General features: G+C 39.1%; 3 protein-coding genes across 5 annotated transcripts; 1 reads left to right on the top strand and 2 right to left on the bottom strand.

Annotated features, from left to right (window-relative positions):
- Positions 1-46,480: 46,480 nt before the first annotated feature.
- mrpl46 (mitochondrial ribosomal protein L46) lies at positions 46,481-52,376 on the bottom strand. 2 transcript variants are annotated; one of them, XM_072380113.1, is made up of 4 exons: positions 52,110-52,376; positions 51,414-51,615; positions 50,992-51,162; positions 46,481-46,845 (listed from the first exon to the last, which is right to left on the bottom strand). In XM_072380113.1, the coding sequence occupies exons 1-4, from the start codon at positions 52,368-52,370 to the stop codon at positions 46,598-46,600; spliced, it is 882 nt and encodes a 293-aa protein (XP_072236214.1). In that variant the 5' UTR covers positions 52,371-52,376; the 3' UTR covers positions 46,481-46,597. The 2 variants fall into 2 exon arrangements, with proteins under 2 accessions (XP_072236214.1, XP_072236215.1); XM_072380114.1 differs by having other exon boundaries at positions 46,481-46,842.
- A 512-nt stretch (positions 52,377-52,888) lies between these two features.
- Positions 52,889-57,481, top strand: mrps11 (mitochondrial ribosomal protein S11). The gene is made up of 6 exons (XM_072380112.1): positions 52,889-53,071; positions 53,257-53,352; positions 53,471-53,569; positions 53,843-53,972; positions 55,865-55,930; positions 57,292-57,481. Exons 1-6 carry the CDS (start codon positions 52,917-52,919, stop codon positions 57,397-57,399), a joined length of 654 nt encoding a protein of 217 aa, XP_072236213.1. The 5' UTR covers positions 52,889-52,916; the 3' UTR covers positions 57,400-57,481.
- A 2,194-nt stretch (positions 57,482-59,675) lies between these two features.
- pdpr (pyruvate dehydrogenase phosphatase regulatory subunit) lies at positions 59,676-71,561 on the bottom strand. 2 transcript variants are annotated; one of them, XM_072380110.1, is made up of 18 exons: positions 71,452-71,561; positions 70,562-70,841; positions 70,175-70,308; positions 69,851-69,932; positions 69,588-69,751; positions 69,318-69,439; positions 68,092-68,209; positions 66,365-66,514; positions 65,568-65,760; positions 65,228-65,352; positions 64,963-65,118; positions 64,610-64,743; positions 64,218-64,366; positions 64,003-64,115; positions 63,551-63,645; positions 63,353-63,442; positions 61,718-61,900; positions 59,676-61,128 (listed from the first exon to the last, which is right to left on the bottom strand). In XM_072380110.1, the coding sequence occupies exons 2-18, from the start codon at positions 70,822-70,824 to the stop codon at positions 60,721-60,723; spliced, it is 2,679 nt and encodes an 892-aa protein (XP_072236211.1). In that variant the 5' UTR covers positions 70,825-70,841; positions 71,452-71,561; the 3' UTR covers positions 59,676-60,720. The 2 variants fall into 2 exon arrangements, with proteins under 2 accessions (XP_072236211.1, XP_072236212.1); XM_072380111.1 differs by having other exon boundaries at positions 70,562-70,835; positions 71,452-71,559.
- Between the last annotated feature and the right edge of the window lie 320 nt (positions 71,562-71,881).

Genomic DNA, 71,881 nt, shown 5'->3' with positions numbered 1-71,881 from the left:
TAGCCTATTTAAGGTGCCTGAAAAGTGGGGGGGTGGCATACACATTTTAGAATAGGTACTGTATGTGAATTCTGCACACACACTTAGGTCTAGATGAGCGGAAATGCATTTTTTCCACAGAGGCCAATAGTAGATCTCTGTATTATTTCCTTGGGAGAGTCAGGAATGTAATGAGAAAACTAGCGAAAGGGAGAAGAAAAGGGCAGTGAAGGGGCTGGTTGGGATGAGATATGAGATGAGGCAATGAGGCATGGCCGGCACGCTGTGATTGAGTCATCTGAGTTCGGTGGACATTCCAAAATACACTTCTGCTCAGGCTCCAAAGAAAAGAGGCAGGAAAAAAATTCTGCTCAGTCAGGCCTGCACACAGATCTCTTCATACAAACAAGATGATGACCAAGTGGGGAAAAAAAGACAGTAATTGTAAAATCACAGGTTTGGACTACACAGCAGCCAGTGTTTCTATTAACAGTTATGCGTTATGTCAGCGTAACCCTGACCCAGCTACATAAAAAAAAATCAGGGCTACATGTTAAAATGATCTGGACACAAAACAGCTGCTGAAATTGTCCCGTCTACGTATAACATATTTAACAAAATGGAAAAAAATCTAACCATTCTGTGCTTCATTCTGACAGCAGTTTGATAAAAGACTAATTACTTCATCAGCATAATTTGTTATAAGTTTAGCAAAGAAACTTTGGGTTAAGTTAGAGCTGCATTTGATAATTTGTTACACCAATCCATTTCGAGAATTGCCAGCTAGTAAAATCAAACTTTTGCTGATGAAAGTAAAGAGAAGAGCTAAAACATGTTTTCCACCAAGAAAAGCCATTAGAATTGTACTTTGCCCATCTACCAATGAGGACTTCTGATACAACTGATGCTGTAGCAGCATGTTCATCTTTGTTACAGTACAATGTTCTGCAGAGAAAACCTTCATCCTAATGTTCATACAATCAGTTACACCTCCAGTCCCCCACACCTGGATGATGGCATCTGTGGAAAGCAAGCCAAATCTTCAATGACCCCATCCCACAACCCACAGGACCCATATGTCCTATTTGCAGACATCCTCAGATGTTATCTGCCCACACCACGACAGCTCAGAGCTCTTTTTGCAAGATGAGAAGGAACTACTTGATATTGGACGTGTGGTCATAATGGATTTCCTGGAGATCTTTCAGGATCTTGGGGTTCTTGACAACATTTCATATTACTGTCTTTCACAAAATGTAAAAACCTTTTTCAAATTACATTAATCTATATCAGTTAGAAAATAGACCACTATGACAAGTGCCATAATTTTCATTATCCAGACTCATTCAGCATTGGAGACAATATCTAAGTGTGTTGGTATTTTTTCTAAGGTCAGCACATAGACTCTTACTTAAAAATAGCCACGGTTTGTAAAAGTCACCCACTTACGATATGTTCTCCAACTCTTCAAAAGCCCTCAAAACATTGACTAATTCTTTGACACTTACCTCCCCACATTTGTTGCAAATATCGGGAATATAAGGACTGAATTAATGATCTTTCTCAGGTGTAACTGTATGTGTGTGAAATACACGCATACAGTTAACAATAATATAGGTGTGTTGAAACTCTTGTAAACAGATCATATTGCAACAGTTTCAAATGTGCACTTGTAATTCAGGTTTTTGCTGTACAACATGCGCCTTTAACAGCCTTTAAAGAAGAGACTGCTTATTTTCATCACTATTTCTACAGTCTTTAAGGGTTTACTTTGATTCACTACCAGTTTTAGGATTCATTTTTAGTATGTTTTTCGTTGCAGCTTGTACCATGGTTAGATATATTTCTTTTTTCTTATTTAGCATTTTCGATGACCACCCTGAACACACCTGATCTTGTCAAATCTCAGGCTGCACGGTGGTGTGGTGGTTAGGACTGTTGCTTTACAGTGAGAGGGTTCCAGGTTCAACTCCTGGCTGGCTGGCCTTTCTGTGTGGTGTTTGCATGTTCTCCTTGTGTATGTGTTGGTTCTCTCTGGCTTTCTCCCACTGTCCAAAAACATGCATGTTAGGTTAATTGGTGAGAGTGTGTGTGTGGATGTTTGTCCCTGTGATGGACTGGCGACCTGTCCAGGGTGTACCCTGCCTCTTGCACAATGACTGCTGGGATAGGCTCCAGTCCCCCTGTGAACTGACTGATGGATTAAGCAGGTATAGAAAATGTATGGATTTCATTTTTGATGCTCCTGTTAATGCTGGCATTAAACGATGATTAGTGGCCCTTTTTCCATCACTGATACTACAACAAAATCCCAATGTTCTCAAATATCTTTGAATCAAGGGCATCTTAACTATGGATAGGATAATGACTGTTTTGGGGCACAGTTTGATTCACATCACCTACTGTATCCATTTAGATTCATTCATCACTTCACTCCACTCTTGTGGCATGAACACTATTGCCGATCTGAGTCTTTTTTTTACTCATTTGCTCATTCACCTTCTAACACCATCACTCTCTGCTTTGATGTGTCTCATTAAATTCTTGTTCATTTATCTTTTTTTTCTTGGAATACATTCAAATATGGTCTCCACTTATTCAAATGTTCATTTACAGCACAACCATGCATATCTCAGTCTCTCCCTGTCCATAATAGCCAAAGTAGGCTGTTCTTATGTCACTTGTGACTTAGATGAGCTGAATGAAAAGAACAAAAGCATTCTGGAAGAGATATGAATGTACATACATTTTTCCAGAGAGGGGCCCATTCATGAAGGTCGCACCACTATCTTCAGCTGCAAACAAAGTTTGTTTTTATCTTTATTACGAATTAAGAATCCATATTCAAGTGTCCATTTCCCATAATTCATCCATGTTAAGGACACATTCCATTACTGAGAAATGTGTTGTTCTCTGGCCTTACATCTTTTCTTGGTGTGTTTTGGAACCTCTTTCATTTGTGTGCCACTGGCTTGAATTAAGCGACACCCACAACCTAACCAGCTGCACATATTCTATGTTAGGATATTTAAACATCCCCACCCCCAACATAGCTCCTCTTACTTTAAATATCATTTTTATGTTGAAACATAAACTGCACATTACTGCACATTATTAAAGCTTTATTCATAACAGTGCATTTTAACCTCCCACTGTTATGTGGGAGAGAACGACTGCCTACTCTTTACCGAGGCAGACTTTTTTCACACCACTTTAAATGCATTCTCAATAGTCCTCCTGCTCAGTTGCACAAATAAATTTGAACAAACCACTCTTGCATTGTGAGCCTGAGTAATTCAATGTGATGTGTAATTAAAGCATATCTAAAATTAACATGCTTAAAATAAAACAAAGAGTCTTGAGTGCCACATGTCACACAGATGCTGTTCAACAGAGAATATGCGGAACCGTTACGGCAAAGCAATTCCCTATGAAATCCTATCCAGTTTGCTTTTTGTCAAGGAGGTTATCAGTTCCAGTTTGCACATATTTTTCTCTCTGCTTTGAGCACCAGCGTGTGTGCAAGACCTTTTGTTTCTCTATTTAGAATGCATTTCTGAACTACTGGTATAACTGAATTTTAAGCTCAGAATTCTGAAAACCTATATGAATAAAATTTAAATGAGATCTTCACAAAAAGTAAAATAAGTAAAAAGCACTTAGATTCACACATGGGTGGTTCCAATGGTGGGGCCTAGGAGGCGCTGGACCCAGCTGAAATCTGATTGGCTGCTGAAAACAATATAAGAAGATGTGTATGTAGATTATGTGTTTCTTAATCTGACTTGCTAGTTTTAATGTCTATCTAAAAGTCAGATACATGCAAAATCATTTAGTTGTCATTCACAATCTATTAGAATATTACAGTGTACTTTTTGCACATTTTAAGCTAATTTGTTTTATCAGTTGTCAACTACATGACCACTGACTAGCATTTCTTGCTAACAAATCAACAAGGGCTGCACGGGGGTGTGATGGTAAGCACCATCACCTCACAGCAAGTGTGTTCCTGGTCTGAATCCCAGCTGGGGAACTTTCTGTATGTTCTCCCTGTATAAGTGTGGGTTTTTTCGCCAGAAAATAATACTAAAAATACCAAAAATAATACTTCTTAGGTTAATTGGTGACGCTTAATTGTCCCTTGGAGAGAGTGTGACTGTAGATGGTTGTTTGTCTCTGCGTGACCTTGTCATAGACTGGTAACCTGGTCAGGGTGTACCCTGCCTCTCGCCCAATGAGCTCAATGGGTTCCAGCTCCCCCGCGACTCTGAGCTGGATTAAGCAAGTACAGAAAATGGATGGATGGATAGAAAACAAAGCAAATCTGAAGCAGTCTTGAGCTTTTCTCATTTTGTTCATCAATATGATTGAGTTTTGAGGTACATGAATGTTCCCATTAAGATGATCAAAGGATTTACAGTGATACCAATATATACAACTCGAGTGTCACTGGAAATTGGTCATTTCAACAAGACCACCAACCTTTAAAGTAAGTTACAGAGCCTCATTTTAAGTAGTGTTAACCTGAGAAGTTTATTTGTTGCTGTCACTGAATTTATATAGTTTATTTGTGAAAAAAAATCCAGTAATCGCAAGCTGGCAAGCAAACACTGTTAGCTAACAACTTTAGCTTCTGCTGTAATTACTGTGCTTTTCACTATTACTCGTCTCTATTCTTTGTTAGCTGGCAGTTTGTCCATTTGCTACTGCCAGATAGCTACTTCTTCCTCTTCTTAAATTGGCTCCAGGGCAGGTTAAACAATGTGGTGACTCACATTCCATCTAGTTGGACAAAATGGTATTACAGGAAAGTTTGGCCTGCCCATAAAGTTAGTCTGTTGTATATCTCAGTTGGATTTTTTTTATAGCATTATTGCTTTTTCTAATTCCATGATAGTTGATTTTGATATTTTAAACATGTTTTTTCTACAAAAACCAGCTTAATGCTAAATAATTATATTTTTTCTGTTATGGACAGTGTTTAGAAGAGATAGAAGGTTTTAAAAGATAGAGAAAGGCAGATATAAAGAGGAATCTGCTTGAAAAAAAATACCTATCCAACCAGCTGGTGTGAGAGTAGGACGATTACCAGTAAGAAAGCAGCAGAAACCAGCCAAGGTCAAGAAGACAGCTGCTCCACACTCGATTCACCAGGTCAAAAAGCATTTAGACACAGTAAGATGATGACAGCAGGTAAAAAATTGTGTATTCTATTTGAAGTACAGCTGGAGATCAGATGAACATTCAGATCAATCAAGCATTATTTCAGCTAATCTCTGAATCCCTGCACTTAATTGTAACAAGGTTTAATGGCTTTGTTTTGCTGAGCACAGCATTCTTGTGATTACAGGAGCTCTCACCAAATGTTTCAGTCATAAATCTTTTCTTGAAAGTCCTTCCCAGAGGTTGTTGCTAAAGCTGTCAGATAACGTGGTTTGAACATGTACAAAAACATAGGTATTTGTGACATGTTACAAACTTCTATTATGCACGGTTGGATGACAACAGTCATGGAGAAGCTGGTGCAGGGGGCTTCCATTCAACATCTCCAGAACCATACAAGTCACAAGCAGTTATTCTGCTTCTGTAGGACCTGATAAATAAATGCTGTTTTTATATTGCAGTTGTAGTGAGCTAAATATTAATAAGGTGCTTTTAGACTAAAAATGAATTCATAATTTACATTAACCCTTTAACATTAAAAATTTCCCCACTATGGGACGAATGAAGGAATTCTTATTCTTATAACTTTTTACCTGCAATGCCAGTCAGAAATGTAAATACAGCCACCCATTAATTTCAAACATTTACCATCCTCTAGGACCTGATGGTATTTGTTTTCATCATGTAAATTTTGTAAAAGGAATTTTGGTAAATTCCCTGTCGATTAGCAGTGATATGTGCAGTGATACTTGTATATGTCATGATGACAGTAGGGTTATGAAAGTTGAGGGACGTTGACACTCAAGTAGGAGTCAGGCTTTTATTTCATTTAGTCTTTCCCAGATGTTTTTAAGTTTAGAATAGAGAATTATGTGCGGCCTAATCTTCCCTAAGATGCAGCGTGAAAGCAGGAACAGAGCCCTTAACGATTCTTGACAACATATGGTTTGAGTAGTGCATTAGTAAAGGCTCTGTGGCTTTTGCTACACTGGCTGGCATGTTCCTCTTCTAAGGGCCCCATCCCCAGTTGTCTGTTTGAAGTACAAAAAGCAGTTCAACAAGGAAAATTTTGGAAAATACTGCTTATTTGACAGCAAACGAGGACTGACTATGAAAGAGGACATCTGTATGGATGTTTGACCTATGGTTGGCCCCTATGTGTAAAATGTGGCCCCTTTATGACCCTCAATTTCAGGAAAAGTTAAAGAAAATATGTTTGTAAAAGAAAAAAAAATGCAGTGATGTTGCATTTACTTATTGCAGACAGCAGAAACTCAATATTATTTTAATGTGTTGTTCCTTCAGCTTCCTACATTTCAGTGCTAAAACATATCCTTTGTTGATCTGATCAGATATAAGTTCACTCACAGATGTTTTATCTAATCACATGCCAAGTATGTTTTTTAAAGTGTGTTTTTCCAAAAACTGTCCAACGGTGGCTTCATTAGTGGGTCGATGTGACAAACCATTTAGGGCATGCAGTATATTTATAGAATGATAAAATCAGAAGATTACAAATGCATTTTGGAGCAAGATGCATTATTCAATGACACAAAACTAGGTTTGAGGTGAAAGTTTTGAGTCTCTCTGGATGACCTGAAGTACACACCCAGCTACACATAGAAAGGTTGAAAAAGGAGATGATGGATGTTTTTTTAAAAGGATAACAGTGCGCCCTGACCTAAATCTTTTGTGAACCCTTAAAGAGAGATGGAGTTTGAATTGAAAACTTTAAAACACCTGAAAACAGATTACTGGAGTGGTGGCAAACTCTACCGTCGGGCAGATACATGAGTCTGGAGGTTGTTGCCAAAGATTCTACAATGTAAAATTCAGTTAAGCCAATAACTGTGTTCATAGAACATTCTCAATTTGTATTTTGTATTTCAACATATGATGATGTTTCTGTTTCTATTAGTAGTTTATCTAATAATATTGGAAGATCTTAATAAAATTCTTTGTGATTCAAGATCTGATATGACAGACTCGTATTTCAAGCTAAGTTGTTTCTTTAGTTGAATGAACTGCATGACCATTGGCTAGCTTTTGTCGCAAAGAATTGGAACTTTTGCATTTATTAGAGAAGATATTCAAAGTCTTGTAATAATAACTGACAACTGTATTCTGTCATTGTTATAATCACATGTCATACCTCAAGGTGAAGTTTATCTATAAATCACATTCAAGTGCTGTACATGTAGAAAGGTCATTAAGGCAACACAGATATCAAGATAAAAGACAAGCGTAGTAACTCAATTTGAAAAGAACAAAACAAAATTAAAATTTAACTCGTATTTGGAATTGAAAGCCAAGGAATAAATTTGTATTTTTAACAAGAGACTTTAAAGACTTACCTCAAGTTTCAATCATCTCAAGATGACCAGAAGACTTATTTAAAATAGATATTCATTTGACTGTCAGTCTTAAAAAATGTTTCTTGTCTTGTAGGTCTTGTCTTGCATTTTTTAATTGTACCGGTGGAACTGTGAGTCACAGATGACCCATGGATAGTTGGGCAGTCACTTAGCAACATGAATATTCTACGGTTGAGAAAATAGTGACAAAGTAAACCACTGTCACATAAAAAAGTGACATAGGGTACAATTCGCTGCATATAGAGCTTTTTTCTTTTCAACAGTGAAAGTTCTTTCTTCTCTAGCACTATTCTGAGTCAAAGTTAGCTTGACTCCCCTGTTAGAATTTCCTTCCTGATTCTCGAAACTGAGAGCATTCTGACTGCTATCTCCTGCTGGTGAAACACTGACTGACCATAAGTATTTCACACAACCACTGAATACAAATAATCCCTTTAAGGTTGAAAGTCTTTTATTGTCATACTGACAAATACAGGGGCAGTAGAGCTACTGTTATGAACTTAGAATTCTTTCCCCATTTGTTCTCTGTAAATTTATATTGTTTTAAACAGCTCAGTCAACATGTGCAGTGTTATAGACTCATATTACAGCCCACAGTGCAGCTCTCTGTATCAATAGCAACATTAGATTTCCTTTCTCTTGTAAAACTTCCCATTTATTGAGTTAAGTAAATTAGGACTTTTAATGTGACATTTTCCAAAATACTCATCATCATCATGTTAAATCGCTTGGCATCCTCATCCCACCCTTTTAAGTGTAGAGAAAAGTGATAATCTTCTTTTTTTGAATAATTAGAATTTCTGAATCCCGTACTATAATTACAAGGTAGTTTTCTTATAATTTTGAGATTGGAAATCATAATTATGGGATAGGTAGAATTGCTTGTTAATTACTGGTTATTTGGTTTATTTTATGTAATCTTTTTTTAGCTACAATGGAAGGCTTAAATTCAGCACTTTTAGAGAATTCAATTTGTTTATTGTAAAAATAATGTTGTGCTAGAGATAGAATTCAGTTTTAAAATCAATCAAACCCAGAGAAAAATGGACTGCCAGAGAGTGAATGCTTTGGTGCCTTGCTAAATGGCACATGCTGCGCTCAACTGAACGTCAGCTTATTTAACATACCATCCTGGTAGCTCCACTGTAAAACACGCTAAAGTTTTCCTGCCCTTCATTTTTCATAATTCATTGAATGTTAAATGCTCTAAAACCACTCAATTTTGACATTTTACCCCTGTTACACAAAATAATACAGAGACTGCAAATGTGCCCAATAAAAGCTTAAGATGAAACTCGTGTATCTACAGCAATTAGCCCTCTTTCTGTGATGAGGCCCCATATATTTGAGATCGACTAGGAACAGCAGAGATGCAAAGCAGGCCATTGTGTGAGGATCTCATTATGCTGCTGAGAGTCTCTCTCCATCTAAATCACGCTGCTGATGCGTCTAATAGAGTCCAAATAAAGTCAGCTAATTTATGAAGCAGTTAATGTAATGTTCAGAAGAACTCTAGTTGTGGGCTTGTGTTTATTGCTACTATGATATTCCAGACAATGATTCTTATTTTTCCACACACTGCAGGGTAAATCCTCTTCACTAAAGTCAGACAAAGTCTGTGGGGTAAAGTATAGCTGCAGCTCTGAACACATCTCAACGCGAGTTTGGAGATATAACGGACACAACTATCTATTTGGAGGATAAGGCATTAAACACATTTGCATAATTGGAGAAGTGCTGCAGCTGGACCGCAACAGCATCAACTCATACGGCCCTAATTTCACTCTCATCAATTCTCTGGTAACAGAAGAACAGCAAAAATCAACTATTCATCTCTTTCATATTTGCTGGCATGATTGAAGTCCCTCAGCTTTCACTGTTCATTTGGAAAACTTGTCTTCTGGGAAAGTCTCATATGTTGTTTTATGAGCGTATTTAATACAAGTGGTCATGAAAAACCAGAGACAAGCTGCGCACTCAAGAGTCCTTCTCTTAGATTAGCTGAGACAAGGCCCTCGGGGGTACTTGTGCTTTTACAGCAACGCCTTATCTTCGTTAACACAAGGTTTGCTAAAAGAAATCATGGTCATCAATGGACAAAATAGTTCATGTGTTCTCAAGTATTGTTTTCAAGAGAGGTAGAGATTTCTTGAGTAGGCATAAGCATTTGGAAAAGCAGATGCAATTGGAAAAAAAACAGATAATATGCTCATCATGCATTGAGTGAAGATATATAGAAATGGCCCTTAGATCTGTTTTTCTCTTTCTTTTTAGACCCAGACAACACCCAGGCTCATGTGGAATCACATGCACAGCTCCAAAAGACTAAATGCGATGAGCTGATTATACTCTTACTGCCTCCATAGGAATTATGATGGTTAAGTAGCACCTGTCCAGGGTGTACCCTGCTACTTCCCTGATGGTAGCTGGGACAGGCTTCAGCCCCCAGTGACCCTGAATAGGTTGAAGCAGCAACTTGTTTGAAAGGGGTCTATGACGTATGACCCCTGACAATTTGGAGGCCATCAGTACAAAGAAAAGGGTTTTCCCAGTTGTGGAAAACATTCAAGACACCTGTAAGTCTTCCCAGGAGTGGATGTTCCAACAAGTTCAGATCATGCAATGCTCAGAGAAAAAAGACTAACAAGAACTTCATCTCAGACTCTCACAACATTTTTTCTAGTATCTTTGTTTTTGTTTAGCTTTTTAGGACTATGAAATGGTTCACATTGTCATGACTGACAACTGTGATTGACAATTGCTCTCAAAAATGAGTCGTAAAGCATGCACCAGACTCCCCCCAAATTAAATATGAACATGTGATTATGTGTGATTGACAGGATGTCACTCTTCCCAAAAAGCAGAAAGAAAGCAGATGTGTTTACTGGCATATTCCACACTCTCCCACCAAAAAGCACTGAATATATCAGTCATGGAGAAACAGCACCCTGTTTGTGCTCATGTCGATAGCAACAAAGAACACAAGAGAAGTGAGTGTAATGTCAAAGCTGTGAATCCTTTTCACACATCTGGCATTTGGATGCAACAGAGCTGAACTTAACACAGAGTATCAGAGAGGATGAGAATTTTGTTTGAGGGCCCTTAATGGTCATGTATTGACTGCAGTTCGTAAGGTCACGTTTTAGAGTGAGCTGAGGGGTTTTCAATGTTAAAGATTTTCTCCACATTTGTTCACAGACTAGTTCAGAATGAAACTCTCAAAAAGTACAAACTCATCAATTAGTGAGTCTATGAAGGTCTTCAAGAGGTAACACTTGGTCATTAATAATAAGTGCCATAAGTAGTTGTGTAAAAAATGAAAAAGAGAGCTAAGGAGACCGGTTTAGTCATTTTTCGCTTTCACTGAGCTGACCAATCAGTGGGAAAACTGGATCCTGGGTTTCACAAATTTAGATACTGAGCCATCTAATCCAACATCAGTTTGGAACATAAAACCATTTTAGTTTCTCCCCGGAGGTTCTTTATACCCTGGCTTTATAAACAGTGTTATAAGAATTAAAATTCACAATGTTTGTACTTTTAATAACATACTAAGTAATGTGGAAACCTTTAACCCATCCAGAACTAAGGCTTTGTTAGAAACTGCCTTGTTATACCTGAGGGCTTTCAGGCTAGAGAACTGGAAAAGAAAAAATCCAGCATTCAAAAATAGAGCCCTCCTCTCTCTTTCTCCTCCCACCAGGCACACACTTAGGTAATTCTGGAAGACTGAAATTGAATCAGCCACACCTGTAAGCATGAAGTTAACCTAACCTGCAATTACAATCCATTTAGACAATACAGGAAAATAAAGTTAGCATCTGACTGGTCAGTGAGAATAATAAGCTCAGAAATCTAGGTAGTGAGGATAACTCCAGGACAGTTAGTAAGCTTTTTTGGTGATATCGTGTTTTTTGTGTTTTGTGTTAACGTCTTTATTTACAATCCCTTTTTTGGTCCAGTCAAAGTCCAGACCTCAACAATGCTCAAAATGACACAATACCTGATACCTACATCACTAGTTTTGGACCAGACAAAAAAAAAAACTGAAACCACCAATCAACTTAGTGGGACAAGTTTATGAATGAGGATGTTTATGCAAAAGACAATTTGTATGTCCGGGACATCTCAGTTGCATTTAACTGAGCTGATTCGCCCGTACATTGAGGGGAAGGAAACTATGTAAGCAGAAAATAGTGTATTAGTGTAATAGTGTATAATGTAATGTATTCATTTTTCTTAATTCTCAGAAATATATATTTCAGTATTTAGAGTACATGTGCATTTTTTGTCAATCATCTTTGTCTCTGCTTCTGTTGTTGGGAAACATATTAAGAACAGCCTTGTTAGCTGTAAATTTAATACAGTGCTTGATCCCAGTTGTTGATGGATTTCTTAATTGGTGACCACCACCTTGACATGAAACAGCAGAGACGTTCACAGAGTATGTCTTACGGGATGCATTGCTTTGAAAGACTCCCCTCGTCTCATTCTCACTTAACTGTCCATCTGAAGAAGTTATTCAATCATTACATTTTTTTATATATATACATATTTGCTAAAACTACAGAAATAAACCTGACAGTGATATTTTTCTACTACTCTCCTGAGATTTGGTTACAAGACTTCTATGTCACTTCAACAGGGAAAATAATTAAAATGCCTTTTAAATCCCTGGAAACTGAAATCATCACACTCAAAGATTTTTTTTTCTCACTTTGAGACAAAGAAATGATTTCATTTGTTTTTTTTGTTTGTTTTTTTTTACTAATTTCTCACTTGGTTTTGTCTCCTCCCCTCCTGTACCTCAATGCAGCTTCACACTCCATAGAACCCCAGCCTTTAGGGCTTTGAGGCCCCATCCTCATCCATCATCCTGAAGGGGGAAAAAAGGCGCTTCACGTTTCCTTAGGGCGGGAACCATGGCTGTGGCTGTCAGCCAATGGTGATTGATGGGTGGGGTTATGACAGGGCACCTGGGCCAATGCACACACCTTATCCAGGGTGCAAGCTGGCTCCTTAGGACAAGCTGGCCACTGCTATTCCCTCTATAGTTCCGACAATCTGGAGAATATATTGCAGCAAGGCGGCCGAGGCGCCTACACGTAGGACCTGCTGGGGGTGAAAGCTTTCTGTCAGAAGACTGATTCTTGTTAACAGCATTATAGTTTCAAGGCAGCAGACATGGCGGCAGCAGTGGGAGAATCCTGCAGACACCCACCACTGGGAGGATGACACATACAAGCACAGACATTGGTGCTGCTGTTGCAATACAGTAACTAAGCAACAGGAAACCTCACACGCTGACCACTGACACGGCGTCGTGATAGAAATATGGGTTAGCGTCTCACTCTCCTTTCTTTCTCTGTCTCTCCCTCTCCCCTTTTTTGTCTTTTTTTTTTTTTTGGTCAGACCCAGCAGACATGACTATTCTAGACTGAAAAAGAGCTAAACAAAGCCTCCTCAGCAGCTCTCTTCCTCCACCTACTCCTGCTCTGCAACAGGATTTTTACATCTCCTCTTTCGTCAGTATTCTGCACCTCCCCTCCTCCTTCTCTTTAGTGTTCCACACTCCTTCTCCACAGACACTCACACCATCTTCAGCTCCCTAAATCCCCTCTGCTTAGACAGTTTTTTTACACCTCTTTTTCTTCTTTGTACCTGCTTCTTTAATGTTCCTATTCCTCCCTTATGAGCTGCACCAGCTATGCCTTTCCTTTTGGTCTATACAATTACTTGTATCCTTTTCTACAGTGCCCTATGTCTCCTCGTCCATCTTCATTGTATTCACCCTCTACCTCACCTCTTCCTCTGTAGCTCATGCCATTGCCGCAGACAGGTGTGCATTTTACACGCTATTTGTTCCCTTGTTTTGCCAGTCTGCCGAGTTCCACCGGTCGTCATTAATAATCCCAGTTGCTCTTGCTGCCTGTTTTCAATGTGTCTGGACTGATGTTTCCTCCAGCCTGCTGGCAGCACTGCCAGGCTCTGAGCCTCTGGTGCACAGAGAGATGGAGGAGTTAGATCAGGCCAGAAACGCAGGTAACTAAATCCAGACAGGAACGTGCAAACAACAACACTGCAAGCCATGTGGGTTTTCTGAAGATCCGAGAAAATTCAGCTCGTCCTACATACAGCAGCTAGAGAAGGGAACTTATACATTATGCAATGCTGTAACAATAAAATGTATTGTATTACAATACCAGTGTTACCAAACTGCTGTTGAATATAGAGTGTGAGGGACATTTTGCCACATGCTTTGTTAGAAAAACATTTAGAGCTTCTTTTTTATGTATAAGAAGAAAAAAAATTTCAACTCACTTCGCTAGTGGCTTAGTAGCTGGTTCTGTGAATAGGCTAGTTTATTGTTTTTTTTGTTTTTTAAAATGTATTTTCTCATAGGCTGTGTGCTTCTGTCCACGTTCCTTTGTTGTTGTTTTTTCTTTGGGAGCAGAGTTGCGTTTAAGTGGCTATTTTCCATTTGAATCATTTTCTCAGTCTGCAAAAATACTCTGACATGTTGAAAATAACCCTACATTTGTTTATTCTTTTTATTTGTATTTGTTTTTTGAAGTGTGGTTTTGTGAAGTATTCAGTAGACACAATAGGCGCAGTAAGGCACTGACTTCTTATAAATACTCATACAACCTAACTTTAAAAAAAAATCCCTTTATGAGGATTTAAAGTCATGTCAGGCTTATTGGTATAAGTAAGCACTTGAAATAATGAAATCCTATTATAAAGGTTTAGGTGTTGAAAATAGTCTTTGAATTGAGACTAATGAAGCTTTTCATTATTCTAAAATTGCTCCACAATTTATAGCTGCAGTTCTATGCAGATTGCCGAACCATGGTCCCATCTTTACTTCTGAAAGACTCTGCCTCTCTAAGGTGCTCTTTTTATGGCTGTGTAATGTGTTTATCACATTACTGACCTGTTGCCAGTTAAACTAATAGGTTAGAAAAATGTTTGTTCAGCTGTTTTTTATATAATACCGCTTGCATTTCCATTCTTTCGTTGTTCCACTATAAAATAGCAAAATGCAGATTTTTCAGCATTGATATTTTATGTTTAGGTGTTCTATTGATGATAAAAAATATGGTTTGAGATATACACAGCATTGTGTTTTATCTGCATTTATTAACCAGTGTAACCAAACCTATTAAAATTGAGGTTGTACAAACATATTCTGTATATAAGAACAATACTTTTTTTTTTTAAACTTGTCAAGCATTTTCTGGTTGACTTAGGGTTATTGTCTCCTTTAAACAATTACTGTGCATGTCTTTGGTTTATAAAAATGTTCAGTAGTAGTTATTGGATGTAGCTGTAGTTCTATGAAAATGTGTGTTGCGCTTTAAAAGGCCTCATTTTTGTTTTTGTGGGCTTGCCCTGTCTCTGTCCCTGCAACGAAAGCTGATATGTAAAGTACTGTTTGCCCAGTGACACCCAAAAAAAATATGATTGAGTTTCCAAAAAGTTGTGTGTAATGATTTAAATATGTTTTCATGGTTAAAGATTCACAGGAAATTGAGGTTGTTTTCCTTCAAACAAAATGCACAAACCCAGTTTTCATTGAATAATGTGAGCAAACATTGTGATTTGTTGCTAACCTTTGATAGTCTTTTCCTAATGCAATTTCCTGAGCTGAGCAACTATTCCCCCATAGCCACAGCACCAAATACAATTAAGGGCCCTGAGTAGTTTATTTAAGGTATCCTATATTCACTTGTGGCAATTCTGAGCTTCCCACTGAAGGATATTAGTTTACTTTCAAGAGAAGCTTTTGTGATGCTCTGGACGATTACCTCATACAATTTTTCAAGTTTCAAAGGAAGGAAAAGTGCTTATCTGATTGGTCATGAGTGAAGCCAGACCCACAGATAATGTGTTTCTCTAAATCCAACCTAATTTCCGGCTGGACTGTTTGCCTCTGGTCTCAGAATTACCATAAAATCACTTGCTATCCCCCATGCACTAACAGATTCTCAGAAACAGAGCCCAGAGATACTAAGGAAATATGGACTTTTCTTTTATCATCTGTTTTATGACAGCAGCCTTTCTTTATAGTTAAACTGCTCTCAAGCAGGGTCTTATTTTGTTTCCTCTGTCTCTCTTTTTTTCTATCATCTTTCCCTGAAGCCTTCCTATTTTGCAGCTGCTTCTTTCACTTCTTCCTTTCTTCCCAGTACTTTCTGGGTCTGTTTCTCTCCATTTGCCTTGCGGTTCTCCTATCTAATGCCTTCCCTCTCTTAACCCATTCATTTCCTCCATCCTTCTTCACTTCATCCTCAAAGTCTGGTTCAGTGAGGTCATGAAGGGATCTGTGTCCCTTGGCCTCTGTGAGGCAGTGTCCGGTTGGTGTAATTATGATGGATGGAGTAATTTCCAGAGGCGCCCTTTGCCAAGAGGGTCTAGCCCACCATGCTTTCTCTCAGCTTTAATGACTTTTTAATAGAGCTCACTCCCAAACCTACATCACGGTGTGCCAGTAAGAGTAACCGACAAATCACTGCTGTTAAAGCAGGTAATGGCACAGCAGGGCATTGGTGGAACGTTCTCTTTGAAAACAACTGTTCTTTTAGGTGACAGGGCTCGAATGTTGGCTCCCTGTTATTCGATTTATGCTCCTTTGGAACAGTACTGCTAGTTTATAAATTGAAACAATATTATGGTGACGCTTAATTGGAAAGTTACACATCAAATTACTGCAACAGTATAGAGATATCAGAGCAACTCCTTAGCTATTACATTTACATTTAGTCAGCAGACACAATATGTGAAGCAACTAACAAATGAGGAGCAACCTTTAAGTTTCAGTACAATAAACACTTCAGTGATACGAGTACAAGTAGAACTGGTATAGAAATGCAAAGTATGTGTGAGTTAGGTATGATGAGGTATGTCAGAGGTATTAGGAGAGGTTTTTTATCGAACATATTAGTCTTCATGAGGTTCGTGGTGCACTGCGTGCTGTGGTGGCTTGATCTAATATCAAGGGACCACAAATGAAAATGGTGTGGACAGATACTGCCTTCTACGTTGGAATGGCAATACCAGACAATATCCCTGAGAGAAAGACAGTGTTAAAAAATTTGCATAAGTGTGACTGAGTTTAGATAACTGGGTACACACCCTGCATTCACACTGTATGGAAGTATTAATTACCTCAGTTTGATTCAGAAAGCCATAGTTAGCAAATGGCGTTCAGTGATTAGTGGAGTGGCGTGTCCTTTTTGGCTGATTAAATTCTTGATTTACTGCCACATTCTGGCCCATCTATAGGGTTTTTTCATGCTGGGAGACCTGTTAGAATAGCATTGCAGTAGTCGAAGTGAGAGATGACCCTCACCTGTAGCAGACGGTGAGTGGCAAAATGAGTCAGATGTGGTCTGCTTTTTCTTATTGTGTAGAGTACAAAGCGACATGACAGAGACACAAATATCACATGGTCAGAGAAGGAAAACTGGTCTTAAGTTACAGCACCAACATTTTTGCCACCTTTGTTGGTGAAATAGTTGAACAGGCGATTCTCATGTTGATCCTGTAATGGATGGATTGATTAGCTTGATTACCAATAAATCAGTCGTGGAGAGGTTTAGTTGAGGGTAGCATTCTTTGATGGATATGTCAGAGAAATGAGCCAAGATTTATGTTGAAAATGTGGACTCATCTGGCAAGATTTAAAAGTACAGTTGGGAAGCATCTGCATAGCATTGTATATTGCAAAAATGGTGGTCCCTTGGTTTTCTGTGCCATGGCTCTGTGTAAGTGTATAACTAATCACTGAATGATATATATTCATGTGTTCATACATTTTTAGCACATCTTTAAAATAACTCGTAAAACAGTCAAATAGATTTAATCTCATGACGTTAAAATTACAATTACAAAATCACCAGAAGTCATCATTGGAAAGCTTATTCATTAATTAATTCATTCTAATTTCCCCATCTTTTAAAAAAAAATGCAAAATCCTTTATGCATGAGCTAATAGTTGCCACTCATATGCAGTAAGGCATGAAGCTATGGATGAGACATAGTAGGAGCTTAAGAGAGAGACACCTTCATGTTTAGGTTGTACAACATTTTTTAAGGACAAAACCATGCCAGTTCTGGCTACGCTAATCATTCTGTTTGACGAAACAATTCACTTCTTGAATTTTGAATTTATCTCAACCAACCAAAATCTGAAAAATCCATAGCTTCTATGACCCAGGAGAAAAAATGCAGTCATCAATATGATGGTGATTTCAATATGATGCTCTGACAGACAACCTAAAATATGCATTTTGTTACTGATAAATACATAGTTGTGTACATATCAATACTTCCATCCATTTCCTATACCCATTTAATCCAAATGAGGGTTGTGGGGGCTGGAGCCTATCCCAGCTGTCATTGGGCAAGAGGCAGGGTACACCCTGGACATGTTGCCAGCCCATTATAGGGCCACACAGAAACAAACAACCATCCATCCTCACTCCTAGGGTCAATTTAGAATCACCAATTATCCTAACATACATGTTTTTCAATCCTCTTGCTGTCAGGCAATGGTACTAACCACCACTCCACCATGCAGCTCTATGTGAATACATTTCACGAGAAAATCATACTTGATGATTTGTCATTTGACAGTGCAATCTTGGGGTTTTGGTCTTGGAAATGAAGAGCAAATGATGGATCTGAATGAAAATAAAGGGACACTGTGTTAAAATATGAATTATAGACTATTCCAGTGGTTCCCAACCTGAAGGGCACGCCCAATCCCAGAGGGTGGTGGAGGCCTTCCCTCTACAGAGCTTGTAAAAGATACATTTACAAAAAGATGCATGTACAAAATCAAAACACATTTTTTGGATTATCAAAAATCTGTTGAAGGATGACGTGCTGCCGTTACACACTGAGATACATTGCTTATGTGTTTGACAGAACTGCAGGATTTAACAAATTCTCAAATGGGTGCATCTAGAACTCTGTGCAAACAGGTGACTCATGTGTTCATGTTCTGAGCGACAATTATTTGAATTTCATAGCGCTTCATCCTGTAGCTGTCAGGGTGTCTGACAGGCAGAAATATCAGCCTGACAGTACATCACCACCGAAGTTGCAAGATCACAAAAATCAGTAGGACCTATTTTCTGGTTAACTATCTAGGAGTTATAGAAATTTTAAAAGCAGGATTCAAGTGATCAGTAGATTTTCTCCTTGACATGCCAGTCACAACCTGCCATAAGAATCAAATTAATTATAAACAAAGATACGTTTGTCTTTCCATCAATACTAATGTAAATCAACCATAAGTGTAATCTGATATAAATTCAGTACATCCATTACATAAAACCACTGTGGAGGAAAGTCAAAGAATTTGAGGTAAGGAAACAGAACATAAGTAGCCTTTTTAGACAACTCATAAGCGGAAATGGGTCAAATTGACCCATAACACAATGGGAGAAACTACTGAAGAAACTCCACACAGAACATGCTGAGCTATGGTTTGTTGGTTATTTTCAAACCACTTATTGATCAGAACCAGTGTGTGAGTATTCAGTCTTGAAAAATCGAGACAAGAAAGAGCAGTATCAGGCAATTTGTTATCCAATGCAGGTGCAAAATCGTTGACAAGTAGATATGATTCTGTCATATCTTAACTCCAACTCCTCACAGTACAACATGCTTTGACACACTGATAAGACAATTTTGAAGTCAGTCACAGCCAGTAGCGACAGATGACTGAAGCAGGGTATGATGAATAAAATTGTTAGCCAGAATAAGCTAGGGTTGTCAGGTAGTTATGCATCTTGAAAATTATTTTTTAAAAGTAAACCCTTTTGGAGGAGAGGGGGTCGGGGATGGGGGGCGGTGTGTGTGTCACTGGAGACCGTCTCAGCTGCCATCGGACAAGAGGCGGGGTACACCCTGAGCAGGTTGCTGTGCCAGATTTCAGTTCCACATCATCAAATATATGATTAGACTTTAGATTAGTTACATCAGTGACATGTTGGCCATCAGAGTGAATGCAATAACACACTGTAAAGTAAAAAACAGTTAATGAACTGCATTTATAGGGATCTTTTCTTGTCCTGTTGACTACTGAACCTACGACACTACAAGTCACATTCACCCAGTCACAAACATACACTCATACATCACCTCTTGGTGTATACAGACGGGATCATTTGGGTTGAAGGGGACACCAAACAAGGCTGATATAGTAATAGGGTTGATTGTTTTGTTAAATTCCTGGCCAAGAGTTGTAAATATACTGAAGCTAAAGTAATTCCACCATAGACAGCTTTCAAGATGTGTTTATGGTCAGCTAGACGTTACTGACATCTGTAAGATGCAACCTCCAATACCCTTGCCAAATGAGAAAGAATGTTTAGTTATTATATAATGATATAAATAATACATGACAAGAAGTCAGGTGTGACAAATAAGAATAAGCACAAGACCAAGTGTCTTATATCCCTCCACGCAAAGCCTATAGTGGAGCCTACATTAGTTACTTATGCCACTTAAAGTGTTTCTATCCACGAGAAGGACTTTACAAGTAATTAATTTCAGTGGGTTGGTGAATCCAACCAGTTTTCTGTTTTGCTGAGGCGGTGGACATCACCAGGCAAGACAGGAAAAGGATATCTTTAGCTAGTATGTCATAACATGGTTTTAACTCATCCGTAACAAAGTAGTTTTAAATAGTTAACCCTAACCATGTATTTTTAGTGCATGAAACCAAGCAAAAAAAAACTAAAAGTGGAAATAAACAGTGGCTGAAAACAAAATCAATGTTTCAAACTAAAACTTTGTAAGTCATATGTTTAGCCCTACCACCAAACCAATCTAAGCTCTGAATGCTTAATTTCATCTGGTTAAATGTGGGTTAAGACTGAGACATTTGTGTGTCTGGACAAGAATTAATAAGTTTGCCAATGTGTCAAATGGTGTGTCAAATTGAGCAAGACACTACAGGGCATATGAAAAAAAAGATGACAAAAGCTAAAAAAGGATGTAAAGAAGATGGATCTCCTGCAGCCTGTTACAGCTGACATACAGCAGAGTATGCATTCGGACATGTCTATAGTCTATTACAGGGCCAACACAGAGAGACAAGAGTAAAAAAAACAGTAATCTGAGGTTAAGATCGAAAAATGACTGCTGGGCTTGACCTTCAATGGTCATACACACCCCTAAGACGCAAGTGTTTTCACTGAAGTGGCTAACTACACGTCTCCAGTGCAGTGAGTGGATAAGTCAGACTCTACTTGATTGACTTCTTGCTATCAAAAGGCCCTTTTGTATCATTCAGTTATGTCCCATGTGAGACCTACAATAAGTCGAGAGTTGTTTGATTGACTGTTCATGCAGACACTCAACAATGTAATTGTATTGGTGGGTAATAACTGTGAAACAATATCTTTATTGGTCTTTATTGGGGATTTGGGCAATATAAGGGGTTAGAATGTGGGGGTTGCACAGTTGACAGGGGTACGCAGTATTAATTCTGAAAGTTGCACTAACAATAACATTAAAGTTGTATTAGCCAAACTTTTACATTAAATTTCCCTCTAAAAAAAGAGAAAGATTTGGACAAAATTATTATACTTTTTTACTTCTTTTAATTTTTAATCAATAGGAAAATGGGAGCTAATGAGCCCGTTGATGTATCTGTTGAGATATTGTAACTTCTGCCTTGTAGCGTGGAGGTAAATGTTTAATTCAGTTGCTGATCATTCGAGAAAAATTAACATGCCTTACTGTGGGACTCAGCACTGTGGCTTTTTGATTAAAGATGTAAAGAAGAAGAAAGCCAAGAGAGAATGGATGGGTTTCAGTGGACCTGAGGGGACTGTACAATGATTTCCTTCTTGATTTAAAAGTGTGTAAGGCTTCAGAAGTTCGTTGTTCTATCATTTTCTCCTCTTCCCTGATCAAATGCTGGGGTAAAGATTTTCAGTAACTTCTGTCATTTTGGTCCGACCTGGTTTGATGTACCAGGGCCTTAAATTGTGACTCACCCACAACTGAAACACTTTTTTTCATCAATATGTGCTGTGACTGACAATTTTGTGTTGTTAGGACCTAGGGTTTGTGTTGTCCAATCCGGTTTTTGCAGTCTGTTTTGTAAAGAGAGGGACCTGTGGCTTGATATGGAACACACTAACAGTAACCCGTCAGTGAATTCCAGCAGTTGAAAGACCCTTTACAGCACGTTAAGCCTGTCAACACTGACTGAAATGGCCTTGTCTGGCTTATCATCTTTTGATGAGTGTCCCACCTGACTGATGATTCTGCCATGTGCTTGAGACAGTGCATGTGGTGTTCCTTCTTTGTCCATAGTGTGCACTTTAAGGCGGCCCACCCTTATTTTTTTACAAAGTTCACAGGTCACTCATTTCATTATGTTAGCAGGCAAAGATGTTGAAGTAGCAGGTCAAAATAAGTGAAATATTTGAGAGATCATATTTAATTTGCTGCTTTTGTTTGATTCAGTTTAGGACCTGAATAATCTTTTTGGGTCTGATTGCTTTTTGTTTTTATTCAACATCTGACAAATGCACTGGAAACCACTTATCATCTGCTGAGTACTGTCAGTTGTTTTTTTTAAATGGCCCTCACGCTATTTGTTCCACCGTCAGCACCAGGCTCAGCACCAGTATGTCAGTGTCTCAGTCAAGCAGGCAACTATTTAACTGTACAGCCTTAAGGGAGCGAGGCAGTTGATAGGTATTTATTCTGAGGATCACCAGATGGTCAAGCTCATGTGTGGGTGACCTCAGATCAGATTTGCTGGTGAAGAATTGTCCATTTTTGAGCTTCTTGTACAGCATATCTAGCTAGAAAACATTAACCTTCAACAGCCTCTTGACTGCCTAATTATTTGTCGTCTTTTTGGGTCTTTTAAGGAAGCTGCACATGTGATGGTACAGTTTGCTTTTTTTCTTAGTTTGAGCTGTTTAAACAATACAGGAATAAAAGCTCTGCATGAACATTTGTCCATTCAGCTTTGGTGCATATTATGGTGCAAAAGGCAGTAAAGAGGCCCTCAAAATGCAAAACTCTGACCTAAGTGTAATAAAAGGTTATTTCTTGTACATGACCACAAAGCAAACTGCAAAAACTCCATATGCACAGATGGATAGTTTTTAACCTTGTTAACATGTCAGTAAGTAGAACTGTCTCCCACCTTTACCCCAAAGGCAGTACAAAGGGCTTTGTGATGCGATGTGAGCCTTATTTTACTCTTGCCATGTGTCAAGAGCAACAGCAAGGTCCCAAATTAATCACTCGTAATACCGCCATGAGGCAAAAGTCAATTAGGTGAGTTTCAGAGGAGAAGGGAAATAGGAGGTTTCACATTTGTCATCTACGATACCTCATGCCTAGCTTCAATGACTGACAATCAACAATTGACCAATCACTGCTCAGAGCAGTCTGCAACCGCAGGTGAAGAGATTTTTAATCTGGTTAAAAGATTAAACAAAAAAAACAAAACTCAACAAAATGATGATAAAACCATTAACGTCATGTGACACTTTTTTATTTTAGATTTCTGTCGTTGTTTACTTTTTAAAGGAAAATATATTTTGTTTTGTGACCAAAACTGAGGTTCTGACCTCTTTGAACAGTCAGACAGGCAAGAATCTGTTTGTGCTGCTACCAAGGCAACCAGAAACCCAATCTTGCAGGCCTGGCACCCGCTGCTCACATCTCCATCAAAATTGATGGAGTACAAACAAGTGCTGAGAACAAGGTTTAGCATAAGCCCTTACAGTACCGGCTGATAATGTTTTCAAGTCAAAGACTCTTATCTACCATTACCCGTAACTTATCTAAATTTCATTACAGCAATCAAAAGTGAGTCCATTACCATTCTGATGCTTTCACGTCCATGCCACTTTGGCATCCTCTTGCTCTTATTTTTTTTTTCTTTGGAAATGAAAGGTGGTTCAAACATGTATGGCTAAATCAAGGAAGTATTTATACTAGCCACTGCAAGGTAGCGCATAATGGGCCTTATGATTGCTGCCTTAATAGTTTGTATCAAATTCATTCAGAGTCTGGATTGATGTTGAGATCTGGTCATTTCTCATCATCTCTGAGAACTATGTTGATGTAACCAACAAGGTGCAGCTACTGTCCCAGACTTAGCAAGCTGTCATAAGAAAGAAAAGTAGTGTTATAATAATGTGGAATATGTCATGATGCTAGTCACTCAGGAACTTCCATGAGACAAGCTGTCATGGACACAGAGATCAAGATCAAACTCAGACGGCAATGTGGCTTGTACTGTAACATTTGAAGTACTTACGTTTCAACATGCAAATAAAAATACCTTTGTTGATTCTGGTGAAATTGAACAAATATAAAGATTTCATGGGAGTTTACATGTTCTCCCCGTGTATGCGTGGGTTCTCTCCAGGTACACCAGCTTCCTCCCACCGTGTTAGGTTAATTGGTGACTCTAAAATTGTCCTTAAGAATGAGTGTGAGCATGTTTTGTACTCGTCCCATTTAGAGTCGCCCAAATGTTCTCAGTGATTCTGTGACTGGAAGCTTGTCTGACCTAAAATATTTATTCAAATGCAAATTGCAAATCACATGTGTACATCCTTCAGAATTTAGCACTTTTCAATGTTTTGGACCGGCAATAATTGCTCGTCAGTTGGATGGAAATCAGACATTTGTTTACTTTTAACTATTCAGTCATAAATTATTCTGCAGAAAACCACTCCATTGAAGTATAGGTCATTTTCTGAGCAATATGTTGTTTTACTGTGCATCATCAAGTTTGTGCAGCAAATTATTTTTAATGTCACTTCCCTGTATTTACAGCGTAATTCCTAAAAAGCTGTGGAGTGATTTTGTATCTCAGTATGAATTAAATGTTAAAAATGTTTTCTTGTCTTGTTGATCACTTAAAGCGATATTACACGACAAGCCACATCCTCACACACTCATACAGCACGTCTTCCTCTATAATTGTTTCAGGCTACATAGTGCTTTTTTTCTTTCTCACTATCACACACACTTGATAGGCAATATGGGATTCAGTGTCTTGCCCAAGGACACTTTGACATGTGGTGTGGGGAAGCCGTTCTGTCCAACTGTTCTTTCTCCTGAGCTACAGCCAAATTAGTACATGAAGATACTATCCTGATCTTGCTAGGTCTCAAATGCAGGTAATGCTCAACAGTGGTGAAACAACTTTGAACTTTGGTGGAGAAGCAAAGTAAAAAACATCATACTGTGTGGCACCCACCAATGTACTTTTTTTTATTAATTATGGGCACAGCTGTGGCTCAGAGGATAGAGAGATTGTCCCCCAGGCATAGAGTCCTCATAGTGTAAAGGTACTATGAGTCGTCAATTAGCCTAGAAAAGCACTACAAATTAATCCAGTCCATTTACAGTTTAACAGCAAAACATGTAACAGCTGAGAGATATGTTAATATGTAATGAGATCACATCTGAAGCTGTGATGAACTGGAAAACCTCAAATATAAAACTTTCACAGTGTAGCGAGGCATAGACCAACAGCTCCTGTCACAGCTAATTCCTTTATGGTACAGAAGTGAGATGTTGCAGGCTACTGTCTGAGTTTTTGGGTATTGAACTGAATACAAGGATCACAGCAGTACTGTAGTCAGTTTTGTGTGATGACATTACATGACACCGATGGCAGTGGTGACAGCACCCCATCTATGAGCTGCAATAATTTTATCAGTGTTTATTTAGGGGCCTCAACATAATGTTAATGTTAATCAAATATGTGCTTGTTTGGTGAGGCAGAATCCATGACTGAAAATGTTTTCACCCCAAATAAAAAAGAAGGTGTGAAAGAGAAATAAAAATGCAGAGATTCCTATATTCTTTTAGATTTGTATTTTAAAGGCACTTTGAATTGCCTTGTGTACGAATTGTGCTCTACAAATAAACTTGCCTTGCCTTGCCTACTGTATATGGTATGAACCCACGATATTTCATGTTTTGTCTTGTTGACTTCTTATATTCTGGTAATACACATCTATTCCTGCATTTAAGCCCTGTAACACATTCCAGAAAATGTTTGGTAAAACTTTCATGACTCATGTAATGTTGCAACACTGAAAAGACTTTCAATGATCAAGAGTACAAAGCAATGAAGTGTTTCAGATGACATTTGGTCCAATTCTTTCTGAAAATCCTGAGATGTGCAACAGTAGGGTTGCCATTTTTAGTTAAAAAATTCTTCGCACATTCTCTGTTGGGGACAGGTCAGGCCTGCAGGTAGGCCGATCCTGTTCCCATACCCTTTTCTTCCCCAGCTGTGCCTTTGTAATTTGTTTTAAGGTGCATTAATGCTGCCATCACAGAAGTGTTTGTCAGGAACCTTTGCTGAGGGCTTCCATACAACCCCATACCATCACAGAGACTGGTTTTCAACTTGTTACTAATGACAGTTTAACTGGTCCTTTTCATCTTTAGTACTGAGCACACAGTGTCAATTCATTTATTTATTGTGTGTTTGTTTGCTTAACCTCTAGAAGCCACTAATTACCCTGATGCTTCCATGACACAGCTATGTAGGAATTTAAGTTGACCCCATCCCAAACACTGTAATACTTTTTTTAAAACAAGCCAACTACAATACTTTAGCCTCAAATTAACGAACTATGCCATCTTACAATGTATCTGACATGTATCTAGCTTGTCGTCTGTTTTGCCATCATCACAGAGATATGTCTTACCTGGGTGTCAGGGTTTGCATAGTCTGTACACATCCACTCACTGAGTGTACTGAAGGGCTAAGTAAGCTACCTCATACCATTGCTGTTAGGGTACTGCATGTATTTACTGGAGTTGCACATCATCGATTGATTTTTAGCCAATGCTGCACCACATAGATAAGATAGAGATAGGAGGTCTACATACTGACTCAATGAACCTTAAAGTGACTGGTAAAGGTATAAATATAAATTCTCACCATAGATAGCTGAGACAAACAGACACACCACTGTAACTTCTCCCTTCTCCCAGTATCGTCACATTGTGCTGAGAGACCGACATGTTTTCTAACTGTGGTGTTTGTAATTTCCCATTTAAGTAGCTTGGTTAAAACAAACTAAGCTCTGATTCTGTTCGTCCACTTAGTGCAGTTCACTTAAACTGGTAAGAGATCCGTCAATCAGCGCCTTCAGAAAACTTGCCCCCAGTGTCTCAGAGAAAAGAATGCTGCTCATTCTCCAATGACTTTGATATCTAATTGTATATATTTGGCAGTTGTTTTAACCTTTCATATTTAGCTGAGTTGTTAATAACATGTGATGATGAGGCAAAAATACAGTGTTCTCCAATTGTTGATGTCTAGTAAAAGTTTTTAAGGCTAAGCTAATAGCCATGCTACAACTAAGCTAACACATTTGGGTTTTTGACTCTGTTAGCTTTGGTGCGAACGCTCTCAAGCACCCCTCTGATTATTTTCCAACCCAGTGAAAGATAACAGGGGTGTAGCACACTTTTTGACCAGGTGAAGCAGGTGCACCCATAGACTGGCTGCACCTCTGGTAACAAAGATGAGACTCTTCGGTCTTTAAGACTGAGGAGGAGCAGCCTTTGAGCAATAAAGAACTCTTGGTATAATGTGACAGACTGTTTCCTGCTCTTTTGAGCAAGGAGGTTTTATCATAATTCTGTTTTAGATATTTAGTCATTTTCCATAAAAATCTATTTACAACTATATAGTAGTGAAGTATAAAGTAAGATGAAAACAGTTCTGTTTTTTAGCTTTCTTTAAAGTTTTCGATTACGTTTTCTTACAGAGTGTCCAGAAGTTCATGTAACATGGTGCTTGTGACCACAAATATTTGCAGGTACTAAACAAAAACTAAACATCTTGGGTAAGTTTTTTAAGAAATCAGATGAATAAAGATTGCATAGTGTGAGATAGTGCTTACTGTGATGATTTATTTGTGCTGTGAGATTCTGTAGTAAGAATGGAAGAACAGCACCTAGCGTGTTGTTACCTTGCATTACTGAGAGCAGAGGGGCTGGGGAATGAATGCTCCAGCCTGCACTCGTACAGCACTGTGTAATTACAGGATAACAAGGGGAGAACTTTGCTTTCTTTATAATAAAGCCTGCTTACCTACCAGCAGTGTGTAATTACAGGGTAACAAGGGGAGAACAGAGGGGACTTTTCAAATTTAATTATCTGCACACATTTTTTCTTTTATATGGCAGCAAAGAAATACTAGTAATAATAATAAATAATACACAAGGCCACAGTAGGATTTTATCAGCTGTATTCGCGATTACCTGTACTGGATTTATTTCTACTACTAAAACTTCCAATACTTACTTTCTTGTTCTGCTACTTATATGTAGAAAATGGAAAGTATTTTAAATGTAATGAGGAATAACATGGTGACTTTTGGGAAATTACATTGTAAGTTGCAGGCTTTATCATGTAGTGCTTCCACCTATCGTAGCTGTGGTTGACAGTAGGTAACACACTCTACTTTGGTAGACTTGTAACTGCATTTTTTTTGTTTGTCAGTCAGAACAGAGCATATTTAGTTGAGCTTCAATATTTCATTGTCTCTTCTCGTTTTTTTTACAGAAGACTTTTTCTTGTATAACGTAGTCTCTGCTGCCTTGTTCCATTAACCTAATAAATCAAAGTTAAATAAAAAACACTTTTGCTGTTTGGCAGGGATAGTCACCAGTGTTCTCAATTTCTACTCGTTTTCTTTACCTCTGTCAATAGAATCCCACTGACTGCGATAGTCTCTACATCCTTTACAACATTTTAGCCTCTTCCTCAGGGTTTTTCTCATTTTCCATTAACACCCTCCTCTGATACTCAGCAGATACAGTAAGAGTGGCAGCACCAGACTTTTACCTCCATTAACTGATTCACTTACCTGCTAAGACGCTCTTTAAAACATCTAAAATCTCCCCAAATCTCAGTTTGGTCTAGCTGCAAACAGCAACCAGAGACATGAAGGCAGATGGTCAGCAAATTGACTCTGCCCTCCTCCTCCTCCTCCTCTCTTCATCACCCTTCCTCCTCCTCACCACCACAGTGCTGAGCTGTGGACTTGTGGCCTGTAAAGAGGTTTAGGTGCAAACAAACAACCCATTTAGTAACATCTCTCCTCCATTTAAGCCGTCATTACAGCCCTGAAGGCCCTGGCTCAGCACTGAATTATGAATTAAGTTGTCAGGAGAGCCTTTGGTTATGAGCTGAGGGGTCATTTAAATTTAATTTGAAAAGGGATTCTGTTAGGAATGTATGCTCAGCAACCTCCTGTGGAACTTCTCTTTCAAAGTGAAGAGGGCTAAGTACTGACAAGAGTAAATGAAATAAAAATGGCTGGAAGAGAATTGACTTGCTATACTAATGTATCGGGTATTATGGGATGAAAGCTCCAAGCCAGTGACATCACCATAAGCTGTACTTGAAGTCAATTTGGAAGTATAAGGCTGGAGCCGAACTTTTTTGTGGTCTGTTTTTGCCGACAGATGTTTTACATGAGGTCTTCCTCAACCGCAGGTGATTTAAAGTTCTCCTAAGTTGAAAGTAACCTACAGTTGTTCTGTAGGGGTCTAATAATATATTGATCTACATCGGTGCATAGATCCAATGATCAGCATCAATCCAAAATGTCAATCCAAAAACATCAATCAGACATTGATACATTATTCATTTGTGAGACAAACCAGAATCTGGAAACATTTTGAATTTTTGGAGAAAAGTCTAATGGTCAACTGACAAATAAGTATAAATTAACAAAATGGTGACCTTGGTTATTATTACTAAGCTCTAACTCTCAGAAACATGTCTTTATGAGGTAACACTTAACTGTAAAGTGTGCTAGTAGAACTGGAAAGAACATGTGGAATGATTGAGCTTAGAAATAAAAATGTGAAATTATATTTCAATTGTGATTTTAATGTAAGCAATTGTGTGAAATCTACAAATTATATCGTCTCATATCGACACCTGAATTCATTCAAATAGTCGAAATTGTGTTGTGGTAGAATTTGTGATATTGGCAAACATTAATATCGTATCGTTACCAAACTTGTTATTTACGCCCCTTCTGTAACAGGTAAATTACATCAAACCATACTATGTATAGTGCTGCAATTCAGCTGCATAAATATTATTAGTTTTAAACAATGATAATACTGTAAATGAGGCAAACTTTATAGTCATTGTATTGTTGTTTTTTCCCCATCAACTTACAATTTTCCACAATAGCAAAGAAAAAAAGTATTTTGAAGTGTTTTGTAGTTAGAGTTTTTTTTTAAAAAGACCAAATTATCTTAAAGCACTTGTGACTGAAATGGTGGCCTCCATCCCTCTTGAGAATAATCCATTAAGCCTGGTATTCTTTTCTTTTGAAAGTTTATTCGAGTCTTCTAAAGCCAAAAATGCTGAATCTTAACCAAGATGGATGGAGGGTGTCAATGCCATTTCATGTCTTACTAGAGATGCTCTGCTGGGTTCAGGTACTGTATTTTCTCGGCAATGTGCTTTACACCATCGGTTTGTCTACATAAAAGTCTTCAAATCTTGAGCACTCTGACAAAGGTTTTCAATCAGGAGTGTTCTACATGCTTTTGTACACATCTTTTACCTCCATTCTAACACTCTGGTGCCGCTAAATGTGGGCATAGTTTTCACCCACTGTGAAGTTCCAGTGTGTAGCATGTATAGGGATCTAGCAGGAAATACAATATATATAATATTCAATGTCTTTATCAGTGTAGAGTCCTGCAAAATAGGAATCATTGCTTTTTTATTATCAGCACCAGCCGTTTGTATTTACAAACTTTGCAAGTCTGCTTTCTGGTAGTCTGTTATGTTTGCATCCCAGAATGGACAAACCAAAAGCTTTCTATGGAACAATCATGTTTGACTAAAATGTTCTTAGTCATGTTTCTATCTGCCTCAGCAACTTAGAATCACAGGTTTTAGTTTTAACAATTCCATTTTTTTTTCTTCCATCTCCTCTATGACCCTTCATCCCAGATTTCTCAGTTTGACTGAGCAGCCAGATCTAAGAAGTCTGTAAGTAGTTTGAATCTTCTTATATTTGATGCAAGCGATCGTGCTTTGGGGACTTTCAAATCCGCACAAATCTTCTTGAGTCCTTTCACAGTCCTATCTCCCAGGGCTACAAACAGTTGTTTTCAGCTAAATGGTTTGTTTTTCACTCTGACATACACCATGAGCTGTGGGACCTCACATAGACCTTTTGTCATTCTGTCTAGTGAACTTAAGTTAGGCACAGGGTTGTAAAATAATTCCAAGAACCGATAATAAAAGATGCAAGTGTAATAACAAGGACTGAAAACAAATGTGAATGGAATATTTCAGTGTTTTCTTTAAAATAAACCTTTGGCTTAGTTATTGTAGAAAGTTGTGCATTTTTTTACTTTTCACTGCTGTGTTTGGTAAAATGGAAAATTGCTAAATTAAACATTTGTTGAAAAGGCTAGACGAGTTCAGTGATCTCAGTTTTCAGAAAACATGCCAGTGAACAAAACAGAAAGACAGAAAAAATAATTTTTTATATTCAAAAATGGAAAAAAAAAGAGCACCTGAAAATTCCACCAAAAATGGGGGACATTTCTATCAAAAATAATGAAAATAATCTTTCATCACTAGTGTTGAAAAATTAACAATGAGATACTGTAGCTCTTAGAATGATGTGTTGGCTTCACATAACTAAGCCACTTGTTGGTGTTAGGGAAAAAAACTGTAACAGTTAGAAAATAAAATAGATGGTTGAGGTTGGGAAAGAAAATATCTGGTTAATGTGTGAACATAAAAGAGCTGTCTGGGGTTTGGGAAACATACATAATTTCCCTATACTCACTGTGCACATATTCAAAATGGATACTTTGCACATATTTGTGATTTTCTAGAAATATAAAATGCCTTTTCCGGGAGACTGGGCTGATTCTCCACAATCTTTTTACATTTTTGTGGGTTTTAAATATCTACTTGTGCATGTGTATCTTTTAAATTACACAGCATTTAAAGAAAGATTTCAGTGCACAACACGATACAGCTGAATAGTGTAGGGACAGCTTAAGTTAGCATTAATTTGAAAAATCCTCATGGATCTGACTTACAACTCGTAAATATGTGCTTCTTTTCTATCAAATGCCTTCTTTCATGTCATCACAGCTTGTCTAAACAGCATATCATGCTTTACTCATGACTCTGATGTCTGCCTCTTGACCTAATACACTTAGATGGGATGTTAAAGGCTCACTGGGGTTAGAATGCATGAATGGGCAACTAAATGCTCTTACTGGCGGCTTTTGGCAAATAAGCTCAAATGCAGCAGTTTAAGTGCTGCAGACAGGCAGTTATAAAGTGGATCTTGTACACAGGCTGCCTCGATGTATGCATCTGAGACAGTGTAACATAGTCCCCAAGGTCTTCCTATCAAAACTGCTGTGTCTTTCATCATTTCAGAAATATTCAGTAGCACTTTGAAAGAAAGATACAGATAACTCCTCCGCCTGGGGAGCAGTGTGGCGTGCTGTTTATAGTCAAGGCTAAAAATGACAGATCCATCTTACATGATCCTCAGTGTCAACGTTGAATAACTCTGTGGACAAGACCTTGACTTTCATACCTTTCTCTGCCAGATGTTCGGTCTTGCTGCAGCAGCTGTTTTCCCTCTTGTGCCAGGGGACTTGGGGCAAGAGCTGCGGCCAAAGCGGAGCTCTTCAGAAATCCCTTGAGGACCATTGATCGTCATCAGAAAGGTCTTTGGAAGGGGATTCGTCCCTTCACAGGCCACTGCCAACAAAATATAAAATATCCACACAAACCAATGAACATAGCATGTGTGAAAGGTTTAATTTTTTTTATAATCAAACCCTCTAAAGAGTAGTTATTTGAGTGGGCTTCATTTGATTTTTGTATTGGCCTCTTTTTCTTTGATAAAACACCTCCCGCTCCTCTCTTTTTGCATTATTATACAGTGTTGAACCGACAAACTTGTTCCAGCCTCCGTTCGTATGCTACCAGTGACCTGGAGGTGGGATGACATGCACATCCAGCTGGTTGGTGGTGAATCGCTCTCCCCAACAGCCAATTAGAAGGGCTGTAGATTTGGAAAGGAAGAGTGTGTTGAGGAAATGCTGGTGATGGAGAAAGTCTGTGTCAGCAAAGGGGTCGTCTACCCTGACACGATGCCATCTTACTGCACAGCAGGGTATGACCTTAAACCTTCTGCTTCCCATTCACACTCTTTTTTTCCCTCACTTTGCCTCAAAGCCTGGCACCCCTTTTTGTAACCCATTCATTCTCAGTCTCCACCCCCACAGCAACAAACCCATTCAGCAGTCTGTTTTAGACTGACAGCTCCCAGGGAAAGGGGTACGGATCTGGGTGATGTGAAGGTGGTGGCAGATCCTGACAGCAGGAGGCAGGGAGGAGGACTCGCCCTGCAGGCTAGAGGCCTGCCTGCCAGGCACAGTATGAACGGATCTGTGTGTGTGATAGAGTGGGTTGGACAAAGCGGGTTAAGAGAGGGTTAGATGGGTTTATGGAGAAACAGACAAAAAGTGAAGATTTGATTAAATGTATCAAACATATTCAATTATCCACCATAACAGTTGTTTAAACAGATACATGTCAAAATATACATAACAGTAAAAATCACAGCACAGCAAACAATATTTGTTGTGCAGATAACTGACAGAGACAGCTTTGGATGGAGGGAAGGGAAGGATGGATGAGAAGGAGGAGGGTGAGAAGGAAGTATAAACAGAGGTGTGGAGGACCAAAGCTTTCTGCTGTAGAGTGGAGACTCAGACAGGAGGAGGCAGGATGAGTGTCTGCCATCTCCAACTGTTCCATCACGTACAGTCTCACTTTTTTCATACAGGCAGACCCGCTGATGCTGGACCTACACCAAGCAAGAGCAGCCAAAAGTGAAATATGGAACAATTCATTTAGGATTTAACGGACTGCTTTTTATGTAAAGGCTCTGCGTCCCAGCACAATAACTTGCATGTTCACAGTCACTATAAATTCACTGTTATATATTCGCCTTTTACAACATAAACTTACCCATTTCATACTTGATAAAGATACTCTTTAGGTTAAGAAATATGGTCCCAGAAAAATCCCATTTATGACCGATCTTGGTCCAGATATGATGTTGGATTATAGTGAACATCTCACTTAGGCCACAAGCAAAAATGACATGATTATGGTGCATTAAATCTACTCCCAGAAAGATTCCCTTGCTTGCATAAATTATTTAAAACCACTAGTCACTGGTTTATATAAACAATGGGTCAAATGTGAGAGGAATAATTATGACTTGCTTCTGCAGATCATTTGAGCATCTCATTGCCAAAACTCATTGGTTTTGCAGGACAGAGATCAATATTGTTGATTCTGCTGCACTGCTCCTGTCTCAAAAACTCTCAGCTGCAATTGTTTCCAGCTGATCTTCCCAGAACCCAGACGTTTCCACTTCATTTTTAAGACAATTGTTAAGTGGAACTTAACCTCAGTACAGGAAAGAGATTTTTTAAATAATATGTCCATTCGTGCCACACAATGACATTATAAATGTTTTCAAAATGCTCAACTGGTTGAGTAGGCACACCATGTACAGAGGCCAGGTTGCAATAGTATTAGACTTAAAGTAATAGACTATTGGTGTAGTCGGCTTAATGTGGTTGACTTCCTTCCCAAATACCTCCCTTAAATTCAGATGTGGTTAGTTCATGAACATGGTAATTCATTCATTTATTTCTCTTTACTTATATTTATCTGCTCCTTGTATCACACCAAAACATAACGGGGAAAAAACGATAAATCTTAATGAAGGTAATTTCAAAGGGACACGATTGAATCATGTCTTATTATTCAATCTGATTTGTACTGTAGCATCCTACCAACAAAGAGTGGACAACATTGATGTTAGCAAAAACATTTTGCTTATATAAAGTCTCCTTTCAATAGCTGAGGCAGAATTTAAAGTACCTGGGTTTCAGATGCACTGAAGTTTGAATGTCGTTCATAATTAGAAAGTCGCTTTGAATAAAAGCAACTGCGAAGTGACTAAATGTTAATGAAAAATTTCTTTGTAAAACCTGCAGATGGGCAGTAAGATAATGATTCGCTACTGTAATAGAAAAAGTCTGACGCGGCAGTATGAGAAGAATATACTTGAACTTGAACTTGAAGGCCTTTATTGTCAGTATACACAAGTACAATGAGATTAAAAGAAACTCCTCATTCAGTGCAAACGTGTAAGCAAAAAATATATAACAACATACACAAGTAGTGCAAAGATATATACAACATAAAAACTGCTTGTACAGAGAAATATGCAGTATATACAATACTTTTTTTAAAATGCAGTGAAGGTTCTGGTGGGTGCAACGCATGTTTGCAGAACCTATGGTGCAAAAACAACCAAAAGATAAGTAAAAAACAACAAAAAAGAGCACTGAAAAAGAGAGCAGTGAGCCGCTGCAACCATGCGTGCCGGCATATTGAGGACCTTTTTTTATAGTGTTCTCACTATTGAATTAAATAAAGCTCGATTAATATCAAAATTAATGTTAATCGGTCTCAAAGTGCTACTTCACGAGTTCTCGACTGAATTGACCGAAATTACATTAAGCATTCAACAACGACTTGGTAAATATATATGAACTATTTATCGAAAGATGTAACCAAAACATGAACCTTAAAGGACAAACAGGAGAAACATCGACTGGAGAAAAAAAAACATGGAGAAACACACTAAAATAACATGGATAACAAATATTTGAATACTGTCTCTAAAATTATCCTTAGGAGCGAGTGTGATCGTGTGTGTGTTTGTCTCGTTTGTCTCTGTGTGTCCCTGTGATGGACTGGCGACCTGTCCTGGGTGTAACCCGCCTCTCGCCCAATGACCGCTGGGGCAGGCTCCAGCCCCCCTGTGACCTGACCGACGGATTAAGCGGGTATAGAAAATGGATGGATAATTTCTTCCTTATTATACCAAGTATGATCGTGAAAAAGGTATCGAAATGCAGCTTGTGATATCACTCAAAACCTTAAAGAACCTGTACAAAGGTATAAAACACATTTAACACAGTTTAAGAATCCATCTGAATGTATTTGTAATGTACTTGGCAAAACTTCACAGATTTGGGATATAGTTTTCAGTGAACAATGTAGATCAGATTTTTGATGCTGAATCTGTAATTTACAACATATAAAATCACACCTTTTACATCTAAGAAGGTGTACTCTGATTGTATTCTTCAGAAAAGAGAAACACTTACGGGGAGAGTAATGGGTCGCTGCAAGTACTTTTTGTTATCTCTGTTTGCCTGCCCTTGTTGGTGTCTCTGAGACATAATGGATGGCCGAGCAGAGGTTGAGAAGGCTCACATCACCTCGTTCACCCAAAGATACCAGCCATCACACCTCACAACACCCCCCAGTGTCTACAACCCTCCTCCAGCCTTCCACCCTGACTGCTGAAAAGATATTAGCAACGCAGAACTGCTCAGAATTACTGCTGACAATACTGAACTTCAAGTACAGACTTTTGAATATCTTCATAAAAATGTGGAAAGCATCCAATTCTACAAAATCTAAATATTTATATTTATATATTTTTTTATTTAAAAATGTCCAAAGGTATTAAATCAAACACACACATTCACATGAGATATATAGTGAAAAAAGGAGAATACAAGACAAAATGGAGACCTGGACTCTTCACTAATGACTCCCAAAACTTCTCACAGAGTTTATTGCTATTGTCTGCTCGAAGTTTCTGTCACTTTGTCATGCAGACATACAAGCCTTTAGGTTTATAGGTGTTTTTTGAAACTGCAGATTTCAGCTCTTTCCAAAGTTTTTCAAGGAAATTTAAGTCAAGATTCAGCACAGGTCACCCCACTTCACCTATTTTAATCATCTTCTGTGCTGTATGGATGTGTGATTCAAGTTGTTGTTTTGCTGCAATACGCAACATAATCTGGAAATGCTTTAAGACACAGTCTCAATGGGCTGATTTTAAATCACATTTTCTAACATGTTTAGCTATCTGACAAAAGAACAGAAAAATATGTGAACAGGCGTATCATTTTTGGAGACTCAGCTGTATCAAAGTAACACTCTTTGGCTCCCTCTACAGTTGATGAAGGCAAGCCCTGCATATATAAAGTCATAGACGTTATTTTTTTGTCGTTGTGAAGAGGCCACAAAGACGCCATCAAAAGCCCACATAAATGTCAAGCAACCATGAAGCAAAACAATGTGGTGCGCAACCGGAAACCAGACTTGTGAACTGCGGTATCTCAGCCCCTCCGCATGCTCCAGGGCAGTTTAAGGGCCGAGAAAAGTACATAACAAAGGTCAGTGTACAGAAAGAATCAGAAGCACATAGTTGTAAAGCTCAAAAACTTCTCCTGTTGCTTTGATATACACTGAAAAAACTAGAAATTCAAACTTCTTGATTAGAGTTGTAGCGCATCATGGTAAGGACTGAAATACATTCTTTGTGCTATGCCACAATCAACCTAACACATGCAAATATGACAATTTATAAGCACTAGCTTTCTCAACCTCTAGAGATCACACATTCTTTCAACATAATTATAGGCAGTTAATGCCTGCATGAACAAAGTCACTTTTAGGGACAGTCGCTTATATTGTGAAATGCATTCTCTAGGGTCAAGTTTTGTCACAAGAACAAAGTCTGGGAATTCAAAATGTAATTTTCTAACACATGGTTAGAATTTCGGACGTTCACATGATCTTTTCATAAACTTAACCAAATAAGACTGGAAGTAAAAAGTTGGTACTGTGCAATAACAAAACAAAAGTAGACATCCAAAAGGTGTATGGGAAAAAAGGCAGAATTTAACCACACAAGATATAAACCTGTGTCTCCATATGTGGCTGAACTTTGTGGAGTTTTCTGTCTTCAAAGAGAGGGATACAACCTTTACTTTGACAGAAATGTTTTGTGGCAACATAAATATCACACATTTTGTAACAAAACTAGCTGGAAATCTTGCACTCTGAGCTGGAAAAACAGTCCTGGGATGAAACTGTAGGTTCTGGGGTTGTTCCACTCTGTGCAGGAGCATTACTGAAGAGATGACAATCAGGAAAGTGAGAATGTTATTTCTCTAAAATACCCATCTTCAAAGCATCCCTAACTTCTCTCAAAGGCCTTATCTTTCATCCTGGTTTAGATTATTAAAGACATTGAAAACAGTTTTTCTGTATTGATGTTTTTCTATCAGCGATGACATCCTACGTGAGCATAATATTTTCTCCAACAGTTAGATTCACTCTTGAAAGAAAGTGTGAAAGAAGTGTTTGTGCTTTTGTGTCCTTGTTACACTGGCCCTAAGAGGGCAGGACTAAGTTAGAGAAAGGTGATGTCATGTACTTTAATGGGCATTCAGATTGAATTGAACTGAATTGAATTGAATGGAATTTAATTGAATTGAAAGCCTTTATTGTCATTGTACTATACGGTACAACAAAATTCAAAAGTGCAACTCCACTGGGTACGTACTTACATTGTTTTGCAGAGGTAGGGTTTTTATTCTAGCTTAAAGAAATGTTATTAGTTTTATTTATTTTTTTCTCCATCTGGAGCCTTTTCTGTTTGATGCAAGCATATTTCTGCAGATTACAGAATGCTGTGCTTGTTTTCAGCAATGGATTGCTCATAGTGAGGTAAGGGGCTTAAGCCTCCTGCACTGAAGTAGTATTGTGTAATTCTGTACATATTTATACTTCTCTTTATACACTTTTGCCACTGTTTGCACTATCTGGTAAGATGCTTAGGTGCTTAGGTTGCAGGAGCAGTGGTGAGTGAATACTCTTTAATGTTGGTTAAAAGGGGGAAAAAACACCCTCAGCAGATGTCTGTATCAGTGTGTTCAGCTGTACATAGGCAAAGAGGATGGGGCTGAAAGTGTACGTGCTTAGCTGACTGTCACTGCATGATTAAAGGTAAGAATTACAGTGTAGTGCCGGTAGACCACATGCTGAGAGAGACTAAATAAGGAGGGAGGTGGTAAGGCGCTTAAAGTGGTCCGGCTCAGGCGGGATCCAAAACTCTTGCTCAGAGCAGCACTCGTTTTACCTGCATGTTTCTGTGCCTTTATTGTGCATTACATAAAGAGTCTTAATAAGCTTTCTTATCAAATGCTTTGGTGAGCTTCTGTGAATGAAAGGCTTGCTTATAACCCACTCTGTCAGAGGAGTTTTGCATGAAATCATTTTGAAAAAAATCACAATGTGTAAACACAGTGAGAGGATATGTGGAGCTGCCATTATTTTCACTAAGTCAGGTTGACTTAGTGAATAATAAGTCAACCTGACTTATTAGGTCATGTCGCAGTGTTCTGGAATCAGGCATTGTTTATAACCCCAAATGACACTGACCAGCGAGTGTGGAGGAGATTGACTGTGCTTTACTGCTCTGATCTCCTTTTCACTGCCCTGTGAAACAAGTGCCAAAAAAATATACAGGAACCATTTTTTTCATAGCTAATTTAATAAGTGTTTTACAGTAGGTAAGCATATTGCTACATCAAATCCACCATGGTTGTCACTGAAGAGCAGCGTTTGGTGGAGACTTTTACACCTGATGTTGCTTGACACTATGACAAGTAAATGTACTATTATTAGAACAGATCACCCCACTGGAGCTGAACCCCTCAGCCTGACAGTGCCTCACTCTGTGCATTGAACTTCAAAGAATCAAAAGAATAAGGTTAAAAAATTCAGTGGCTCCTTTAAAATGGTCTGAATCCCTGGTGAGAACGAGGCCTGTATGAGTGTGACAGTGTAGCTGCTGTCATACATCCGGTGTGAACATGTATCCACAACTGCAGCTGGGTTTTAAAACATCCATCACCCGCCTCTGAGATGCTCATCTCATCCTCTGCATTTATTCTCTTCCCTTTTTTTTGGTAGCATTAGCTCTCCTGGCGCTATCTTGCTATCTAACTGAATGAGGATCAATGACTACGTTCACATTACCAACTACACTGTTCAATTCTCATTCATTTTATTCAACTCAGATTCATTAAGGATCAAGTTTAATTTTTCACAGCAGGTTTTCTGTTTCTAACTTTCATGTGAATGTGACTGCAACGGGTCCGTGGACATTAGCACTAGATATGTTCTTGCATGCGTCATTTCAACAACAGAAAATATCAGATTTGTAAGGCCATTCTTGAAATTAGATTGAGACACACAAACAACTATAAAACTGAAAGTTAGAAAAAAAAAAGAATTTCCTCTAAAGATATTCCTGTGTTGCAGCACCATTTTCTCAGTAGCAACACGTAAAGGAAACGTTCAGTGTACATACATTATATAAACTGTTATGGTACACTGTTGACATCACAAGCATAACTGCAGCTTAATGTGAATATAGTTGTGCTCTTCTAACTATGCTATTGTCTACCTGTCCTGCAAATTTGGTATCTTCATGTCTTTACCTGTATTATGCTAGACAGACACAATATGAGTTCATGATAAGTTGGGGTCATGTAAAGTGGAAAATACAGTATCACTCAGCCCATGAAATTAGCTGAGTAATGTCTCCTGTTGGTTGGATGGACTTCTCTGAAGTAACCATGGTGCTGTAATTGGGGTTAGCAGTTTGAGCTTGAAGGTTACAAATTTGAATGAAGAACCTGCATTCCAAACTGAGGCATGGAGGCTGAAAAGAAGAGGGAATTTTCCAGACAAAGACGCTGAATTGTGAGAAAAGAATGAAGTGCAGTTTCCTGGGCTTGAACCTTCTACCCACCCTTAGAGACCATCTTACCTGGATAAAGGTTTTTTAAATTTATGGAGTGTTTCCACTTTTTATCTTTTTTCTATGTTTTAGTCAGACCCCTCCAAATGACATCATCAGGGTTGTTTTTCCAGACTTAACTAAGTTGCTACAGATACATGGATTCGGGCCACTATTATGCAAAAGTCTTTATCAAGGTGAGTAGAACTCCTGATGACTGCTTAACTGAGAATAGAATGAGAATGTTGGGGCAGTCACGACCGGCGAGTTTGAAAAAGATACATTTCACAGGAGCAGAGACTGAGCTGTACTGGCTTTTAGTCCTACACCTCCCCTTAATGCCATTCAATCCCATCTTCTAGTTAAACCCCACTAATGGAATCATCAGGGATTCTTTTCTGAGATTTGACAAAGCTCCCCCAGAGCCACTGAAGAAATTACATATATGTATTATACATATAACTGTTGTCACAAGTGTTCTCACAAGCTGATTAAAGATGCCTTCATCAGACTCCCCTCAGAGATGAGAGCAGACACTTTACTCTTATCGTACCTGTAATTACCTTAATTTTTCAACAGGTATCACAACTGAACTGAGAACAACAGCGAGTTATTGTTAGCCTCTCAGAACAGGAAGTTCTGGTTCTTATGTGGAACAAAATTTTCCAACAGTTTGAAATGGCTTTTTTTCCACTCTTTTTTTAAAGCCTCCCCTGACCCTTGAGTCTCACATCTCAGCTGACATATTGGGCCTAAATTTGCACTCATAAACAGCAGAAAACCTTTCAGCAAACCTTGAAAATAAAGAATGGAGAAAAAAAGTCTAATGCCAGACTCTACAACATTAATAACTCCTCATCCTAGCAGACATAAATGGAAAGAACAGACAGATTGCAGGCAGAGATTAGGTTGAGAACACCACAATGCTCTTACCCAAGACAAATTATCGTAGCCATTGCAAAGGAACATTAGCCTGCTATGATGGATAATTTCAGTATGTGTAAGGCAAAGCCAAGCTGATCAGAAACACTCTGCAGTCCCCCTCTAGGGTCACTCTACAGGCCTAATTACGCTGCTCTTTAGCTGGTGTGCAAATGCTGCCATCTACTGTAAGGCAGCAGAAATCTGCCTCCTGCTGAAGCTCAGCAGGCCTGCCAACCCAACACAGTGAATCCCTTAGAACCATCTTTCTTTGCAATTTCTATATTTTCTTGTATTGTTGCCTAATGCAAAGTCACCAGCTAACAAAATTACAAACAGTAGGTTAAATAAATTACCAGTCAAACGTTTGAATTCATCTACTCATGCATAGCTTTCTCTTTATTTCATTGCCATTAGTTGTCATTAAAGACAGCCAAACTATGAAATAACATGCATGTTTACCCTGAGAAAACCCAAACAGGTGCGGGGAGAACATGCAAACTCCTCACAAAAAGCTTAAGTTAAAGATTAAAGCAGGCTAAAACAACAAATATGTTTCATGTTTTAGATTCTTTTAAGATTCTTTATGGAAGCTACGTTCCTTTTTTATGTTAATTTATAGTGTCTCTAATCTAACGTTACTGGGAAAAACTTGTATTTCAGATATTTGCAGTGCAGTTCTTTTAACATACGATGTTCACTGTGAAAACCAATTTCAAAGCTCTGCAATGTCATTTAGAGTATCCAAAATGCATCGGGAGTAGAAAATATTATTTCAGATATCTGCACTTAGGTATGTAGCATTTAGTTCCAACTAAAAATGGAGAATCATCTGTATGGATAATAGTATTAATACATCTCAAAGATGCATTTGTCTCAGTTGTCTTCAACAGCAAAAGGCTTCTAGCTGAAGCGCTTAAGGGTTCAGCTCTATGGACAGAGCCACAGCTCTACCAAACAGACACCACTGTCCATGCTTCTGGAGTGACTGCAGTCAATGTCTGTTTCCTACACAAAATCCAAATCAGATCTGACGATTTGGGCCTTTTTTTTTGTATCCACAAGACATGAGCACATTGCAGTAATTGAGTCGGTCATGAGTTTAGGACGATGATCCCAAACACAGCAGCAGATCTGCAACAGAATAACTGAAAAAGAAAAGAATCAAGATGTTGCAATGGTCCAGTCAAAGTTAAGACTTTAACCTGAATGAAACACTGACAGGATCTTAAGAGAGCCATACATATGAACGCCCCCTAACCTGAATGAACTGAAGCAACATTGTGAAAAAAAATGGACCGACATTCCTCCACAATGACGTGAGAGACTCAAAACTTCATAAAGAAAATAATTTCTTCATGTTATTGCTGCTAAAGATTGGTCTACAAGCTACTGAATAATGTTTTTCTGCAGGGGCCTTGTATATTCACAAGGACAATGCCAAACCATGCACTGCATCTATAACAACAGCATGATTTTGTAGCAGAAGAGTTCAGGTGTTCGACTGACCTGCCTGCCGCCCAGACCTTTCACCGAGTGAAAACGTTCGGAGCATCGTGAAAGACAAAATACAACAAACAAGATCCGGGACTGCTGAGCAGCTTGAATCCTTGATCAGACAAGAATGGGACAACATTCCTTACCCAAAGCTCCAGCAACTGGCCTCCTCAGTTCCCAGATGTTTACAGCCTGTTGTTTAAAGAAGAGGGGATGCTACACAGTGGGAAACAGGTCTCAACCTTTCTGTGATATGCAGCAAACATGAAACATAAGATTATCAAATACAATTCATGAAACAGGGAAATATTTCATTTTCAAAATGAATAGCTAATGAAGCGTTGACAAAACATTTGAAATACTTTGATAGGCTTGTGATGATTATATGTAATAACGTTCGGACGTGGTTGTCAATACAGTAAACTGCTTAATGTTCTGCTCTGTGTCTGCCTATTCATAACCAAGGCCATCTGGTGCAGCTGCCATTCACAAGAAACGAAAAAGCTCCACTGATGTGCCAGCAAATAGCGCACAAGGAAACATAATAAAATTAGATTTTTCCTGCAGAGAATTAATTACTAGCCTACTCTGAATGGAGTGGACTGCCTTGAAAAACAAGTCATCCTAAGTAGTTCTCACTTTACCCTCTACTGGTCTCTAATTCTTGGAAGATTTTAGACCCTAAAAACGCTTATTCCAACTGACAGAGATGTAATATTTATGTTATTGGCAGCTACTTTGCAACGACGGGCTATTAAATTGTTGATAGGGCTTCAAGCATAATTGCTCGTAAACCATAAATGAAAATGAGTCATTCCAAAGTATCTGTATAGTACATCCACACAACTGTAATAGGCCACTTTACAATAATTATAAGACAAAATCATGTATGTGCTAGACAGTGATATATAACTCTTATGTATCCAAATAAATAGTAATTATAATTAATAGTCATTTACAATAAATCCTATGTTATCCACGTCATTTTAAAAAGAGAAGTAAATTATGATTAAACCTCATTTGTGACAGTTAAGATTCTATTGTTTACCTCTTTTGACACTCTTTGTCTAACATACACCAGTATATACCAATACACACGTACCACAGCATGTCAGGTGATTTGTCATCTACCGTCTACATTGTTTGAAACTTGATTTTCTGAGCAGAACATCTACATTGTAACTCAGTGTGTTAATCTATTTATTTATGGGTTAGTTTTAATCTCAACCCTGTGACATAGGCAATAGGCATCACCAGCTTTGATCAAAGCCAAACAGCATTTCCACATTTCTGATGTCACTGTTTGGTGCTTGGTTTTTCAGAGAAAGGGATTGTATTTAATTACATTGGGAGTGTTAAAGTATAGCAATGGTGACAAACACCATCCTCATTGAGAAACATGCTCTGCATGGTCATTTATGCAAGTACAACGCTGAAGATTTCCTGGGTGGTGGGGTGTTCAAAAAAGTCGCCAAGAGCAGAAGACTAAAAAGAAGCTGTGCTGAGGTTATTAAGATTCTAAGTAACAATTATGACGCAGGCGATCAAGAGGTTAATCCGTTAAATCGACTCTGAAAAGTAGATGCTGAAACTGCTTGATTGAGTTCATTGAACATTTCATGTATCAGGACTGTTTGTCTTGCTTTTGAAATGATGGATATGAGTGTATATAGCATTATGACAAGCGAGAAATCCTTACCACTGTATGTGTTTGAAATCACTGATTGCTCAACAGAAGCTGGCGGCTCTGAATGCCCTGAAGAGCATCAGTTTGTTCATACCAATATCAAGCCAGACAACATAATGCAAGTCAGCCATCAGTCACAGTCCCTCAGGGTAAAGCTGATTGATTTTGGTCTTGCTACTGAGACATCAGAATTGTGTGAGGAGGGTAACATTCAGACCACTGGATGCGGGGTGCCTGAGGTCATGCTGGACCTTCCACACGATAAAGTTTTGATATGTGGGCTTTTGGCTGTGTTTGCCAGGCCTGTGCCAGGCCCTGTATCCAACACATTGTGATTATGATGGTGAATATTTTTGACTGGATGAAGGATTTGAAACAGGCTGTTTTTTTTTTTTTACACCAGCTGAAAACCCAAAAAACACGGAGATTAAATTAAGCAGCATTGGGGTATTTATGATTGTTTTCACTTACTAGATGACCTGTAAAAAATGCAGCCTGGAGCAGAGGATCCAACAAAATATAAAGATACATAAGCCTCTTTAAGTGGCTACTGGTAGATCCAGGCAAAGTATCACCCCAAGTAAAGCTCTCAATCACATATTCATGATTATAAAATACCTCTCTGGCACCAGGAATGACCCTTATGTGACCTCAATAATATAAAATGACAGGGTTTCAGCTCAAGGAGGCAGACAGTGTTGCTCTTGACAGCAAAGGGGAAAGCACCAATTCTCCCAGACCAAAAAAAAAGAAAACATCTCAGCATTTCAAGTGTACTAGGCTTAAGGGGACTGTTGAACGGTACATACCGAAAACAGGAAATTATATCAACTAGTAGCAGTGGTCTTAAGCTGTGTCACAATACCAAGCCTGCTCTGTATCTATAAAACTAAATCTTTACTGTGAAAATTAAATGTGGTTGTGGTTTGAGAAAGATTTTAAATTCTGTACTTTGGGGACATTGAAAGCCCAATAAACATGTAATGTAAAATATGTCATTATGGTTTATCTGTTCCTGTGTTCATTTGGACTGGGAGGAATTTAACTACATCTGGGACATTCATCCACCCAAGATATTACATGATATGTCAAAGATCTTGAAATACCATGTTGAGAGGTATCATGTATATATTAAACAATAAAAAAAATTTTGATACAAATAATGAATAGAATGATACTAATACCACACAAGGATGTCAATAGCCTAAAATGTTAGTATATTTTTTACAATGAACAGTGGGACACTTTGAATTTATTATTTCATATGTAGTCATTTCACATAAACGTATGATCACTATCCTTCTTCGTAACTATGAGGGAAGGTTTAATCTATTGACAGAAGGGTTAAAATTAAATATGAAATATGTTCATTTCCACAGTACATGAGCAGTACTCCCTACCGTCTGCTCAAGGATTGTTAGCAATGGGAACACCCTTTAATGTCAACACAGTAGACAGCAAGTCTACTTTGGCTGGCTAAGTTAGCCAAAACTGCATTAGCTTAGCTTGCTAATAGGCTGATTTTTTTTTTTTTTTAGTTTTAAACATTGTTTTTATATTCAGGAAGCATCGTCAATAATCAATTCAAATGTGATTATAGTATTGAATGTATTTTAACCATTAAGCACGCTCTCTCGTTTGGAAGATGCAACGACTGATGGGTAGTCATGCTATTTAGCTTACTGCGATGCAAGGTAATGAAACCTTGTTCAGTTCTTTTGCACAAAATTTGAAGTTTTCGTTGAACTGAGATTTTCTTCTCCCAACTGTTCAGAATCTTAACATGGCTCAAAACTCTGTGCAGTTCACTTTACAAGAAGCTAAACTGGAACTGGAGCACAGCTATGGTCTTCGTGAATCAGAATGTCTGGACATGACTGACAAAGATTTTATGCGTAACTTTATGATTGAATTTACTTTATATTTAGGATACTACTTCTAAAACGTTTCCAACTCCCTTGTGTTATGCTGCATATGTTTTAGATTTGATGTTTTGTTTTTCAATATGTGAAAACAATTGTATTTATAAAATAAAACACATATTTTATTGAGTAACAGGACATTTAATGATAGAGGTTGACAAATAACCAACAAAGATGACTTTCAAGGCCTCATAAATATTGTTCCTTGAGTCAGTGTCCCTGGTATGAGGTGAGAAGTCACAGGCTGAGGATGAAGCGGTCCACCTTCATCATGTACGCTGGTTTCAGGAATTGCTGTAGTTCACTTTTCTTCAACCATTGCAAAGAGGCGTTTGGAGATTTGAATGGAGCGCTGTCTGCCAGAATGGCTTTGAAAAAGAACACCTTTGTTCCGATTGAGCTCTCCGTCCGAGCAGCTTTGGGCAGTTTGTACTTGTATACTCCACAGGGGGCGTTTCCAAGGAAAGTTGCCCTGAAACCAGCTGCTGTAGGGAAGAGAGCAAGCTGTGAGTTCAATCAGATGGAAATAAAAGTTTGGGGAAAAAAGATGTGGATGCAGTATCCATCATATTCAGTGCTGCTGCTATATCTAATGTCATTTATCTGGGTGTTTGACTGCGTTTGACTGCTCTAATTAAAGTGCTATATCAACCCAATATTCTGTTTGTCATCCTCTGCTGTGACAACACACTTTTTTAATCTAATCTCATGTCATGCAAATCCCCACGGTCTCAGCTGGCTCAACATAAGCGGGAGGCACCAACACCGGCTTGTTAGAGATTCAGTTCCTTTTGAGTCCAGCTATATTAAAAATATGGATCAACTCACGCTGCTGTAAGACACTTTAAATAAAACCTTCCACAAAACGATACACGTTGATGTCAAGTGGAGATTCTTAATACAAAGTGACTGATGAAGCAGACATATTACTAGTTCATTGGCAGTGCTGTGAAATGGTTTAACAGTCTGTTCGTGTTTTTTTTATTTAAACACTGTGCAGCTAAGGTGCGTCATCCAAAGGAATGCAATAGAATGTGTCCGTTTTTTGCTCAATCTCTATAATGTAAAGGATTTTTACCAAGTCAATGCAAATATTTGCAGCTTTAACTTTTTTCCAGTAATCAAATTATTTTTTGTCAAGCATTGAGCCTAATCTGGAGCAGACATCAGTGGAGGTCTGAAGGGAGATGACAAAAGGTATGAGCAAAAGGTATTTGCATAACCTTGTTAATAATAAAGATGACCTTAAGTGACACACTGCTACTTAAAATAAACTTCACTGATCTTCAACTAAAAAAGAAAGGGTCACTGTAACATTGGATATTGGGATATAAAAACAATAAGAATGCAGCAAATGAATGATGCTGATATTTAAGAAAAAAATGGTAATTTAAATCTTCTCCTTATAAACAGTATTGAGGTTATGATTTCTGTTTATTGACAGCCAGGTAGTAGACAGGCATGTCTCGTGTTGGAAGAACGTACCGGCATACAGAGCACCTGGCTGATACCGGACCTTTCCTTGTTTTAAAGTGATGCCCTAGAACAGGTAAGCTGGTGTCAACAGACTGCATCAAAGCTTGGTTCTGCTCAGCAGTAATCAACAGAAATGCAGAGTTTGTGACATGTGCAACATAAAAACTAATTCCACATCATCAGCTGCAAGTGCTTTGGATATCTGAATGTCACCAAAAAACAAGAAGAAAAAAGAAATCTGCTCTGAACACTTCTGTATCATGGCTTGCAGGTTTGCCACAATAAAACAATACAGCCACCATGGGGTCATCCTGCAAATGACTTTCATTGTGATGCAGCATACTCCATGTAGTTACTCCTCTTTTACACTTTAGACTAAATCTTTACGCATTTTGACAGCAGAACACCGTTCACGATCATCTGAGCTGTATCGTGGAGTTTAGAAAGAATAACAGAGTGCAAGTGCTTTCAAAGGTTAAAACAAGGATTCTTTTTAGCATTTTGGATCGAAAGTTAATATTAGTATTAAGAGATGACAGTAAATTAAAAATTCAACAGTAAAGATGAAACTAAAGTAGTTCCCATCACAAAGCATCACGGATCGGGGCTACAAACAGTGACTTGCTATCTATTTGAACAACAAATCTTAATGTAAGCAGTGGTAACAATCTAACATATACAGCATACAATATAAGCTGTAGGTTTCTGTTGCAGCTGCTAGAGGTAGTGCAAGCTTTGGCTACTTTCTATGCAGCTTTAAACAGAGAAAGAAGACATTAATCAGACAGGAAATGAGATTATTAAAGTCACAGGAGAGAAGAAAAGGTTCTGATACAGTATGTGACCAGAAACTACTGAAATCTTGCAGTGTAATAACACGTGGAATCATGCACAGCAGAGTTAAACTGCTTGTATTTGCAACTGTCAGGCTCAGATTCTTTAAAGTGTCTGATGGCAATTTAAAAAGAACCTCAACTGAATTCTCCCTGAAGGAACTGTCTCGCTCTGAAATTATGTGGGTGGTGAGCTGCTGCAGGAGGTAGGAGCTTCTCTTTGTGTATTTCAGCCTAAATAATAGAGACTGCCAAAAAAATTCAAACTCTTCATCAAAAAAGTCTAAAAAACTAAACATGCGGCCCTTGCATGTACGTTGCCTAGCACCTAAAAACATCACTTTATATTGCTGACATAAATGGTCAGCTCTGATAAGAATTGGTGTGATTTCTTCTTCTGATCAAAAATAATCAAATGCCCCCTTTCCTCAAATAATTGTAAAAGGCGCTGAAAGGGAAGCGAAAACCAAGACTGAAAGGAGTGAAACACACAGAGAATCAGTGAGCCTGTCAACACTTTGACTGTTTTTGCAGCAGATCATGACGTTGCAGCTGTCAAGTTGGCTTGTCATTGTGTTCTCACTCAATACAATCTGACTGCAACGATTTTCAGTATCAATATTTTCCACCAAAATACAAGCGAGAAAAAGGCTCTGCTCATAAACATACTGGACAACTACTTCCACTACAGCTATTACTTGAATAAATCAAACTTTCCACCACTCATAGTAAGCCTCTCTACATCAAGATAGAATGGACGTCATTAATCTAACCTCCTTTTTTTTTTTTAGGACATCACTGATTAACTCTGCAAACACATAAATCTCATTCATTTTTTTTAATTAAATCATAAACTTTTTCTATCTGAGGAAGGCATCTCCATTTAGGTAATTGACTTTGCTTTAGTTAGTTTCCATATGTACAGCAACATGAAGGTGACACTATCAAGAACGACAATGACTTGAACTATGACAGCATAATCACGCAGTGTTTGAAATAGTTATGCCTTTATACTAACCAAAAACCCTGAAAAACAGCCCTTTTATTCATTTGCGTGTCTTTAACATTTTCACTAAACAATTTAGCGGCAAATTTAGGGCTGCAATGAGTTCAAATGCAGCCACTCAGCAGAAATGTCCCTGGCAACTGCAAACCCCTATTTTCAGAAAAAGTTGTAAAGTTTCTAAAATGCAATAACAAGTTAAATCAGTATTATGACTCCAAAGAAAATATTCCCAGTGTCTTCACTGATCAACTCCATTGTATTTGGAAAATATAAAAATAAATTCAAAATTTAATCATCACACTCAAAGGGTTTTGGGTTTAAAGCATGTCTACCACTGTTTTCACATTTTAATCATTTGAGAACTGAGGATACTGATTGTTGCAGTTTTACAAGCTCAATCTGACTCAATTCTTGTTGAATTCAAGATTATAGCTTCTCATCAGTCTGCGGTTGTTGTTTGATTCTCCTCTTCATGATGTACCACACATTTTCAACGGCACAGATCTGTGAGAAGTTGTTCAGGTTGTTCAGAATGAAGTCCTGCTGAATAACCACTTACATCTTAGGAAAAGACATCGCCTTGATGGTATCTTATGTGTGTCCAATATTTCAATGTAAGTCCCTGCATCAGTAGAGCCTTAACACGTATAAAATCATCCATGTCATGGACACAGATGCACCTGAAATCATCACAGATGCTGGCTTTTACATCTTTCCCTGATAACATCTTCTTTCTTATCTTTGGCAAGTAGAACCAAACATCACTCCCTGATGAAACATGGACTTGTCTGACCACAGAACACATGTCCATTGTGTCCATCTGAGCTGAGCTCATGTCCAGAGAATTCTGAGAAGAATTGATATTTGACTTCTTCCCTTAAAAGAAATATTTTCTGTAACATTTTCTGTAACATTCTTCCAGAATGGTGTCACATGGATATTCTATAAACTTTTCTAAATTACTTTGCCTTGATACAAACTTTTTTAACATGTTTCTGGCATCAAATTCTTTGTTCATATTTTCTAAATAAAATTAAGTCAGTTTTTAGATTTTAGAAAATTTACCATCTTTTTCTGGAAATGGGATTAGTATTTCAAATTTCTCTCCTCTTAGCCACAAATGATAATAAAATTAATTTGAAACACTTGTGATCATCAGCTTCGGATATGGGAAATTGTAAAGGACATTTTTTTCCCCTACATTTTACAAGATGACAAATCAAACGATTAGGAACTTTATGCCTGAGTTACTTTTTAAAAAGCTGTTAAAATAAATGAGTTGGCAGCGTTGTATCGGCCATAAGAACTGGGGTTACCTGGCAAGGAGGAGAGGGCTCTCTCTGCCGTCTGCCTCAGCGTTTCTCCCTCCTGCCAGGGAGCCTGCGGCAGCAGCCACTGCTTCTCCCCACCCACCTGCTGCTCAGCCAGAAGCACCAGCGAGCTGGCCAGGCAGCGCTCCACTGTGGTCAGGTCCTTATCGACATCAGCTAAACAAAACGAAGGAAGAAACAGGAGACACGTCTGTCAGCTTTGTGTACGCTTTCAAAATGTCACACGGAGGAAAACAGAAAAATAGATTTCTGCTGCAGATAGATTGAATGTGAAAAACAAGTCTTTTTATAGACTTTATAAATATCCTCCCTGGCAATTTCACTTAAACTCAGATCATTATGACTGTCTTTCAGTTCTTCTTTTCTTGTCTTCAATGCAGTCATTAACCATACAATCCTACACTGACCTCTGACCCTCAGCACTGGCTGGAAGCTCTTCAACTTCTGCTCCCAAGTGTCTTCCAAATCCTGAGTCAACATGATCTCCTGGTTGCCCTGGCTTTCCTCTTCATCTGAGTCATAGTCATCCGCCTGCTTACGACTCATCCTCTCAGCATCCTCCAGCAGTCGCAACTCATGGTCTGACAGCAAGCTTTTCTCTAACTCCATCTGAAATTAAATCAGAGCGAGTCTCTCACGACATTTTCAAATCAGGAGAACGTCAACGAGTGTTATATGCTTATTATGGTAGAGTAGTGACAACACTTTATCTGACCCCAAAACCCAGCAGGACATCGTACTACTGCAGATGTTTTATTCATAGACAACAACAAAAACACATTTTAATTAATGAAAAACATGAGTGACAATGAACATTGAACAAGTTTTATTCTGCGGCATTAATATCTGCGCCAATTATCAATAAAAGCAACAAAACTAATAGAAATCATGACTATAACTCTTTCTAACTTGAAAGATTGGTAAAGATCTTCAAATACAGTGCTTATGGCTGTGAAAAATATATTAGAACACAACCCAGCGGTATTTCGGCAGTTGGTGTGCATTACGGTTAGGCACTAATCCCCCTCTCAGTATTACTTAACCAAATATCCTGGACACACTTTTTTTTTCCCTTTAAATTTCAGTTTGTAGCACATGATCACCTGCTGCATCATCTCTTTGAACTGCTGCTCAATGGGACTACAGTCCGCTGAAATGACCGGAAGCCTCTGCAGACACACTGCAGCCATCAAAGTCCAAGGAGAACTCGTTCTTTCCATTACAGTTTTAGACTGAGGAGTCGCCCGACAAACAGGAGCGATAGAAAATTGACGACATCCCGCTCTCCCAACGGGTGTCCAGCTAAAACTGGATAAAAATTGTACGAAGGACCTACTCGCCATCCTTCGACAGGGCGCAGCCATCTTCCTTCTGCTGCATTCAAAGTCTATGCCAAAAAAACACAAATTTCGCTACTACACGTTACACATTCCAAACAGCCTGGAAGTCAGACTCACAACTTCAATCCTTTGACTATAAAATAATACCCAAATGTTCTCCCATTGTTCAAAATAGAAAGCTCTACTTTGATTTATTTATATGAAACAAAAAAGCGCAGCTGTTACTTTAGGATTCAAGCAAATACTTATTGTGAACGTTTCATTTTCTCGAGCCTTTTTTAAATACTAGAAGGCCTCATTCACCAAATATTACCCACAATTCTGTGCGGAAAAATGAAGGATCTATTCTCTTAAAAGTGGGGGTATAACTTTTATCCGCTTAAAAAAAATTCTATTTGAACCGCAAAAAAAACGCTATTTATGTATTAATTTTGTCTTATTTAATCACTTCTAATATACGTAGTTTATTGTAAAAGTATTGTATGGATAGCTGATGTTACTAGTGAAGCGTTTATACCCGCTCCACCCCTCCACATATTAGTTGTCTGGTCTGAATTCACAGCACCTTCAATGTCACGTTTGTTGTTTATAAAATCGTTTCGTATAACTGGGGATTTGTGTATGAACTCATATAGTATGTTTAAATTCAGCTGTTTATTATTTAATTCCGTGAGCGCTGTATCTCGACAGTTGGCTACCTCGGTAAATGCAAATGGTGTCTCTCAGTAAGTGTTTTATGGAGTAAAGACGTTCTTGTTAGCTAACAGTTAGCTAAAATTAAGTTTGTCATATTTTCTATTTCATTGTAATGCTACAAAATGCCTTTTTGACACAATAACCATAGCGAATATGAGCTAATAGACTGGTTCAACTCTGAATTGAATATAGTGCTAACGTTGTACGTGTTTAGGTATGGAAGCAGAGGGCTGCAGCGAACATTATGTAGCAGTGCTGTCAGACATCAGGAGACAGAAGTATCCGAAGCAAACTCTGGGAAAGATTTCAGGTCAGACATCACCATACACATATGTCTGTCATATTCCCCTGTCCCCGAACAGTAACTCAATAATGCAAAATCTCTTTCCGTATCACAATGAAATGTTAATCTTGATGGTATCCATCAGCTATTTCCCTCCGCTGCCTGGTCAAGACAGCGCACTGAGATGGGCTGGAAAGAAGTTTGAGGAGTTACCCATCGTTCACATTAAAGCCACATACAACAAGTAAGTCTATACATATATAAACATAGAAAAATAAATATGTTCAGTTGATAGTTTAAATTCAGTTTGATTTTGTCTGTGCAAATATGGACAGAAGCTGTTTTGTGTTAAACAGGCAATCACAATGCAGAGGCCCTAGGTTTTCTTGAGCTTGGCTACTTAGTTACACATGACATTACTAACTTTGCCTGACTGATAAGTGTCAGCATAACAGTGGTGAAAATGCCCTGTCACTTGTGAGGAAGTCACTTACTAAACTTCTCTGTGCTGCTCCAGCACGCACATCCAGCTAACAGACAGCGCAGGACAGTCCATGGTGAGGACGTCCTGTGGCACAGAGGGATTCAAGAACATCAAGAAGTCGACGCCCATCGCTGCTCAGACTGCGGGCATCTCTGCGGCCGCCGTGAGTTCTCAACTCTGATGCTTGTAATTCTTGTCTTGCTCCAAAACTTCAGGACCGTTTACTTTAGAATTTCTCATAAATGCCAGTCTCTCCTACCACTAGGACCCCTCATTATTTTGGCAAAATGTTTTGCAATTAAATTAGCCAGTGCTGCTTCTCAACACTGTTGCAGCTCATAGTTTGTGAATATTAAATGTTGGTAAGTAAGTAAGTAATTTATTTATATAGCGCTTATAACAGATATAATCACAAAATGCTTTACAATAAATTAGAACAGATTAACAACACCACAAAACACAGCCCCATAAAAACAGTGGTTGTAGGGAGGCAAACTCAGTGCAAATAAAATTGGTCCAAAAATGGATCCTTGAGGAAATCCACATGCTACTGTGGCTGTTGAGGAGGAAAAATCCTCTCTCTTAACAGAGAAATGTCTAAATAAGAGATAAACCAAAGGAGGACAGTATCCTGAATGCTCCCCTGTTCTTTTTAAGTTATGTAGAAGGATATAGTTTCTTAAATATCCCAGAGGGAGCCTCCCTGAGGGATTAATATAGTGTTTATATATCGGTTTGTCAGCTGTATCAAAACTTCATTAAGATCCTAAAGAATTAGAATTGGCATATTTACATCTATCTGAAGACAAGAGCAGTTCATTGGGGACTTTAAGCAAGGCAGATTCAGTGTTATGATGAGCTCTGGAGCCGGACTGAAATTATTTCAAGTTATTACTGTCTAATTAAGAAGAGCTGTGCAGAGATAATTTTTTTCTAAAATTTGTTTGTAGTTACTCAGATCTGATTGTTCTAAGTCGGACTTTTTAATAAAAGGTTGTATTGTCACAGTGTTAAACGTCCAACAGTCTCCAAAGCCTCTTTTAAAAAGTCTGTGGGAACAGTGTCCAGAGCACAGTTTGTGGACTTTGTGCAAGAAACTGTGTGAATGATTTGGGACAAAATAGCTGATTTAGAATCCTTCACAATAGCAGAACAAGAAACAAACTAGACTAACCCTGAGTAAAGCAAAGCGTGTCTTCTGTGTGTACACTTGTGCATAAGAAGCATTAACTGCATTCTGGGTTGTTTTCTGTGTTTTTTATTTTTATTTTTATTTTTTATTTTAATAGTTTATGAGGTTTAGCTGTGACACAACAGACACCAAAACTTAATCTACATTTCAATATGTAGTGGAAACATGCAGTCACAGTGAGAATGGGGAGGAAATATCACACAAAGAGAGCAACATTTCTGTGGAGCTATTTTTGGCAAGAACCTGAACATATCTTTTAGAAAATGTCTGATGTTTTCTCGGGAGTAACTCATAAGTGCAGTCCTCTACAGTCATCTCTAGTGTCTTTAAACTTCTTCAGTCTCTGTAACACTTGAAAGGGGAAAATGTGTCTTAAGTGATTCTGACTGTTTGGGAGAGAAAGTTTCAGATGCAAGCTTTCAAAAGAGACCAAAATCAAGTGTTTTCTTCATACAGCTCTCAGTGTACTTTGAGTATCCTGCAGATGGGGTGGTAGCAGTAATTGTTTTGCCACCCATTAGAACAGAGAACTAAATAGTCTCTATAGAAACTGTAGGATTTGTATTGACATAAAAACTCTTACAGTGCATTGAATACTTCAACAGTCTTTCTGATCTAAGGACACATTTTAAAAGATCCTGTGGAACACCCAAAGTGAGTCTTTCAATGCAATCGGCTCCAGAATTGGAGCTCTGTTAATGGTGTGTAACTACTGAGACTCTGCACATTGCTGTTCTGTAGCTTTTAGGTGAGTTTTTAATAAGTTAACATATCATATTGGATGGATGCTGCCCACACACACACACACACACACACACACACACACACACTGTGTAATCATCTGTTTGTTTGTCTCCAAACAGAAAGCCACAGGGAAGGGAGTTACATTTGTCCGTGTTGTGGTCAAAGGTCTTGGTCCTGGACGTCTGGTGAGCACATTCATGACTTTGTCAATCTTTGATGTTGTTGCTGTTAATACCAGAGATGAATTTTGATATTTATGCTCCATATGTCTTCAGAGGCCTGATTTTGCTTGAAGTCCAGCGACTCCGTAAATAAAGATAAGAACTGCATTAAAGCAGCGCATCTGAATGAATACAGCCAGCAGTTCTTACTATTTTAATCTGAGAAACATCTGGAGGTATTGATTATTTAGTCAAATAAAATGAGCCCTTTGTTACTTCTCTCGTTAATATGGTCATGTATTGATAAGCCAGAAGTTACCTTTTCATTTCATTTGAAAAATTGGTCTTAGATGTCACTTGCAGGAAATTGGATAGTCATGTCAATGCGTCCCATGGAGACTCTGGGCTTTTTCAACATATTTGGATGAATACTTGATCCACTTTGAAGCCGACACATCGAGCTGATATATTTGAACCACTGTGGAGTGGTCTGCGAAGCCTCTTGGATCCATCTATTATGCTGGGTGAGAGGTGGCATATCTATTTAAGAATAAGCCTCCCAGCAAGCCAGGTGGTGAATTCAATCAGCTGTTTTGCAGCCTTTGGTATTTAAAGGTTGGTGAGAGGATTAGGATTCACTGTGCTGTGCAACACCAGATGGGGGTGTTAAATATTTCAGTTCTACACCCTGACTGATGCAGACATGTACAAAACGTGTGTACATAGACTGTTTTCATCTGTTACAGTCAGCTCTGACTGTAAATGCAGTTAAAAGCTTCACACTGTAATAAAGTGCGCCTTGCATGTTTGCATGAAGAACGTACAAGAATCATTATGTCCCCATTGTTTATTGCAGCAGAGACTTTTCTGCCTTTCAGGTGACAGAAAAGTAAGCTTTACTGGGCGAAACTAACAAACTCTACAAAAAAAAATGTTTTCTCGAGATTAAAACAAACATTTATTCATCATCGTGTCAAAGCATTCCTTGTTACCTTGTGATCATGACATAGTTGACCTGTAATCACAACAAAAAATTCTTCTCCATCTCATGATGATTAACTTGTGATCTTGAGATATAAAACTTTCAAGTGTAGCTTCTTTCAGGTTCCGTTTGTTTGTTTGAGTACATGAACTTTAGCTGCTTAACACTTCAGAAGCCGTTTTCATGGGATGTGCTTGTATTTTTAAATTTTTTCATTCTTGTGACCGTGACCCTGTCCTTTATTGATTTTATTGAGAGGGTGTTCAGCTCTAGCAAACCTGACATCGTTGGAAGAATCAGCCCTCTAATTAATTTCTGACTTTCTTTATGAGAAGCCACAGCCATCTCGATCTATTCACTTTAGCTTTTGTAACGACTAAATGTGTCTTTCTCTGTTGTGCAGTCTGCAATCAAAGGCTTGACGATGGGAGGCCTGGAGGTGGTATCAATCACTGACAACACCCCCGTGCCGCACAATGGATGTCGCCCACGTAAAGCCAGAAGGACATGATGTCTGAGAGCCAAAGTGCTTGGCAACAGGAGGAAGCTGTTGAGTTTTGCTATGCTAATAAAGTGTTTTGTTGTGTAACTTTTCCTGGCTCAGAGCTGACCTTACATAATGTCTTTTGGGGAAATAATCGCAGATGGAGTTAATGAGCTGAAAACAGGTGTCTCTGTCCTCCGCTGCTTTTGTTAACACGTGAATAAAGCTTCGCCATCACTGCAGGTACTCTCATTTTCATTAGTAGACTGATTTTTGAGCGCTACACAAAAAGCAGCTGCAAGTGTGAAGAATGAAGAGCACAAGACTGGCACTGTGTACAGCTGGTAGTCATGGCGATTTAACCCCCTGGGATTTTGGAGAATCCCTTGGTGTGCAGTCTACTTGAAATTCTCCACGTTGACAAAACAAAATCAGCATTTTAAGTGTTTTGACAAATAAAAGACTGGAATATCATATTTGCATAAGTATTCAGGCCTTTTCCAGCAACTACAGCAGAAGGTTCAGCGTCAAGCGTGGCACACCTTGCCTTTGGGGGTTTATCCCATTCTTCTCGGCAAAAACATTCAAGCTCAACTAGTTTTTGGGGGGATCAAAGCTTCAGCTCAAAATTCTGAAGACTCAATCCTAAAATCCTAAAAATATTTAGGATTGTTGTGTACAGTATATTTCTGCATCCATCTTTTATCCTGGCTTGTCCTCCTCCTCCCCATTGTTGCAGGAAAGCACCCCCACAGCATGATGCCACCTCCACCATATTTGACTGTATGCATGGTTTTAGTGAAGGAATGCTTAGTGACAGATTTCCTCCTCTAAAACAACTGTGGCTTTATATTTCAGTCTTCATCTAATCAGAGGATTTTCCTTCTCACAGTTTAGTTGCCTCACAGAGTTGCCTTTTGTTAAATTCCCAATGAGCTGCCGTGGTTTTTATTAAGGAACAGTGTCTTTATGGGCACTTCATCATAAAAGATCTGACTAGTAGAAAGCTGCACTTATGGTTGTCATATGACAATCTTCCATCTCCTCAAAGACAAATTGGATCTCATTCATGGTGACGGTTGAAGTAAAGTAATCCCTGATTGCTGAGTTTTGCATCAGATCTATAAAATCTGTTGTTGGTCCCAAACTGTTTCCATTTGATATTTGGCACTTGCAGTTTTCTGCAGATTTGAGCCTCGGTCCGACCCAGTCTTGAAGGTCTACAGACAGTTTTTTTCATTTTATGTGTTGGTTTTCTTTTGAGCGTACCCCGCTAACAGAGAGTACTTGCATAAATGGAAATGGTAAGCAAATGTGCTCATCCACTTTGCTTTTATCAGTCAAGTGCCCATGAGACCCTAACTCCAAAAACTCCCTGACGCAAATAAAAAACGGAATGCAATGAAACGCAAACCTCACCATCTAAACCAATGCCAAAATATTAAATTGACTGTTGAAAGTGACATTTTACAAATTTATGAAAAATATGACTTCAAAGACAGCAGTAAAAACATCTTAGGGTCAGCGTTCATTTAAAATGGACTGATGCAAAGTGGAAAACTTTTCTATGGTCAGACAAATTGAAATCTGAAATTCTTTTTGGAAATCGTGGATTTCTTTGATGGTATCTGGGTGCCTATGAAGCTGAAAACCTTGACGGGCATTATTGAAGCCGAAAAGTGAAACATATTTTTCAGGGAAGACTTTCCACATTTCACCCATTTACAAGCCAAGTACACGCAAAGAAAGTTAGCCGTGTACTGGTAAAGTTTGACTCCCTGCTGCAGCTCAAGATGCAGGGCTTTCGTTCTGCATCCGTTTCGGACAACATAGGAGCAGCCATGCTGAACAATGTCACTCTGTTAAGACAGGCTTTTCCCAGAGGTTATAAATCCAACATATGTAGTGAGCATTTTATGTATTAATACTTTCAGAATAGCTTGTACTGGCCTGAGATGCTAAATCAAACACAAACATGTCTCTAAACTCATTAAAGCCTCAAAGCAAATGAATTATTATTGCATTTAAATTAAGCTAATACTTAAAGAACCCATCTGTAACGTTTTAACTCCATGATTTAAAGTTAAAAAGTTGAGGATAACATTTATCACATCAAGTAATTTTGATGTTCTATGAAGATGCTCAATGTGACTATCACTGAAGAGTAGATGTGATGTGTTGACTGCCTCTTTCATTAGCTGGTTTTAGCTACGTCAAATGATCCAATAATAACTCTTCCAACTGTCAACATGTAACTGAGAGGGAAGTACAGAACTGAAAGTAAAGAGTTTATACACATTAACTCTACAAAAATACATAGTTTTATTTCAAATTGAAATCCTTCCTTTACACAAACCACTGAACTGAATTATGATATTGTAGTTTCCCTCGTCGATAGCTCATAAGCCACACGGTCAACAAAACATCAATAAAACAACCGTTGCCCCCAAAGTGCATCAATGCTTCAAGACAACCACAAAACATAAATAGGAGATCAGGTTACATCGTCAGAAATAACGTTAACACCAACTCTGCACACAGGGGAAAAAAACAACAAGAAACACCACAGCAGCTCACAGGTGGTGAGGATGATGGTGAAGACATTATCAAGGAGTAAGAAGCTGTTTTGCTTTACTTTAGAGCTTTTGGGAAAGGCTTGCGAGCCTTTGCAGCAGGACAGCAGGAGTAGTAATATGCAGCACACACTCAGCACACTGCAGGTTTACTTAGTGCTCACTAAGCCTGTTCCCTTATCTGGAAACAATGTTTTATGTCATTGTCAGGTGAGGCTGATAGTAGTGGACAGAATAAAGTAGCTCTATCAGGTTTTAACACTCATTATTTGCAGCAGCAAATTTCTAACTGGTAAAATGACTGGATTCACAGATATTGACACTTCTCTCAGATCGCAGCGTGGAAGCTTTACAGTGCCCTGAAAATTATAGAAGATTGTCAGTCTGAATCTCTTCTCGATGAGTTCAAGTGAAAAAAGGGAGAAATTTTGCAACGTTTAGTATACATCTTGCCTTGATAAAGGCACTTAATCGTGGACTGTCTCAGTAAAGCAGCCATGAGACTGTGTGGACTGAGTTTAAATGGGAATTAATTTGATAAGACAGGAACTTTGTATTCGATGAAGCTTAAGCATTTGGTGCTCTTAAATATTGCACTTTCAAAGCAGAGAAGTAAATGTAGAACTCAAATATTAGAGTAACAGGAAACGTTTCGACATCCAGCCCGTTCATTAGGAGCTGTTAATGAAGAAATGTTGGCACAGTGAGGATAGAGCAGGAGTGGATGTGGTGAACTGAAGGAGTGTTACAGGAGGAGCTTTTCCATGACTCTGCCTCACTTTCCCTGAAGGTTGCTGAGCTCCATGTCATCCTTGCGGCGCTTTTGTTGGGTGAAGAGGGAGCTGAAGGGGTACAGTTTGGCTTTGGCTGGATAGCGCTGACCGGCAATGTCAACTTCGTAGTCCCCGCGGTTGATGAAATCGGGGGTGATGGGTGTGGGGATCCCGTCAGCTCCTGGTGGCGGAGACACAAAGCCCAGGCAGACGTGGCGCTCCAGGGTGTAGCTGTAGGCGCTGCTGGTGGTCGTTCCAGCTAACCCGCCGTTACGGTAGATGGGCTCACCCCACCACGGCCACAGATCTAGCTCAGTGTCGTGATCCTCCAGAACCAGCATGACAAACCGCCGGAACACACCGTCCTGACGCTGCTGCAGCAACGCCTCACGACCGAGGAAATTAGTGTCCTGATGGAGCAAGGCACAGACAAAGGAGGCGAAAAGGGAAGAGATCAGTGAAGAAAGAAAAAAACAACCGGACATTTTTGAGGAGGCATCCAAAGATAAAACAAAGGAGACAGAAATGGAGCGTGAATGCTGCACAGCTCTGTTCAAGCTCATCTCAACAGTTTGTGTAAACAAGTGGAGTCTTCTCATGAATACTGCACTGACATTACAGCTGACAAAACCTGATGCTCCGTGGTTTTCAAAATGAGATCCATAGTTAAATCTGCAACAGCTGAGCACCACTTGTGCCTGCAGGTGCATCCTGATGACAAATCCCCACAAAACTACAATCCAGATGCTGGATGTTTATTCCAAATCACATGTCGTACTTTACTTTATCAGTCGGCTTTTATTTTCCAACAGTTTTCAGGACAAAATGTGTAATGTTGAAAAGAAGGTCTGATATCAGGCTGGTGAATGGAATAAAATGCAACAACTCTGTTCAATATATGCTTGGCTAAAGCCTTGGGAGGAGGAAGGCATTTCAATGTGGAATGAGTCGACGGAAACAAATGTTTCAGATACTGTGATGCTCTGCAGCTCAACCGACCTTGTCAAACTTGACCCTGAATTCTCGTCCACACTCCAGCGGGGTGGTGAAGGTGTCCAGGTCCTGACCCCAGAAGGCAAAGAATTTCTCAATGCGAAGGCTCCTCAGTGCATAATACCCTGAATTACGAATGCCGTACTTCTGACCCACTGACATCACCTCGTTGTACACATGCAGCGCATACTGTAAGGAGCAGAGTTGGATATGAAGAGCAGGGGCTGTATACCTGTGCCTCAGCATAATGAAAGTGTGCTGACAATGAGGCGTAGATACTCAGATCTGCATCACTAGGTTTAGTTATGACCAGAGGTACAGTCATGAGAGAAAAACAAAGTAAACCCACCGCCGGGTCTAAGGTGTTAAAAAAATTATTTAGTCCTTTAAAGTTTTTGAAATCAGACAAATATAACCTCACATGAATAACAGCACATGGCATGTTACACCGTGTCATAATTTACTGAAATGCAGAAGCAGTGTGTGAAAAACTAAGTACACCTTTAGCAGAAAAAACTTGGAAGTAACCGTTTTCTGTGCAACATTATCAGTCTTTTAATTTGTTATTGAGGAATTTTGGCTCACTTTTCTGAATGCTGCCACAGTTCTTAAGGTCTGTGGGCAAATGCTTATGCACAGCTCTCTTCAGGTTGTATCACAGCATTTCAATCAGGCTGAGGTCTGGACTTTGCCTGGGTCATCGCAACACCTCGAGCCTTTTCTGTTTCAGACATTCTGTTGTAGATTTGCTGCCGTGTTTGGAATCATTGTCCTGCTGCATGGACTAATTTAAGTCAGGCTTTAGCAGTCAGACAGATGGCCTCACATTTGACCCTTGTCTATTTTGGTATACAGAAGAGTTCATGGTGGACTCAGGGTGCTCAGGTGCTTTGGCTGCAAAACAAGCTCAAATCATCAATCTCCTTTGGTACAGTTGGTATGAGGCGTTTGTGCTGATATGCTGCATTTGGTTTTCTCCAAACGTGCTGCTGTCATCCCCACTATGATACCTCTTCTGGGTTTTTTTTCAGTTTCTCTGAGCATTGCTCAGTCTGACCTTGGGGTGAACTTGCCAGGTCGTCCACTCCGGCGCAGATTGACAACAGTCTTGAATGTTTTCTACTTGTGAAAAATGTTTCTTACATTTGATGGAATGATGGACTCATTCTTTTGGAAATGACCTTATGGCCCTTCTCAGATTGATGAGCAGCAACAATTGCTTCTCTAAGATCATTACTGACGTCTTTCCTCCTCGATTTTGTGCTGACGCACACCTGAATGCAGCAGACCAGCAAACAGACAAAACTTCTGCTTTTATAGAGGTGCTCACACCTGGTGCATGTTATTACTGACCCTCCTCATTCCTATAGAAGCAGTAACAGTGGACGTAGTTTTTGTAATTTGTAGTTTTAGTTTCATAAATAGTGACACAGTATAATATGGCCTGCATTGCTGTTCATCTGAGGTAGCATTTGCCTAATTTTAAAAAGTGGATTTTTTTATGTATTGACATGTAAAACCCTGGAGATATGAGTTGGTAAACTTTCTTTTTTTTGACATGACTGTATGTATTAGAGTAATTCTGGTTAAACATCCTGTGGCATGTTGATCAAATAGTGTTTGCTGGTGTGCACATTGCACCTCTATAGGGATGTAGAGCATGAAACCCGGTTCTCCAGTGTGCGTCATACTCATCACTCTTATCCCATTGGCGTAACCCACACTCATCTCCTGTAAACACACACGGTCAGACGTTGCTCTTAGAAACATGAAAAGAATGGACAAAATATCCTGCTAACCAAAACAAGGCATCAGATTGTTTAATCTAGTCTTTCTTACCTTACAGAACATAGAGGGGAAGTGGTCAGGCGTCATGGAAACATATGACAGTTCAGCCAGAACATCCATTGCACGCGGTCCAATCAGATTTAAAGCTATGGGTAAAGAATAAGTGTTGTAAACACTGGAGACTTTCTGATGAGCAAACCTCTCACTGCAGTTCTCCTACATCATAAGAAATCCCCAAGTCCAGCTCTTACTCTGTATGTTGATTCAAACTGCAGGCACAGCATTATCACACTAAGTTAAGCTAACTATATTACAATATCAAAATCACATTTTGGACATGTAATTATCCACCCTGCCTCTCTCTAATCCTTGATTTCCCTGCGGTCTCTCTCATAACTGCTAAAACTAGGTTACTCAAATTACTGTTGATGACTGATGTGTTGTTAATGCAACTTGATGGAGACCTTGCTACAGAGTGCTGATGATGGTTCTGGTGGGCACACCTGTATACTTCCAGCTGACATCCTCCAGGTGGAGTTGTGGCTCATTGGGCATGTGCTTCTTTATCCAGGACCAGCAGTGGACCTGCTGGTCTGTGGGAGAGATAATGAAGAAGCTGGGAAGCAAAAAACAAAGTCATGTTTTTTTTTTTTTTTTTTCTTCTTTTTAGTCATGATGAACAATCCGTCTTTAGCATCGTCACCCGGATGTTTCAAACCTGTTCTTGCTGAGGCGGACCACGCTGCAGTCGTTCTCATAGCCTCCTCTATCATTCAGCATGCCAGTGTGGACGATGTGTCCAACAGGAACATCCAGGTCATTGGCACACAGATGCTGCAGCAGCTCCAAAGCCTGGTCCCCTGTCGACTGAAACACACGACATATATTTTAACACTGTTGATGTATTACTCATCCACTGAAGCAGAGTATTCTAACAAAAAGGATTGCAAATTTGCAGGTAACAATAATCTGCATAATTTTTCACTCCATACTGTTATGTTTTAGCACATGTGTACACAATACTGAGAGATAGACGGACATCATGTTGCAAACCGTTGTGCCAAACATTCTTAGCTGCCTGAAGATTAGACGTTAGTGCATCAGACTCACAGTCAGTTCAAACTTGGTGAAGGAGGACATGTCGATGACACACACAGCCTCTTTACAGCATTTCACCTCTGACCCAACAATGTCAAACCAGTCTGGTTTGTAGAAGGTTTTACTCTGGTCCAGAGACAGCAGATCTTCAGAGAAAACAAACAAGTGAGCGATTTCTCTCATCAGACAGCCTCCCACATCCTACAGTGAACTTGTAAGCTAAGCTAAAAGTTAGAAAAAACGTTCGACCGTGCAAATTCTAAGAAATCTGCTGTAAACCAGCGATTTTTTTTTTTTTTTAAATATGTGACATCAGAGCCAAAACAGTATGTGAGTATGTTTTGTCATTAGTCGGTTGTCTCTACCTTTCCCAGGTGGAACAAAGTACTTGGGCCTCTCAAAGCCATGTTTCTCCATCCAGCGAGCCCCTTGTGTGTCCAGACGGTCATACAGAGGACTAGTCCTCAGCTGACGTCCAGTCTGAAAGTCCCACCGAGGCACCTTCAGCTCATACAGCAGGGCTGGACATGGACATAAACACACACATTGAGGCCCAGACGTCATATGTATCAGGCTACAGCTAAAAACTGAACAAACCAAAAAAATATTTAACAACTCATCTCTACTCACGCATGACTTCCATCACTCTGTGTCGCAGGAAGGTTCGGCTGCTCTGCAGGTTGCCAAAGCGTTTGATGTCCAGCGGCCAGACATTGGCAGTGGGGTAGCCATATGTCATCCATTCTGCCAGGTACCTGCAAACCAAACCACACAACGAGCTGGTTGTACTTCCATGCACATAAATGAAAGCATGTCTCCATCCCAGTGTTGATCACTGCCATTGTGCAAGCTGATATATTTTCATGGTAAAAATTAATTTAGCTCAATCCTCCACATAATGTTCTTGGAGTCCATCCATACACTGGAGGTTATCCTCTAGCAAACACTCTTATCATGGACTCATACTTACTTGCCAGCTCCTCCAGCAAAGGCCAGGCCCGAGGAGTTCATCCCTGCCAACACATAATACCCAGACATGCCCGGCGTCTCCCCCATCAGGCAACGCATGTCAGGCGTGAAGGACTCGGGACAGTTGACCAGCTGATGGATCTCAGCAGACTCAAGATTTGGCATTCTCCTCATGAGCGCACTGAGCATTGGCTCTGAAGGTAGGAGGACAAAACATGGTTACCTGAATGTTTTACACAGATGCTTTTATATACGTTATTCAACAAATCAGACCATGATCAGAAGCAATAAGTCTTCCTATTTCACAGCATTTCAAGTCACATTTCTGCCACAGAAACAAAGCTATTACTCATCATCTTGTCATTTACAATTAAAACAAAATACATTTTATGGTAGTATAACTTTATAGACATAATATAGACTTGTGAAAAATAAGTTTAAGTGTAAAACAAAGTTTGACAAATGAGCTCGGCCAGTTGTAAGTTGTGGCAGTTTAGGTTTGGCTAGTAATAAACTCCTGTTTTACGACAGCCTGTCACACTGCACAAGTACTCTCAGATTACTACCGTCAGGCCAAGGCCTACAGACGGGCGTATGTGTGAGTTTAAATGTGCACAGAGAGGTGCGCAGAATCAAAAAGATCTAAAATAGAATGAAGCAGGATAGGGTAAGATAAGATACAGAAGTGTGATCTGACTTGATGCATATATGCAAAGTTGACACAAATTCAACCAAGAATGCCAGTGTGAGATATAAGGCACAAGCAATGTAAATATAAAGCAACCTCCCCTCCCTTACCGAAGTGATCCCAGTCCTCCTGCATGTTCTGGATCTCCAGTTGGTTGCGGCCCTCCGTGAAGATGGGTTTGGGGTTCTTCTCGAAGCCTCCAGACAGAAGGCCTCCCTGCCACGGCCTTGCATATATCCTGCCGTCCATATCGATAACCACTGGAAAGAAGAGTCATGCCCCCATTAGACCTCCTCCTCAGAACTTTAATGATAAATAATGAGGTTTTCTTTGATTATAATGCAGTCACATGAAAAAGTAAAAGCATTCACTTTCAACTCTAAGAAGACCTGGCCTTTAACTAATTTTGACATTAGTCAAATGCAAACTCATATGAACAACAATGAATTACATTTTACACACTGCGTCATTATTTATATATAAAAAGAAAATAAGGAAAAACGCAGAAGCAGTGTGTAAAAGACTGTCCACTCTTACTGCTTCCAGTGGAATTAAGCAGCCAGGTGCTGATAATCAAATACATTTGATTGACTGATCAGCAGTGTAAGCACCTCTATACAAATAGAAGTGTTGGCAGTTTGTTGGTCTGCAGCATTCAGGTGTGCGTCAACACAAAATCAAGGAGGAAAGACATCGGCAATGATCTCAGAGAAGCAATTGTTGCTGCTCATCAATCTGTGGAAAATATTCAAAACTGTTGTCAGTCTGCCCAGGAGTGGACGTCCCAAGTTCACCCCAAGGTCTGATCATGCAGTGCTCAGAGATTTTGCAAAAAAAAAAAGAGCTACACAGACTCTACATGCCTCAGTTAGCATTATGCAATTTGAATTCATGACAGTCAGAAAACTGAAGTAATGCACATCATAATGCACACCAACATGTTTGGAGAAAGCCAAACACAACAAATCTACACAGTTGTGGAGGTGTGATGGTTTGGGCTTGTTTTGCAGCCACAGGATCTGGGCACCTTGCAGTCATTGAGTCCATCGTGAACTCCTCTGTATACAAAGGTGTTACAGGGTCAAATGTGAGGCCATCTGTCTGACCACTAAAACTTGGCTAAAACTGGGTCATGCAACGGGACAATGGTCCCAAACACAGCAGCAAACCTACAACAGAAAGAATAAAAAAAGAAACAAGGTGCTGCAATAGATCTCAAGAGAGGAATATGTACAGAATGTACAGAAATACTCAATCAACTAAAGAAACAATGTGAAGAAGAGGGGACCAAAATTCGTCCATGACAATGTGAGAGACTGATACAGAAGTTATGGCTGAAAAGAGCTCTTGGATCATGGGGTGTCTTCACACACTGCTTCAGTATTTGGGTTTTTGTCCTGTAAAAGATAGCGGAAGATGTCATATGTTGTTGTTCATTTAAGGATGCATCCGTCTCGTTTAAAGACTTGGTAAGGATCCTGATGTGTAAAACCTTAGACCTGACAGAGGATGCGCTTTCTTTTGCATAGGATGCAAATTTTCAGTATCAATAAAAAGGGACTAGCCTATCGTGTAGCCTTTTTGTTTGACATGTGGGTTGAAAGAAAATTCTCGATAGATGTTGCACTACTCAAATTGAATTATACTTTTTTTCCATTTCCAAAGGGAAAGTGTATTATTGCAGTATAAACTGCAGATGAATAACTTCCAGTAACAAAGTTTAATGACTAAATATAATTTAAAAACAGTTACCGTCTGCCTCTTTGCCAAGAAACAAAGGTGGCGTTTAAAATACAGTAGAAAATGCTGCAAAAAGAGGGTGTTTGAATTGTGAGACCTGGAGTGCTGGCGGGAAGTGGCTCCTGGAGAGGTTTGGTGAGAAGGTAGAAGTGTTCACAGCCATGGAGAGGAACCGACACCTTCACCTCACTAGCCTGACCCAGCTCATAAGCCCACTGGAGCACAAACACAAAGTAAATACATCCATTTGCTAAATAAAGACAGAATAAATCTACCAAATGAGATGAGGTTTTGTCAAAACTGGGGACTAAAACAAACCTAGTTCCTTGAATGTAACAGAAATGATTACACACCTAACTATTTCTAACCTGTTCGTACAGCATGTTTACTATTTCCAAGTTTTCACTGGAGAACACCAGAATTTAGGAAATATCAACATGGTTTTCTCTCTCAAAGAGAACAAAGACCCCAAACGGAGCTTGCACTGGGATGTGTCATCATTTGTATCACAAGATTTTTTTTAAATAAAATCAAGATTTCAATTTTATCACAATCTCAAATTGAAAAGTGAAAAACAGACAGTATTGCAGAAGTATTTTGGGCTGGGCAGTTCGTACCGCGGGTCAACAACTTAAAGCAGGCGTTCAAACCCCTCTTTTCTACCGTCTTGAACGGTACCTTATCTTTTGCAAGATAAAAAGGTAACTGCTTCTGTTACCTCTTATTATCACTTGCTTGACTTGTCATACGGAGTGCCTTTGTCAAATGCCTGTGTTAATGTTGTCTGTTTTGGTCTTAGCTAGCTGCTGCCTCTGCCTGCGGTGCCGGTGCCACCGGGCCCCTCGCTGTTTAGCTATCAGCATACTGTTTGGGATGCTTCCTCTTCAAGTGATTGAACAGATTCGTCGTGTTGCCACCCGACGTGCGAACCGTTTCTGTGCAAACTTTGCAAATTACATTTGCTTGCACCTGATCAGTTGCGGAAAATCCAAACAAATTCCATATAATTGAGGTGGAATTTTCTTTAGCGACCAACTCCTCTGTTTGGCTTTCAGCAACGACTCTCCCTGCGGCTACAGCTACACACACAAACAAGGAGGCGGGTAAGAAAGCGCGTCACTGCCCGTAATTCGCTGTGATTGGTCGGTCAGGTTAATGACGTTTGGTGCGTCTTTGCATCAGCATAGAACTGCAATTTATAGAATGTGCCCTAGACGATCCCACGATCTCTGCAGTTTGACAGATCGTTACAGAACATCTTCACGTTGCAATCCTTCACGATTTAATATCATCGTATCGCCCCACCCCAACTCTGAGCTGTACCTGGCCAGCACAGTTGACAAAGTAATCGCACTCAATGGAGCCACGGTCAGTCTCCACAGCCATCACGTGGCCCTTTTCCATGACAACGTGCTGAACAGTGGTTCGGTCCAGGATCTGAACTCCTGGATAGGGTAAAAAAGGAGAGGAGATTGATGAGGAAGGGGAGAAGAACAGGAGAAAAGGGATGACAGAAAGACTAGACAACAATGAAGACGATGAGAAGAAACTGTAACAGAATTATGTGGAAAAATGGGTCTGTGTTGAAGTTACCTTGTCCTGCAGCCGCCACAGCCAGGGCATGGTTAACGTCAGGTGAGGACACCACAGCATCAGCAGGGAGGTGGAGCGCTCCCACCAAGTCATGAATATTGATGAGCGGGTGGAGTTTGGCCACCTCTTTAGGTTTGATTATGTTACAGCTGATTCCCATTACCCTGAAAATAAAGTGAAAGATTTATGATTAGGGTAAGGCTCAAAATTTACTACATGGAATGCTGACGCCATTCCTAATAAATATTGACTTGTGGTCTTACTTGAGTCTTGATGCCAGCCGCTTAAGAGAGATGAAGCGATCTTGATTTTGTGCCAGACACAATGAACCCGTCTTCACATAACCTGCAACACAAACAAACTTTATTTTATTATCTGTTCTGAACAAATCTTATAGGCTTTAACCTAACCCTAACAATGCAAAAAGTATGAGCAAATCAATAAATAATTGAAATAACAAACAGGCAATGCATACATTTAAGAAATGCAATTTATCAATAGATAATAATTCAAGTTAAATGGTGCACCTTCATTTCCATTAACAGCCCCACTTTTGAGTAAAAGCAAATCACGATAAAGGGTCCGACCTGTTTTAACTCCTGTCTCCTCTTCCAGTTGCTGATAAAGACTATTGGAGTAGTTTGCCATCTGACATTCAATGGAAATAGGTTTAGCCACGCTGACAATGCCAGCACATAGTCTTGTTGTTCCTGCGCCAAGTCTGGGTGGGATGAGAACAGCCAACGTAAGGTTAGAAGGGCAACATCAAATCAAATAGTTATCTTTACAGACCAACTGTCATCTCCAAATGGTCTAAATAACATATAATGGATGTCAAGGGTACAGGTAATAACAGCAGGAATGTCTAAACTAAAGTGTTTGTCTCTGGGCCAACTTAACTATAGTTCATTCAGTTGAAAGTTGGCTGTGTTAAACATGCCCAAGAAATAACAGTTTACAGACTTTTATCTTACCTGCCCTGCTCAAGCAGTACGATATCAGTCCACCCTAGTTTGGCCAGGTGGTAAGCCACGGATGTTCCAATAATTCCTCCTCCGCAAATCACAACCCGGGCCTGGCTGGGCAGAGGGAGCGGCTGGGAGTCTCCCGCGACGGCCAAACACTGTGGGGAAGTCCGGAGGCCTCTGCTGGCCAACCGATACCCCGTCTTGGGAAGCAGCAGCCTGGGGAGCAGGACAGGGGACAGAGCCCTGGAGCTCCGGACACAGCTGCACATAGCTGTGCTTTCTGCAACTACACAGAAAGCGCACAACTTAACAAGTAAGGGTTTGTCAACATAGCAAACGTCACAAACTAACTTCTATACGGTTAATAGAAAGATGCTCAACTCTTCCTTATTTAGTGGTTGACTTTTCTGCAGTCCAAAGTTACTCATTAAGCACTATAACAACAAACGAGGGTTAGCATTTAAGATACATTTCCACGCTTTTTATGCAGACAGGGCCCGAGGTCAGGCAAGGTAAACGCGAAACATCCCCTAAAATCAGGATAAGAATATTATAAACAGCCAATAGCTGCAAAGCACTGTTGTATACCCTTAGTAGCGCCGCTAGCTTTAGCCGGCGTTATGTAGCTGCCTTTAAAAATTGTCTTGAAACTTGAAACTTGAGCTTGTAGACAAAAAGCAATTGCTTAGCTGATTTCCAGAGTTATGTAAAATTGTCCTGACATTTTGAAGGTTCTGTGCCTGTAGGGCAAAGTTAGCATTAAGGGTATCAGTGTTGTTGCTACACTGCGTAGCTTGAGCTTTCGAGAGGCTAGCTAATGTTGATTTTGCTGTCTGTATAAACTCTGTAACTTTCTCCAGTGTTACATTCATTGTCCACAACTACGTTAAACTCACCGAATCAGGCAAGGCCAGACGTTGTGATAGTTTAAGGACAGAGGTGACTAACAGTTACAGTGATATGAGTGTAAGGCTGAGAAGACGTCCGACCAGCTTTAACAGTCGCCACTTCCGGTCTCAACCTTCAAAGTTAAAGCAGTCAAGGTTGTCTTGTCTTGCGTTAAAGGAGAACAAAAATCAGTAAACTTGACATTTATGGTTTAGTTTAAATACGTTTTTATTTTTTAAACTTTAAGTTTTGGTATTTGGACCTCCATTGCTCAGATAAATATTGTGTTAAGGTTAAGTTATTAACATCTTTGTTGGACAGCAGTTGAGCAATCATGCTAAACATAACCTTATGTATTAAAATGTATTTAAAAATGACTTTTTAACCTATTGGATAAAGTTAATAGATACACATTATCTTAATCAATTACTATCTGAT

The sequence above is a fragment of the Leuresthes tenuis genome, unplaced genomic scaffold (genome assembly GCF_036924035.1).
Source record: "Leuresthes tenuis unplaced genomic scaffold, fLeuTen1.0.hap1 SCAF_2, whole genome shotgun sequence".
Lineage (NCBI taxonomy): Eukaryota > Metazoa > Chordata > Actinopteri > Atheriniformes > Atherinopsidae > Leuresthes > Leuresthes tenuis.
The sequence above is the reverse complement of the archived record's forward strand: the minus strand, read 5'-3'. Positions and strand labels throughout refer to the sequence as shown.

Excerpts from the sequence above, each read along its gene's own strand:
- mrpl46 (XM_072380113.1), bottom strand. The coding sequence starts at position 52,370 with ATGGCTGCGCCCTGTCGAAGGATGGCGAGTAGGTCCTTCGTACAATTT. Across the intron at positions 51,616-52,109 it reads TCAAAGAGATGATGCAGCAG|ATGGAGTTAGAGAAAAGCTT; the intron begins GTGATCATGTGC and ends ATTTAATTTCAG. Across the intron at positions 51,163-51,413 it reads GCCAGTGCTGAGGGTCAGAG|CTGATGTCGATAAGGACCTG; the intron begins GTCAGTGTAGGA and ends CGTTTTGTTTAG.
- mrps11 (XM_072380112.1), top strand. The coding sequence starts at position 52,917 with ATGTCACGTTTGTTGTTTATAAAATCGTTTCGTATAACTGGGGATTTG. Across the intron at positions 53,570-53,842 it reads ATTAAAGCCACATACAACAA|CACGCACATCCAGCTAACAG; the intron begins GTAAGTCTATAC and ends GTGCTGCTCCAG. Across the intron at positions 53,973-55,864 it reads CGGGCATCTCTGCGGCCGCC|AAAGCCACAGGGAAGGGAGT; the intron begins GTGAGTTCTCAA and ends GTCTCCAAACAG.
- pdpr (XM_072380110.1), bottom strand. The coding sequence starts at position 70,824 with ATGTGCAGCTGTGTCCGGAGCTCCAGGGCTCTGTCCCCTGTCCTGCTC. Across the intron at positions 69,933-70,174 it reads GGAGACAGGAGTTAAAACAG|GTTATGTGAAGACGGGTTCA; the intron begins GTCGGACCCTTT and ends TTTGTGTTGCAG. Across the intron at positions 65,119-65,227 it reads CAGAGTGATGGAAGTCATGC|CCCTGCTGTATGAGCTGAAG; the intron begins GTGAGTAGAGAT and ends GTCCATGTCCAG.